General features: G+C 42.3%; 3 protein-coding genes across 11 annotated transcripts in view; all 3 read left to right on the forward strand.

Annotated features, from left to right (window-relative positions):
- LOC110528389 (differentially expressed in FDCP 6 homolog) overlaps positions 1–3036 on the forward strand; it is a 9057-nt gene extending 6021 nt beyond the window's left edge. For 2 of the 5 annotated variants that reach the window (XM_021610420.3, XM_090241760.1), the window contains exons 11-12: positions 2001–2103; positions 2233–3036. In XM_021610420.3, coding sequence (XP_021466095.2) covers positions 2001–2103; positions 2233–2234 — 105 coding nt within the window. In that variant the 3' untranslated portion in view covers positions 2235–3036. The remainder of the gene's footprint in view (positions 1–2000; positions 2104–2232) is intronic. The other 3 variants (XM_021610417.3, XM_021610418.3, XM_090241761.1) reach the window with 2 other exon arrangements.
- Positions 3037–10254: 7218 nt separating this feature from the next.
- pparda (peroxisome proliferator-activated receptor delta a) lies at positions 10255–54818 on the forward strand. 5 transcript variants are annotated; one of them, XM_021608229.3, is made up of 8 exons: positions 10255–10625; positions 32009–32486; positions 45593–45744; positions 45925–46063; positions 46180–46400; positions 48795–49001; positions 51293–51536; positions 51749–54818. In XM_021608229.3, the coding sequence occupies exons 2-8, from the start codon at positions 32075–32077 to the stop codon at positions 51994–51996; spliced, it is 1623 nt and encodes a 540-aa protein (XP_021463904.2). In that variant the 5' UTR covers positions 10255–10625; positions 32009–32074; the 3' UTR covers positions 51997–54818.
- Positions 54819–55816: 998 nt separating this feature from the next.
- Positions 55817–60278, forward strand: LOC110528390 (large ribosomal subunit protein uL1). Its single transcript, XM_021610421.3, has 6 exons — positions 55817–55915; positions 56414–56485; positions 56631–56711; positions 57689–57837; positions 58005–58177; positions 60065–60278. The coding sequence occupies exons 1-6, from the start codon at positions 55911–55913 to the stop codon at positions 60233–60235; spliced, it is 651 nt and encodes a 216-aa protein (XP_021466096.1). The 5' UTR covers positions 55817–55910; the 3' UTR covers positions 60236–60278.
- Positions 60279–60948: the final 670 nt, after the last annotated feature.

Genomic DNA, 60948 nt, shown 5'->3' on the forward strand with positions numbered 1-60948 from the left:
CAAGATAACGTTCAGGATCTTAGACTACTGGTCAAAAATTCAGAACACCTACTCATTCAAGGGTTTTTATTTATTTTTACTTTTTTCTACATTGTAGAAAAACACTGAAGACATCAAAACTATGAAATAACATATTGAGTAATGTAGTAACCAAAAAAGTGTTTGTCAAATCAAAATATATTTTATATTTGAGATTCTTCAAATAGCCACCCTTTGCCTTGATGACAGCTTTGCGCACTCTTGGCATTCTCTCAACCAGCTTCATGAGGTAGTCACCTGGTATGCATTTCAATTAACAGGTGTGCCTTGTTAAAAGTTAAATTGTGGAATTTCTTCCCTCCTTTATGCGTTTGAGCCAATCAGTTGTGTTGTGACAAGGTAGGGGGGTATACAGAAGATGGTCCTATTTGGTAAAAGACCAAGTCCATATTATGGCCAGAACAGCTCAAATAAGCAAAGAGAAACAACAGTACATCATTACTTTAAAACATGAAGGTCAGTCAATATGTAACATTTCAAGAACTTTTAAAGTTTCTTCAAGTGCAGTACATCAAACAACAGTACATCATTACTTTAAAACATGAAGGTCAGTCAATATGTAACATTTCAAGAACTTTTAAAGTTTCTTCAAGTGCAGTACATCAAACAACAGTACATCATTACTTTAAAACATGAAGGTCAGTCAATATGGAACATTTCAAGAACTTTGAAAGTTTCTTCAAGTGCAGTCGCAAAAACCATCAAGTGCTATGATGAAACTGGCTCTCATGAGGACCGCCACAAGAATGGAAGACCCAGAGTTACCACTGCTGCAGTTCATTAGCGTTACCAGTCTCAGAAATTGCAGCCCAAATAAATGCTACAACATCAACTGTTCAGAGGAGACTGTGTGAATCAGGCCTTCATGGTGAATTGCTGCAAAGAAACCACTACTAAAGGAAGAAGAGACGTTCTTGGGCCAAGAAACACGAGCAATGACGTTAGACCAGTGGAAATCTGTCCTTTGATTTTGAGTCCAAATTGGAGATTTTTGGTTCCAACCGCTGTGTTTTTGTGAGACGCGGTGTTGGTGAACGGATTATCTCCTCATGTGTATTTCCCACCGTAAAGCATGGAGGAAGAGGTGTTATGGTGTGGGAGTGCTTTGCTGTTGACACTGTCTGTGATTTATTTTTAATTCAAGGGACATTTAACCAACATGTCTACCATAGCATTCTGCAGCGATACGCCATCTCATCTGGTTTGCGCTTAGTGGGACTATCATTTATTTTTTAACAGGACAATGACCCAACACACCTCCAGGCTGTGTAAGGGCTATTTGACCAAGAAGTAGAGTGATGGAGTGCTGCATCAGATGACCTGGCCTCCACAATCCCCCGACCTCAACCAAATTGAGATGGTTTGGGATGAGTCAGACCGCAGAGTGAAGGAAAAGCAGCCAACAAGTTCTCAGCATATATGGGAACTCCTTCAAGACTGTTGGAAAAGCATTCCAGGTGAAGCTGGTTGAGAGAATGCCAAGAGTGTGCAAAGCTGTCTTCAAGGCAAAGGGTGGCTATTTGAAGAATCGAAACTATAAAATATATTTGTATTTGTTTAACACTTTTTGGGTTACTACATGATGCCATATGTGTTATTTCATAGTTCTACAATGTAGTAAATAGTAAAAATGAAGAAAAACCTTTGAATGAGTAGGTGTTCTAAAACTTTTGACCGGTAGTGTAGTTAGATGTTATGCAGTACTTTCCCCCACTATGATGACTATTTAGTAGTTGTTGTATGTGTGTCAGTGTGCACGCTATGTTTTGTCCTTCTTATCCGATAAACATCTCAAAATGAAGCACAGTGGCCTCTGGATTCAGCATAAAACACAATAATTTATTAATTGACTCCCCCATTGTCTTCGCTTTCACTCCATCTCTCATTTTCTTCCCCTTCACCCTTTCACATTATTTTTCTCACAACCTCTCATCCCCCTTCCTCTCCATGGTCTCCCTCAGACTGCTCAGAGGAAGCTGCGGCAGGCCAGCACTAGTGTCAAACACTGGAATGTCCAGATGAACAGACTGATGCATCCTATTGGACCGGGAGGTGAGCTGAGTTGTGAGGGAAGTATTATGGTGTGTAAAGCTAAGTGTTGAACAGGTGCCTCTGTCAAACTCCTTGTCCTTCCTGCATTCTCTTTCTTGCTTTCGCTCTGATTCTCTCCTCCCCTCCCTCTCTCTATCCCAGAGAGAAGACTCTCACTTGGAGGCTCAGGGGATCCGGTTGTACGTGGGCCCTCCTTACGAGGCTCAAGCCTACACCTGTACCATCAGAGGAGCGAGGGAGAGAGGGAGAAGGAGAGGGAGAGAGAGAATGAGCAGGAGAACATAGAGGAGAAGGAGTGTGAGGAGAGTGTGAGCATCATAGGGAGAGAGGAGAGGCATCTGTCTCAAGCCTCCAATGGGGACATGGACTGTGCCTGAGGCCCAACACCCCCAAGCTAATGTTAATGTAAATACATACCACTGGGATTGTACTATCAGATCATTTGATATCACCTTTTGTTTACTTAAGAGGATGTATTTTTATGTGAGTATTTTCACCTTTCTTTTCTCTCTCTCCCCATCCTTACTTGGTCAATTATTATGACGGTAATAATATTAGCAAAATAATGCTAACATTCTTGGTGCTTTCATGGCAGGAAAGTCTTCAAATTTGAACCATAAATGTGTTTATTCTGTAACCTCTTTTTAATTGTAATTGAAAACCAAAGCTCATTAACAAAAACAGCACTGGACAACTTGGCTGATGATTGTTTTTGACATGTGGGAGGAAGAGTTTGAAATTGAAATAAATTATGTACAATGATTTGTAATATTCATATGTGTAAACATACTGAATTGTAATTGGATGCATTTTACCGCCATATCATACTGTGCTATGATTGGTTAAGACCTCCCAAACGGTTAGGTCATGGTCAGTTTGATCCTGGTTGGCGATACATGAACATGCCAGTTATAGCTAGCTAATAAAGAGCTACGTTAAGAAATATCCTGTAGTACTGCATTTTATTATTTTGTACAATGTGTGCAAAACAAGACATGGTGTCAGAGTAAAGGTCTTACAAGATGGATTTTTCTGGAGTTCCTTCAGCTCGAATGGACTGGGAGTCTACAAACTTACCCGACGCATGGTGTAAGTACAAACAGCATGTGGAGCTAATGTTCACAGGTCCTCTGAAGGATAAAGGAGAAGATGAAAAGTGCAGCTACTTGCTCCTCTGGATCGGTGAAAAAGGGAGAGATATATATACAACACATGGACACTTACCGAGGCTGAATCAAAGGTACTAACAACATACTATAATCGTTTTGAAGTATATGTTGCGCCGAAGACCAATACTATTTTCGCTAGGTACAAATTCCATGAGAAAGTACAGGGAGCTAGCGAGTCTTCTGAACAGTTTGTGACTGAGCTGCGTCTGCTTGTGAAAGACTGTGATTATGCAAACAAGGATGAGATGGTCAGGGACTGTATTGTATTTGGAATATACTCACCGCGAGTGAGAGAGAAACTTTTGAATGTTGGGTCTTGTTAAGGGTTGCGTCAATTCGAATCAGAACAAGTATGACACTGAGTCACCGATTGTATACTATGTACTTTTTATTAGCTAAGCAATAAGTGGTAAATGCGGATTTCGTATATACGGGCTCTCTGTCACACCTCGCAGGGCAAACAGATAACTGACTTGTTCCTGACAAAGTTATTATAATATACTCTGACAGAAGTAGTTCCTGCTTCCGAGCCGACCTGTCAGAGTAGAGACTGGGCGTGGTTTAAACTCACTCAGCCTATCGTTGATTGTTGGCGCACGAACTGGTCCCAGCCTCTAGGCCCTTCAGCGGTCAGGCGTTGTAGCTGTGTAGAATATCTATGCGCTCATACTCTCGATACAGTTATCACACACCTGGCTCCTGTTAGTGCTAAGTTTGAGTTCTAACAAAAGACAGTCTGTTTGCTACACTACGCTCTATATGTGTCCCCATAACGCATGATAACTGCCTACACCCAAGGTTAGCCATTTTCCGCTAATGTTACTTCTAACACACACAGACACCCTCATGATAGGCCAAGCATATTTTCAACCCTCGCAGTCTGAGGTAACGCTGGACAAAGCTATCGACATAGCCAGATCTCACGAGCTAGCACAGGCTCAGATGAAAACCATTTCGTGCTGCAGCAGGAGTGCATCACGTGAACAAGCAGTGCACACAGTCAGGCAGACATCAAAGCACACCTCCTATGCACAGAGAGCGTGTTTTAGAACGGAGAGAGACATAACTCCAAAACAGAGCGACACAGACTCAAAACTCCCCAAAACATGTGGATATTGTGAATGGCGAACAAGGAAATTGCCCAGCGAAAGGCAAACAGTGTACTAAATGTGGAAAATGGAATCACTTTGCAAAAGTGTGCAGAGTTTACCGTGGAAAAACAGTACTCAGTGAGTGAAGATGAAATGTCAATCAAAGAGTCAAACGCTGATGAAATGTTTATTGATTCAGTGACACAGAAAAGTCATATATCAGAGACAGAGCAAGCCTTTGCTGACATTGAGATAGGAACACAAGGCACAAAGCTAAAGTTCAAACTAGACACTGGTGCACAAGTAGAGACAGCACCAGTAGAGACAGACAATGTACTGGAGGAGTTTATTGATGTTTTTACAGGAATAGGATTATTCCCAGGAGAATGTACCATTCACCTTGACCCAGACGCAACCCCTGTGGTCTAACCACCGAGAAAGATTCCCCTTGCTCTCCAGTGCCTGTCTGAAGAAAGAGTTGGCGAGCATGGAGCAATCTGACATAGTCACCAAGGTTACAGAACCGACTGACTGGGTGAACGCGTTAGTGATGGTGGAGAAACCATGCACAGGCAAGCTCCGAGTATGTCTCGACCCAAGAGACTTGGACAAGGCTATCAAACATCCCATTATCCTTTACCGACGCTAGATGGCATCACACACAAGCTAGCGGGAGCACACTACTTCAGTGTCATGGACGCTAGATCAGGCTACTGGGCTATCAAGCTCACAGAAGAGTCATCTAAGCTCAAAACATTCAACACACCGTTTGGACGCTACAGGTTCCGTCGCCTGCCTTTTGGGATTATCTCAGCCCAAGACGAGTTTCATCGAAAGATTGACGAAGTGTACGAAGGCCTCAACGGAGTTGTGACTAATGGACTTGTCTATGGTCGAACCAAAGAGGAGCACAACCGAAATCTCTGCGCAATGCTGCAAAGGTCCCGCGAGAGAGGAGTCCGGCTCAACCCCGAGAAGAGCACAGTCGGCGTTACAGAGGTCAGCTACTTCGGACATCTTCTCATCAAGCCAGATCCACAGAAGATCTCAGCCATAAAAGAAATGGAGCCACCAAAGAACTGTGCAGAGCTGGAAACAGTGCTTGGCATGGTCAACTACTTAGCCAAGTTTGCACCCAGCCTCTCCAATGCTAATGCACGCCTGTGTCAACTGCTAAAGCAGTCCAGTGAGTTTCTCTGGGACAAGCAACACGACATTGCTTTCCAGAATGTGAAAAACTTGATCACGAGAGAACCTGGACCAATCCTTGCCTACTACGACCCCGACAAAGAGCTCAGACTCCAAGTGGACGCGTCGAAGTATGGACTAGGTGCAGTGCTACTGCAAGAAGGAAAGCCCATCGGCTATGTTTCCAAATCTCTCACAGACTGTGAAATCAACTACCCTCAAATCGAAAAGGAGCTCTACGCCATTTGGTTCAGATGTAAACGTTTCCATCAGTACATATATGGACGACAAGTCATTGTGGAATCCGACCTCAAGCTCCTTGAGTCAATTATGAGGAAACGACTAGCCGCAGCCCCACCAAGGCTACAGAGAATGATCCTTCAACTACAAAAATACGACTTCACAATCACTCACCGTCCAGGCTAAGACATCCCTGTCGCAGACACACTCTCCAGGAAGTTTCTTACCTATAAGGACAGCAGCCTCAGTGAAGGCATGGACATGCAAGTGCACACTGTGTACAGCAACTTACCAGTTAGTGACACAAAACTGAATGACATCCAAGCAGAAACAGAAAATGACTCACAACTCGCACAGCCGAGGAAAGTCATAAAGGACGGATGGCCTGAGGAGAGGAGAAAATGCCCTCACAGCATCTCAGAATTCTGGAACCATCGTGATCAACTACCACAGATCAACGGAGAGAAAATCATTATTCCTACCAGTTTCAGAGAAGAGATTTTGGGCATGGAAAAGTGCAAACAGAGAGCACGGGACATTTTGTTTTGTCCCGGAATGTGCAAACAAATAGAGGACATTGTTGGTAAATGCGCCATATTTCTTGAACGACGCCCCTCAAACACCAAAGAGCCAATGTTACCTCACTGTATCCCAGATCGACCCTGGCAGGTCGTGACAACCGATCTGTTCACCTGAACAACGAGGACTACATCGTAACAGTGGACTACTACAGCAGATACTTCGAACTTGACAAGCTTCACATGGCATTGTAGAGACTTTAATATCTGACAATGGGCCCTGTTACAAATCAAATGAGTTTGAATCCTTCACAAAAGCATGGGAGTTCACACATGTCACCACAAGCCCACATTACCCTCAAAGTAATGGCCTTGCTGAAAAATCAGTGCAGATTGCTAAATCACTCATGGACAAAGCAAAAGCAGACAAGAGACCCCTACCTCAGTCTCCTTGAATACCGCAACACTCCCGTTGACAACTTCAAATCACCAGCCCAGCTCTTGATGAGCCGCAGACTTCGCTCAATGCCTTCCAGCACCAACCAGCAGCTGCAACCTGAGGTCGTCAGCTACAAGGAAATGCATGGAAAACGTGCACAGAGACAACAACAACAAAAGCGAAACTACGACAGGTCAGCTAGACCACTGCCACCACTGATCGATGGAGAGTCAGTCAGAATCCAGGAGCATGGCCTCTGGAAGCCAGCAGTCGTCATCCAGCTAGCTGACACTGAACGTTCATATCACTTCCGCACCGCAGAAGGAGCGGTGTACCGCCACAATCGTCGTCACCTACTGAACACAAAAGAACAACACACTGATGAGATGAACTGTTCCCCTGAAAGAGAACGTGATGGACTAAACACACACACAGCACAACATACACCATACTTACCTGCAACACCACAAGAACTGTTGACTGACACAGAAGCATGCTCAGCATCATATTGCACAAGGTCAGGAAGAGAGGTCAAGCCCAGGGCTGTCCTAGACCTGTGAAATGTCAAAGGGTGTAGACGGATCGCTGCCCTAAAAGAGTTCCAGACTGTAAACTTGTTATTGAAAGTTCACTTGAAATGCTTTCGTATTGTATTTGTTTGAAATGTTAAGATGTTATTTCTACAGTGAAAGCTGAGTTGCTGAGAATCCCTTGTTTGAAAAGTAACAGTATGTTGGATCATTGTTTCAGAGTCTATGTTGATTCAGTTGGTGTAGAATGCAATATAAATGGTTACTTACCTTGAGTTCAAACTACAGAGCATGTATTCAAAAGAAACCCTTAGAATATGTAAACATTATTCTTTTGTTTTAACAGAAGGGGGATGTAATATTCATATGTGTAAACATACTGAATTGTAATTGGATGCATTTTACCGCCATATCATACTGTGCTATGATTGGTTAAGACCACCCAAATGGTTAGGTCATCGTCAGTTTGATCCTGGTTGGCGATATGTGAACATGCCAGTTATAGCTAGCTAATAAAGAGCTACGTTAAGAAATATCCTGTAGTACTGCATTTTATTATTTTGTACAGTGGGATGAAGAGTTTGAAATGGAAATAAATTATGTATAATGATTGTTACATCATATCCTTTGTGGTTGCGCCTTCCTGCTCCTTCTCTTGAAGCAGTCTGCTTTTATATACATCCTCAACCAAACAATGCTGGTGACATGCAAAACCCTGCAAAAGCTGTCCTCTACCTCTGCAGAAAATATGGTCAACAGAGACACCTAGTGGCAGTGTAGTTGACAACAATGGCAATAAAGCAAAATAGAAAGGTAGTGAACAGAATACCAGTACAGTAGAAAATAATAGAATAGAATACTGTAATATCTCATAGGAAACTTTGCTATCAACAAACTACAGGCATGCATATAACACATCAAAATACATTAAACAAATACATAAATACAAGACAGTCGTGAAGAGGGCACGACAAAACCTATTCCCCCTCAGGAGACTGAAAAGATTTGGCATGGGTCCTCACATCCTCAAAAGGTTCTACAGCTGCACCATCGAGAGCATCCTGGTTGCATCACTGCCTGGTATGGCAACAGCTCGGGCATGGGAACATCACTGGGGCCAAGCTTCCTGCCATCCAGGACCTGTATACCAGGTGGTGTCAGAGGAAGAAAAATTGTCAAAGACTCCAGCCAACCTATTCATAGACTGTTCTCTCTGCTACCGCATGGCAAGCGGTACCGGAGCGCCAAGACTAGGTCCAAGAGGCTTCTAAACAGCTTCTACCCCCAAGCCATAAGACTCCTGAACATCTAATCAAATGGCTACCCAGACTATTTGCATTGCCCCCCCCGCCTTACACTGCTGCTACTCTTTGTTATTATCTATGCATAGTCACTTAAATAACTACCTACATGTACACTACCGTTCAAAAGTTTGTGGTCACATTGTTTTTGAAAGAAAAGCTAGGACATGTCACATTTTTTGTCCATTATAATAACATCAAATTGATCAGAAATACAGTGTAGAAATCTGTCTCAACGTCAACAGTGAAGAGGCGACTCCGGGATAATGACCTTCTAGACAGAGTTGCAAAGAAAAAGCCATATCTCAGACTGGGCAATTAAAAGAAAAGATTAAGATTGGCAAAAGAACACAGACACTGGACAGAGGAACTCTGCCTAGAAGGCCAGCATCCCGGAGTCGCCTCTTCACTGTTGACGTTGAGACTGGTGTTTTGCGGGTACTATGTAATGAGGCTGTCAGTTGAGGACTTTTGAAGCGTCTGTTTCTCAAACTAGACACGAATGTACTTGTCCTCTTGCTCAGTTGTGCACCGGGGCCTCCCACTCCTCTTTCTATTCTGGTTAGAGACAAATTGCGCTGTTCTGTGAAGGGAGTAGCACACAGAGTTGTACGAGATCTTCAGTTTCTTGGCAATTTCTCGCATGGAACAGCCTTCATTTCTCAGAACAACAATAGACTGATGAGTTTCAGAAGAAAGTTATTTGTTTCCGGCCATTTTGAGCCTGTAATCGAACCCACAAATGCTGACACTCCAGATACTCAACTAGTCTAAAGGCCAGTTTTATTGCTTCTTTAATCAGAACAACTGTTTTCAGCTGTGTTAACATAATCGCAAAAAGGTTTTTTAATGATCAATTAGCCTTTTAAAATTATACATTTGGATTAGCTAACACAACATGCCATTGGAACACAGGAGTGATGGTTGCTGATAATGGACCTCTGTACGCCTATGTAGATATTCTATTAAAAAAATCTGCCGTTTCCAGCTACAATAGTCATTTACAACATTAACAATGTCTACACTGTATTTCTGATCAATTTTATGTTATTTTAATGGACAAAAAATGTTATTTTCTTTCAAGAACAAGGACATTTCTAAGTGAGATACACTACCAGGTCACTTAGAAATGTCCTTGTTCTTGAAAGAAAATAACATTTTATATATGCAGATACACTACCGTTCAAAAGTATATATAAACATATATCGGGGTGGTGATTAAATAATCACCATTCAATTATGAATAATTATAATTTAGGGTGTGGCATAATAACACGTTCCTTCTGTGGGTTACTGACAGCCACAGAAACATAGGGAGTGGTGTATTTATTATTAGTATTATTATTATTATTATTACTGATGATGGGACTATAGTATATTATAGTATACTATTTTTCACCGGTTATATCATATTGCTGCAAACGTACAGGAGTTCTCAAACATATTAAAGGTGATTTTACACTTTTAACATGTTTTTTCTTTCCACAATGAGTAGGTCAGACTGGGTACAAAAAATGGATAACGCGCTGTGCACGTTCATTCCTAAAGTCTAAGTAAATCATTTGTAGGATAAACGTAAACTTTGCTCTTGTTGTTATTTGCCTTTTCATTCTGAAAAGCAAAGTACCGTAAAATCGATACAGTGACCACACTGACACTCGACACTACGATGTACGCGTTTATCGGATGGTGTGACGTCAAACCACGACGACAGAAGTGCGTGTGACAGATCGTGGAGCGGCGCTAGACTGAAGAAAAACAAAAAACTTTGGGAATGACATGTCCTTCTACAGTTCGACCAACATTCTCTGTCTAATAACGTACGAGATATGCAACGAATGAACTAATAGGCGACAAGCGTATTATATTTACGTTTAAAAAAGTCGCAATTCGAGTTTGTCAGGTAACATTAGAAGATGCTGGGAAAACAGAAATAACGTTCCGTGTGTTCGTTAATGAACGTGGAATAAGAGTCGGGGAACACATCGCCAGGCGAAATTCAGACTGTCCAGGATTCAACTGCCTACTGCTTTGAACAATTGTTTTCATGCAGCAAAGGTAAAATTATATCAACTTGACCTTAACCAAAGTTAGCATATCGTAAAGCTTGCCTAAACTGCTGAGCTTCAACCACACACATAGCTAACGTTAGTACTGTAACCATCTCACATCAAATTAGCTAGCTAAGTTAAATAGCTAACGGTAACTTAGAGTAAAATGACAACAAGCTAGTTAAACTGTGGGTCAAATGTCTCGGCATGGGACAAATACATTTGTTTTTGTGTTGTGGATATATGAAACATCATGCCAAGCATTAGAATCAGATGACATGCTAATCAGTTAGCTAGCAAGTAAGCTATTTTAGCTATCCAGTTAACTGCTAGCTATCAAAATCCAGTATGTTTAGTTTGCTGACAAACTCCCTTGGGTCATCATTTTGAATACTGTACATATTTCAACATTTACAAACTTATCTAACTAACATTAGCAATGTGTGGCTACTTACCTAGTTTTCATTTTTACTAGCTAGATGATTATAACTAGATGCTAGTATGGCTAGCCAGCTCTAAAACAGTCTGTGTGAGTGTAACAAACGTTAGCTAACTGAAGTTCCCATTTTATCGCAAACCATGTCTGCTTTGGTGACATAATATTTATGATATATGATATAACTAGTACTAGACATGATAACCCCAAGAGTAAACAGTAAAAAGCTAGTTTTATGACAGTGAGTGTTAGCTACCATCTGCTTCCCTTTTCAATAATCAAAATAGTTGATTATGGTATTGTAAAAAAATAAATAGCTAACATAATTGCTAAATTATAATAGCTAAATTATATGTAGCTATAATTATGCAAAAAAGTTGTAACTGAAAAGATAGTTTTTTTTTTCATCTCAATTTACAACTTCATTACAACTGAGCGTTTTGTTCAGTGTTTCATCTAATCCAGTAGGGAGTGATGGATTCCACCAGGGACCCATTCATTCCTTCAGTCTGCAGGATGACAGGTTTCCAGTTTATCATACCAGTGAAATATACGACTTGGAGAAAGGGACATGTCAGATATAGCTACATTGATACTTGATTCCACCATGTCCCTACTTCGCAAACAGAAAATGAAGCAGTTCAACTGAAGGTTGAACCATAGTGAATCCTTGGTTGTTTTAGCAGTTGATCAGGTTTTGAGTTGGCCTAGTTGTGGTTTGTTTGTCTATCGAGTAGAGCATTAGTGGAAACAGTTGCGTAATGGCTGTACTAGTGTTTGTGTTAAAGGCTAATGTCTGGGATGTGTTTACTGTTGTTTGTAGGGCTGTGATGATACAAGTGTCGCAATATTATTTTCCATGACAAAAAATGAAATCACGAAGCAAACTTAATTATTTGGTCCTTTAAAAACCTGCTGTATGTAAAATATTGCGTGCTATAGCTTGAAAAATAAATAAACGTGACTCTGAATGACAACATAATGATGTTTGTTTCCAACATTAGGGCTGTTTTCCTGAATAAGTTAATTCCACTTCGTGTTTTGTTTCCTTGACATGAGACTAACTACTATCGCGATACTGGTATCGTCCCGGCCCTTCTATCCAGCAGAGCGTTAGTGGAAACAGTTGCGTAATGGCTGTGCTAGTGTTTGAGTTTCTCCCAAACTCTTGTTCCCCCAGTAGATACCAGAGAGAAGCAGCCCACACTGTGGGCCGAAGGGTACTCGGAATACAGAGTAGAAACGATGATGATGATGCCGTTGTGTTATCATCAACTGTCTAGCCTCTGTGTGTGTGGGTTAGTCTTTTCTCTGTTTCTCACATATACTCCCTCACTTTCTTTCCTTCAATCCTATTTCAGTTCATCCCCATCAGTCCACCTTTTACTACCTCTTCAACTCCCACAAACTCTCCAACACTTACTCATTAAATCTCTCTCTTTCTGCCCCCCCTCCTTTTCTCTCTCTTCCTCTTTTACCCCTGCTTCCCCCTTTGGGGGGCTTTATGGCAGGGGGTAACACTGTTTGTCTGGAGAGTTGAGTTTCCTTCCTTGTACCCAGTGCATTAATGCTCTGTCTCTCGCTCAGCTCTCTTGGTGGTGAGCTGTTACACACACACACACACACACACACACGTCTGGCTGTGGGGGTCTTTTTAGACTAGCTGGGAGGTAGGCCTAGCTAATGTCAGGGATGTGTTTACCATTGTTTGTAGGGCTGTTACGATATAAGTAGCACTTTTATTTCATGGCAAAAATGGAAACAAGAAGCACAACTCTTTGGTCCATTAAAAACCAGCTGTATATAAGATATTGTGTGCTATAGCTTGAAAAATAAATAAACGTGACTCTGAATGACAACATAATGATGTTTGTTTCCAACATTTTGGCTGTTTTCCTAAAGAAGTCAAATCCGCTTTTTGTTTCCTTACCACTATACTCCCGAGTATCGCGATACTGGTATTGTCTTTGCCCTAGTTGTTTGTGAAAATTTGGTGAAAATTTTCCCGTTGTCAAGCCAGGTAGCAATTAACAAGCAACAGTTGTTTGCCAGCAGAGTCTATAAGCAGGGTTTAAGGGGTCTGTGAATAGCACTCTCTTCAGAAAGTGGGTGGATCTATCCAATTAGATGCTTAATTGCATTACTCAACTTATTATGGGTTTAGTGGTCATGAAGCAAGGTAAGCTACCAGCTCTGGGGTGCATCTCAGTGATATGGGCCCGTTGCAGTGGGCAAACAAGCTTATTGGACAAAGCCTTTTTTACTCTATTTGTTTAGTTTAACTTAGTAGTTAATATAACTATAGAGGTTAGCAAGCCAGGGGTCTTCAACCTTTTCTTGCCCAGGGACACCCTCCCAGGCAAACCAGCGACCCAGGAACCCCTTGATGGCAAGGAGAAGTAATCAACATTTTAAGATTAATAGATTTGGTAGACAGTTTTCCATTATTTTGACCTCCCCACATTATAATTGGATGAGGAAGTGTAAATTCTAACATGGCTTATTAGCTAGAAAGGTAACTTAAAACACATTTTCACTAAGAGCAGCTGTTTAGCTAGTTAAACAAAGGTTATCCATGTCTTGGCAAAAATGTACTTCCAAGTCAAGAAAGCTTACCAGCAGCCAGCGGCACTTGCCGCCAGGGTTAGAGTCAATTCTATTTAAATTCAGGAAGTACACTGAAATTCCAATTGTCTTCAATGCTTTTCAATTCGGACAAATTTGAACTGAAGTTGACTTTCTGAATTGATATGGAATTGACCCCAACCCATCTTGTCGCCTATTCGTAGGTGCTTTTTCAAAGCCTATGTCCGATTGTGTAATTGGCTCCAATGTATGTAATTTTCTCAATAATAGGAGTTGAGAAAGAGAACATTAAAAAAAAATGTTATCCTCTTTTCTACGTTAGGTATGTAATAAAAAAGTGTATTGTTGTTGCTAGCAATATTCATAACATTGGGGTGGGTACATTTGTAAAAAAAAAAATAATAATAATAAAACTTTTTTTTATTTTATAATTGTGGACCCCCGGTTGAATACCCTAGCTATAAGCATCTAGCCACGCTTTTCGTGGAAGCAGAATACAATGCTACAGTTGGCATCTTGGCGTCTGTGATGATCATGTTAAATGATTGTGTCCCTTTAAGAGAGCACAAGAGTTATGGACTAAGGGAGAGAGAACCGGAGGAAGAAAGCCAACCTAAAATGTAAGAGTACAGGGCAGAATGTATATAAACAAGTCCAGGGTTCACATATTCCTCACATTGGATTCCCCTTTTATTACTAAGAACCGCTACAACACAGGGTCATGTTCTGTTTTTTTTCTATAAACAAAAGTCCTCCTCAGCCTATCATTTGATCACGTCTTTGGCATTTGGGTAGTCATTGGTAATATTTAATGTACAATGCATTTTCTGTGATTATTGAAGTGAACAACAGCAGTTTTAGTTGTAGTGGCACCACACCCGACTAGAGCTGTGTGGAGGACGCGTTGTGTGGTTTCACACCTCATCGGTCTGACTAGGCAGTTAGTTACCACTGTGTGAAAGGACACAGACTTGTGGGTTGGCTTGGGTATGTCTGCTGATGTTGATTCATTCGTGCTGCAGTGGGAGGTGCAGCAGGCACTTGTTAGTGCCAATTGGTGATTTAGAAATGTCCTATACAAGTCATTGTAGTTTGTTTATGGTCGGTGTTGTGTGTGTATTTTAGGAGGATGTAGTCAGGGTTGCAAAATTCCAGTAACATTCTCAAAATTCCCCAGTTTTAAGGAAAGTTTTACCATAATTTTGCAACCCTAGGAGAATGTAATGTCAGGACTATAATGGTCTGTCCATGTTCCTTCTAAGTAATTTGCTTTAAATCCTTATAGAGTAACAGTTGGGCTTTGGGCTATATATTACCTTAAAATGTTGAGGTGTGGAGTAATATTTATACAATGTTCTTTCATTGTTTAGAAAACCAGGAGCAAGGCTACCTGTGGTAGCCATAAGCATAGACCTAGTTGAAGTTTATCGGCTAGTATTTTGTATTTCGCAAGGATGTTGCAAGACCTTCCAAAACGTTTGTGTTTTGTGTGGAAGAAGATTAATCTGTCTACATTGACACTAAGCCTGGTTGCTTATGAAAGAAACACACTACAGTCACAACACTCAGTTACTAGGTCTATATCTGCTGCCTTCAGTCAATCATGACTTGGGGTTAAGTTTCCACCCGGGTGAGTTTAGACTTGTCCACCCACACACAACCTGTCATATTGGTTTGCCCTAGTAGAAGCATGTTTGAAAGGGGTCATTTGGTCTCTTATGACTGTGATAATGGAAACCAGTCCATTCATGCTTTCAGTATACGACAGAAACCCGTAACCTAGATTGCAAATGCACCCATATACGTTATGAATATACACTGCTCAAAAAAATAAAGGGAACACTTAAACAACACAATGTAACTCCAAGTCAATCACACTTCTGTGAAATCAAACTGTCCACTTAGGAAGCAACACTGATTGACAATACATTTCACATGCTGTTGTGCAAATGGAATAGACAACAGGTGAAAATTATAGGCAATTAGCAAGACACCCCCAATAAAGGAGTGGTTCTGCAGGTGGTGACCATAGACCACTTCTCAGTTCCTATGCTTCCTGGCTGATGTTTTTGTCACTTTTGAATGCTTGCGGTTCTTTCACTCTAGTGGTAGCATGAGACGGAGTCTACAACCCACACAAGTGACTCAGGTAGTGCAGCTCATCCAGGATGGCACATCAATGCGAGCTGTGGCAAGAAGGTTTGCTGTGTCTGTCAGCGTAGTGTCCAGAGCATGGAGGCGCTACCAGGAGACAGGCCAGTACATCAGGAGACGTGGAGGAGGCCGTAGGAGGGCAACAACCCAGCAGCAGGACCGCTACCTCCGCCTTTGTGCAAGGAGGAGCACTGCCAGAGCCCTGCAAAATGACCTCCAGCAGGCCACAAATGTGCATGTGTCTGCTCAAACGGTCAGAAACAGACTCCATGAGGGTGGTATGAGGGCCCGACGTCCAAAAGTGGGGGTTGTGCTTACAGCCCAACACCGTGCAGGACGTTTGGCATTTGCCAGAGAACACCAAGATTGGCAAATTCGCCACTGGCGCCCTGTGCTCTTCACAGATGAAAGCAGGTTCACACTGAGCACATGTGACAGAGGTGACAGAGTCTGGAGACGCCGTGGAGAACGTTCTGCTGCCTGCAACATCCTCCAGCATGACCGGTTTGGCGGTGGGTCAGTCATGGTGTGGGGTGGCATTTCTTTGGGCCTCCATGTGCCTCCATGTGCTCGCCAGAGGTAGCCTGACTGCCATAAGGTACCGAGATGAGATCCTCAGACCCCTTGTGAGACCATATGCTGGTGCGGTTGGCCCTGGGTTCCTCCTAATGCAAGACAATGCTAGACCTCATGTGGCTGAAGTGTGTCAGCAGTTCCTGCAAGAGGAAGGCATTGATGGTATGGACTGGCCCGCCCATTCCCCAGACCTGAATCCAATTGAGCACATCTGGGACATCATGTCTCGCTGCACCACAGACTGTCCAGAAGTTGGCGGATGCTTTAGTCCAGGTCTGGGAGGAGATCCCTCAGGAGACCATCCGCCACCTCATCAAGAGCATGCCCAGGCTTTGTAGGGAGGTCATACAGGCACGTGGAGGCCACACACACTACTGAGCCTCATTTTGACTTGTTTTAAGGACATTACATCAAAGTTGGATCAGCCTGTAGTGTGGTTTTCCACTTTAATTTTGAGTGTGACTCCAAATCCAGACCTCCATGGGTTGATAAATTTGATTTCCATTGATAATTTTTGTGTGATTTTGATGTCAGCATATTCAACTATGTAAAGAAATAAGTATTTAATAAGAATATTTCATTCATTCTGATCTAGGATGTGTTATTTTAGTGTTCCCTTTATTTTTTTGAGCAGTATAGAATGTGTAGACTTGACTGATGTATAACATTGTGGTGGCATTCATATCTTTGGGGTAAGAGATAGTAAGAATAGGCAGAATTCATCTAGGTCAGTTGAAGAGCTAATAGTTGATGAGCTCCATAGAATCTACCTACGCCATGTTCCCCTCCTTTTAAAAGACTCCTTCTGGTCTTTCACAATGTGTGTTTACCACTGATCTGTGTCGGAGGGGAAAGGTTGTCCCATTCAGTGTGTTTTAGTGGATACGGAGGGAGGAGCAGCAGTTAATCTGCCCTGTTTCACATGAGAGGAGAGATTGGGGGGGGCAGGGTGGAGAGAAGGGACTGGGGTTGGGAGCATGAGAGGACTCAGGAAATTCACAATTCACAACATCAATCACCCACGCAGAGTTCCACAAACAGGGACCAGACAGAGAGAGACCTGTTGGAATACTGGTACAATTCAACCCTACTGCCCTTCCTCGAAGCAATCACAGATCTCTGAGAGCATTATTGGTGAAAGTAATTGGGTGGAATCTTCGGCAATTGATTGGCTCTATTGTAGTGCTGAGCGATTAGTGCTTTGAGGTCGGTTCAATTAGGAAAAACAATATCACTTTTACATTTTTATTAATTGCACCATGTATTATGTGGGTTGAATGCTGTAACAACACAAAACGAACAAGTAATACAATTCCCATGATGGTAGTGACTCCATTACTACTTATTAACCATAATTTATTTACATTACTTTACTTTTATCAAATATTTCAGTTGTGTATATTACATTTGTTTTATTTGATGAATTTATCATTTTTTCCCCAAGTCATCTCATCTGTATAGATCTGCTTCCTATGTTGTCTTGACAAAATCACTATTTCAGTAGTTCTTCAGGGTAAATAAGGCATAGTTTTATGACCGCTGAATACTAACTATCAATCACTTGATTTTCAGGTAGAGATGCCTTGCGAAGCAACTGCTCTCTATCCATCTCGATGGCACATTGTTCTCTCTTTTACTTAGCAGGTGTAATTTGATAACAAGATGGCTCTGACAGACATGGTCACCCTGTTCCTATCTCCTAGCCAACTTGGCAGTATTTTGTTTCTTTTATTTAAAAAAAATCTTACCTTATTTGTTCAGAACATTTATTGCATTATTACCTACAGCCGAAAATAACTTAATGTTACCAAACTCAACTGTTAATCTTTTCCAGTGATGAAGACATGGATGTCTCATGGTATGGTGGGGTATACAAAATTCAAAAGTCACTCGGAACATCTGAGCAATCTCTTTGCAGGTGCATGGCAACAGTTGAACAAGATGAAGGAGAAAGGAAACCGCACACTGCTCTTGATAGGATCACTGATCTTTAATAAGCTTACGTATCGGCCTCACGGCCTTCGCTTTTATGAATAAAAAAATATTGGTGGGGTATACAAAATGGGTCCACTTTGAGCACCTCTTATCTTCTGAATGTTTTGGCATATACAAATATGTATGGAAAGTTTTTTTCAACTCAAAAGTGATTGAAATCAAACGGAACGACCCTCCAGCCAGTAGATTAGCTCTGGATTAGCTCCCCCCATTTTCGCCTAAAATAACATATCCAAATCTAACTGCCTGTAGCTCAGGCCCTGAAGCAAGGATATGCTTATTCTTGGTACCATTTGAAAGGATACACTTTGAAGTTTGTGGAAATGTGAAAGGAATGCAGGAGAATATAACACAATAGATCTGGTAAAAGATGATGTACCATCTTTGAAATGCAAGAGAGCGGCCATAATGTATTATTCCAACTAGAGGTCGACCGATTAATCGGAATGGCCGATTTAATTAGGGCCGATTTTCAAGTTTTCATAACAATCGGAAAAATCTAGTTTTGGGCGCCGATTTTTGCAGATTTCTTTATAAATGTATTTATTTAAAAAAATAAAAGATTTACCTATTATTTAACTAGGCAAGTCAGTTAAGAACACAGTCTTATTTTCAATGACGGCCTAGGAACGGTGGGTTAACTGCCTTGTTCAGGGGCAGATCGACGGATCCAATCTTGCAACCTTACAGTTAACTAGTCCAACGCTCTAACCACCTGCCTCTCATTGCACTCCGCGAGGAGCCTGCCTGTTACGCGAATGCAGTAGAAGCCAAGGTAAGTTGCTAACTAGCATGAAACTTATCTTATAAAAAACAATCAATCCATCATAATCACTAGTTAACTACACATGGTTGATGATATTACTCGTTATCTAGCGTGCCCTGCATTGCATATAATCCATGTGGTGCGCATCGTTGCTCCAACGTGTACCTAACCATAAACATCAATGCCTTTCTTAAAATCAATAGACAGAAGTATATATTTTTAAACCTGCATATTTAGCTAAAATAAAGGTTAGCAGGCAATATTAACCAGGTGAAATTGTGTCATTTCTCATTCATTGCACGCAGAGTCAGGGTATATGCAACAGTTTGGGCAGCCTGGCTCATTGCGAGCTAATTTGCCAGAACTTTATGTAATTATGACGTAACATTGAAGGTTGTGCAAAGTAACAAGAATATTTAGACATAGGGATGCCACCCGTCAGATAAAATACAGAACGGTTCCGTATTTCACTGAAATAATAAACGTTTTGTTTTCGAAATGATGATAGTTTCCGGATTCAACCATATTAATGACCTAAGGCTCGTACTTCTGTGTGTTTATTATATTATAATTAAGTCTATGATTTGATAGAGCAGTCTGACTGAGTGATGATAGGCAGCAGCAGGCTCATAAGCATTCATTCAAACAGCACTTTCGTGCGTTTTGCCTGCAGCTCTTCTCAAGCACAGCGCTGTTTATGACTTCAAGCCTATCAGCCTGATGGGTGGTGTAACCGATGTGAAATGGCTAGCTAGTTAGCTGGGTGTGCGCTAATAGCGTTTCAAACGTCACTCGCTCTGAGACTTGGAGTAGTTATTCCCCTTGCTCTGCAAGGGCCACTTTGTTATGGTCACATTTTTTGGGGCAGATCTCACTCTTTCATCCTTAATCAAACACACACACACACACACACATTAAGAGTAAACATGGTTTCTTATTCAACAACAATGAAGCCTTCAATGCTTAACAAAATACCAAAAATGTGACTCGAATGATTATCACGCAGTAACATTTCATCAAGTTCATGACAATGAACTTCTAAAAACAAGATTAAATTGATGCATTATGATCAATGTTAAAAACAGTGTTAAGAATCATTGTAATAATAAATGAATAGTAGTTAACGAAATACAATAATTCAACCTTCAAACATTAAAATATAAAATACAGTGTTTTTCTACATTACAATGTTGAGAAAAAGTTACATGTTTCTTTGTTTTTAAAAGAGACTGCAATCTTCATTGCGTGGACAAGTTTTTCTGATCCTAATATTAAAACATCAACTTATGTGATTTAAGTTTCTACAGAACATTGCAAGATTAAAATTGAGAGTTAAGTTTAATTTTTTATGACATTTTTTATTTCACCTTTATTTAACCAGGTAGGCTAGTTGAGAACAAGTTCTCATTTGTAACTGCGACCTGGCCAAGATAAAGCAAAGCAGTGTGACACAGACAACAACACAGAGTTACACATGGAGTAAACAATAAACAAGCCAATGACACAGTAGATAAAATAAAGTCTATAGACAGTGTGTGCAGAAGGCATGAGGAGGTAGGCAATAAATAGGTGATAAGAGCGAATAATTACAATTTAGCAGATTACACTGGAGTGATAAATGAGCAGATGATGATGTGCAAGTAGAGATACTGGTGTGCAAAAGAGCAGAAAAGTAAATAAAATAAAAACAGTATAGGGATGAGGTAGATAGATTGGGTGGGCTATTTACAGATGGACTATGTACAGCTGCAGCGATCGGTTAGCTGCTCAGATAGTTGATGTTTAAAGTTGGTGAGGAACAGCAAGATTGTGCAAACAATTCATGGGATTCAAACATTGAACACAAAGAAATTATCACTTTGTAGCAAAAGTTGTAACACGAACTCATTGAAGTTGACAATCAAACTTGCATTCTTAGAACAGTGTTTTTGATGTTGTTTAACTAGTGTGACAAGAAAGCAGCCCAGTTTGTGTCAGATAACCGAGATGCTCTTGCGCTGAAGGGCTTGGGCTCACTGATCATTGACTTCACATCTCCTTCATAGTAGAAGGTTATGTCTGGCACATAGGGCCAGACAAAAACATTCCTCACTCCATGCTGCTGCATACAAGTGATTTGCACTTTCTCCCCAATCACCTTCAGTACCTGGCCTACAAAGGGGTGGTCTTTTGTAGCTGACATTGACAAAACTGCCTAGATTTTTAGCAAGTGTTGACTTGGTTGAAGCTTCATCTTGCTGTTCCTCAGTAATGGTGTTCTCCTGATGGTGTTCTTCATTGAAGTTCACTTCCACAGCACTGAAACAGGTGTTGCAGATGTTTAGTCTGCTACAGAAGGAAGACACTTCAGTGTTTTATTTTCCCTGACACTGTGGAGGTGACCTGGTGCAACTTTATGGTTCCTTTGACTCCAGCAAAGTTGTTTGGCACAGCTTCATTGTGCTTTGTGGCATCTGTAATCCAAAAGAACTTGATGCTCGATCCACTCTTCGAGTAGTTCGAATAACTCCTTGGGAATCTGCACATCCTCCCCCGTTGCATGTATTTGTCTGCACAATGTGTCACAGCCCCACCCATACCATCTGGTGCCCCCTTCCCGTAACCCTTTTCAGAGAAGTTCCAGGTGATTTGTTTGAATTCGTAAATATATGGCTGAGTGTTCTTCTTGTTTCTGTATTGGGTGACAGGACCATCACTCTTCATGTGGAATGTTGTGATTTGTGGATTCTGTTCTTGACATCTCTTAGGACAGGCTCCAGGTGAGCCCATACTGCTCTCTCATCATGTCTAAGGGAGTCAAATATGGTGGCGTAGGACTGGGTTTCCTCTGATGTGTACACAACACTTGTATGGATCGTAGCCTGCTGTCTACTCCCCCCAAAGTGGAATGCCTGAATTTCTGTGGCCAATTTGAAGAGTCAACAGTAATCTGTGTTCTGACGATAAAGCATTTGCTTGATAAAGGCATCGGCAAATTGACTCTGATTTAATATAGATAGATAGGACAGTAGTTATTTACGTAAACTTCTTTTCAGTATTAGCTGCTTGATGTGCTATACTATAAAACCCCAAAAACTGACAAAACACATCATACAAAACTTGTTTTTTTACATACAAGGAGATAATATGGTGTATTTGTGTGTACAAAAAATATATATAACTTACTACAAAGACAAACATATTGACATCATTCAGTACAACCGTTGAATTTCTGGTAACTCCGAATGATCCTTTTGGTTACACCGTATGACTTTTCTCACATAAACATGTTTTAGAGGCAACTGCTTATGGACGCATGTGAACACTTCACTTTAACATTAAGTATGTATCTTGAGTATCGAAATAAAATATAAGCTTTTCAGATAATTCAACATTTTATTTTGTTTTTAGCGGTCGCACCGAATGATCAGATTTTTTTGGCTGACACCTGACAGGAAGTGGAAATGTAAATTTATCAATAATTTACGAGAGACTCGCTAACCTTTTCTTAACCGAAGGTTATCTCACAGGCATCTTCGTGATGTCGCACCCTGTCACATGAGTACCATCATGTGATTTGATCCAAAATAGCGACTTAATGTCGGTCATGAAGGTTGTTTATCCAGACATAAGTATTTAAAACCTTTCAGCCTAAACTGTCTTACCCATACAGACGTATAGTGTAATAGACCCTTAAAAAATCATGCCAGAATAATTGTTTGACAGTTTTGTTATGATTTGAGATGTCACTTTTTTAACCTTTAGATCACTGAAAGTGACCTTTTTCCCCCCTCACATTTAACCACGAAATATTTTAGGACTATAGTTACATACTATCAAAATAAAGTTGCACACTCCATGTATAAGGCTTACCGGATATCCTACCTAAAAACATTGACCCCTAGTGGTCTGATTATTGACTTTGATCTCATGCCCTTCTTATGAACACATTTTTCCTTTATAAACAAGTCTTATACATTTATATTTTCTTTCTACATCTTATTAGCATACACATATGCCCCCTCTTAATGATGCTCATTATACATTAAGGTTGAACCAAAATATTACATGGAACAAATATGAAAGGAAATATGGAATTATTATGTGAATTTGAATGAAACAATAATGTTTGTTGATGCTAATATGATGTACAATATTCCATTATGTTTCTATAAGATAACAATAGCGTAATAAATGTAATATGCCATATACTATTTTTTTAACAGTTTCACTAGTTAAATTTAATTAACTTAATCATTATGACACACCCCTTACTATTGTCATTGGTTGCACTAATGGCACAGTTTGTCTACAAAACCTGGTTCAAGTATTCATGACATTACCCTGAGGATGGCACAGTGATGCTGAAACGTTGGTAAATACCCATTCAATTGCTGGGAGTTTATACATGGAGTGTGCGACTTTCTTTATTTTGATAGTTTATTCGGCGTTAGTCAGGACCAAACAAGAAACGTCCTCTCACTGTCAACTGCGTTTATTTTCAGCAGACTTAACATGTGTAAATATTTGTATGAACATGACAAGATTCAACAGATGACATGAACTGAACAAGTTCCACAGATATGTGACTAACAGAAATGGAATAATGTGTCCCTGAACAAAGGGGGAGGGGTCAAAATCAAAAGTAACAGTCAGTATCTGGTGTGGCCACCAACTGCATTAAGTACTGCAGTGCATCTCCTCCTCATGGATCGCACCAGATTTGCCAGTTCTTGCTGTGAGATGTTACCCCACTCTTCCACCATGGCACCTGCAAGTTCCCGGACATTCCCTCCGATCCAACAGGTCCCAGACGTACTCAATGGGATTGAGATCTGGGCTCTTGGCTGGCCATGGCAGAACACTGACATTCCTGTCTTGCAGGAAATCACGCACAGAACGAGCAGTGTGGCTGGTGGCATTGTCATGCTGGAGGGTCATGTCAGGATGAGCCTCCAGGAAGGGTACCACATGAGGGAGGAGGATGTCTTCCCTGTAACGCACAGCGTTGAGATTGCCTGCAATGACGACAAGCTCAGTCCGATGATGCTGTGACACACCGCCCCAGACCATGACGGACCCGCCACCTCCAGATCAATCCCGCTCCAGAGTACAGCCTCGGTGTAACACTCATTCCTTCAACGATAAACGCGAATCCAACCATCACCCCTGGTGAGACAAAACTGCGACTCGTCAGTGAAGAGCACTTTTTGCCAGTCCTGTCTGGTCCAGCGATGGTGGGTTTGTGCCCATAGGCGACGCTGTTGCCGGGGATGTCTGGTGGTGAGGACCTGCCTTACAACATGCCTACAAGCACTCAGTCCAGCCTCTCTCAGCCTATTGCAGTCTGAGCACTGATGGAGGGATTGTGTGTTCCTGGTGCAACTCGGGAAGTTGTTGTTGCCATCCTGTACCTGTCCTGCACGTGTGGTGTTCAGATGTATCGCTCCTGTGCAGGTATTGTAACACGTGGTCTGCCACTGCGAGGACCATCAGCTGTCCATCCTGTCTCCCTGTAGTACTGTCTTAGGTGTCTCACAGTACAGACATTGTAATTTATTGCCCTGGCCACATCTGCAGTCCTCATGCCTCCTTGCAGCATGCTTAAGGCACATTCACACAGATGAGCAGGGACCCTGGGCATCTTTCTTTTGGTGTTTTTCAGTGTCAGTAGAAAGGCCTCTTTGGTGTCCTAAGTTTTCATAACTGTGACCTTATAATTGCCTACAAGTCTCTGAACGTAAACTATCAGATTACAATTACAATGAAGATTACAATGAAGATCTGTGAAGTTATTTGGATTTTTACGACTTATCTTTGAAAGACAGGGTCCTGAAAAAGGGACGTTTCTTTTTTTGCTGAGTTTATATATATCACATTTTACGTAAAGATTCAGACCCTTTACTCAGTACTTTGTTGAAGCACCTTTGACAGTGATTACAGCATCGAGTATTCTTGGGTATGACTCTACAAGCTTGGCACACCTGTATTTGGGGAGATACTCCCATTCTTCTCTGCAGATCCTCTCAACCTCTGTCAGGATGGATGGGGAGCGTCGCTGCACAGCTATTTTCAGGTTCATTCAGAGATGTTCGATCAGGTTCAAGTCCGGGCTCTGGCTGGTCCACTCAGGGACGTTCAGAGACTTGTCCCGAAGCCACTCCTGCGTTGTCTTAGCTGTGTGCTTAGGATCGTTGTCCTGTTGGAATGTGAACCTTCGCCCCAGTCTGAGGTCCTGAGCCCTCTGGAGCAATCTGCCATCTGTCAATGATGAATTTACAGTGGTGGGGTGTTGGACTGATCTTGTTGATCGTGTACATACCCTCTACAAACTGACTAAATGATGAAAACGATGCTGGTAGCAGAATTGAATACAGCGGAGAGTTCCTACTACAATGCAACTCAAACACAAACGTGCTGGATATCCCAATGATCCATCTAATCCCCGATTTTCATTTGGGTTTGTAATCCACTCGCAGACAAACATGGAAAATGCAGGGCAATCACACACAGACTTAAAAAATGTAAGAACAAACTTACCCACCACCTTGCTGATCAGTGCCCAGTCACTAAGGGGGAAAGCGGATGAGCTGTCAGCGAATCTGCTCCTCCAACACGAATACTGGGAGGCCTGTTTGCTGGCTATACTGAGACTTGGCTGGATGACAGAGTCCCGGACAGGGAAGTGGAGCCGGCCACTCTGGTCAGAGCGGACTGTGATCTGACAGTCACAGGGAAACATCACGGTGGGGGTGTCTGCCTGCTTGTCAGGGACCAGTGGTGTAAATGGATCTTGGTAAGAGAGAGATTCTGTACCCCCGACATTGAACTGCTTTCTGTGTCACTGCGACCCTACTATTTGCCCCGAGAGTTCCCCCAATTGTTTGTTACCGTTGTGTACATTCAACCGAAAGCTAATCTAACAAAGGTGTCAGAGAATATATAATCCGTCACAGAAACTGGAATCCATCTCCCCCGTTGCATCCACATTTATTTTAGGGGATTTTAACAACTGTACTTTGCACGAAGTCCTGCACACATACCACCAGTATGTGAAATGTCACACTAGGAAAAATAAGACTCTTGATTTGTGCTATGAGACAATACCAGTTGTGTTCCCGGCCACCACCTGGGGACATCAGACCACAATGTTGTCTACCTCGGGCCAACCTACTGTCAGCTCCTGGAGAGGGAGAAATCCACAGTTAAAACTGTCCAGATCTGGAAGGACAACAGTATCACTTGTCTCCAGGGGTGTTTTGACTGTACTATGTGGGAGGTATTTGAGGACAGCAGCTATGATCTTGATGAACTCACAGATGTTGTTTCAGACTATGTAAACTTCTCTGTTGAGTCAGTTGTGCCTACTAAAATCTGTAAAAATCTTCCCAAACAATAAGCCTTGGGTATCAAAATATCTAAAATCACTACTTAATAGGAAGAAGGCAGTTTATGCTGAGGGTGATAGACAGGCTTTAAGAGATGTACAACGTGAGATCAAAAGACAGACACTGGTGGACAAGGAGGCATACAAGCAAATGGTGGAGAGGACCCTCTCCTCAGGAAACTCCAGGGTGGTTTTGTGGTTGTTGGACTTCCTGAGCCAACGGTCACAGCGGGTCAAAATGGGCCCCCACATGTCGGACATACGCCACACCAACAAAGGCTCTCCTCAGGGATGTGTTGTACTTGTTCCCATCCTGACAGACACCTTAAGTTTGCTGATGACACTGCCTTGATCAGCCTGTTGCATGATGACGAGGAACATCATGACCCCGTCCTAGATGACTTTGTAGAGTGGTGTGACGAATCACACTTGGTCCTCAATACCAATAAGACCAAAGAGATGTGCATAGACTTCAGGAAGCATACAACACCTACCTCTGCAACATCAACCAGAGGTTAGAATATAGAGATTGCAGCGCTATAAAAATATCTAGGTGTCGTCTTGGACAATAAGCTTCTGTGGAGTTAATGTACAGATCTGATCTACAAAAAGAGTCCATTGTAATTGTACTATACTGACTCTGTTTTACAAATCTTTCATTGAGTGTTTAACTGTTTGTATTGTCTGTTGGTTTGGCAATTCCACTGTCAGCCAGAGAAATATGCTGAGAAGGATCTTCACCACAGCAAGCAAGGTACTTGGAGTCAAGCAGACAGGCCTGGATGAGATCTTTAAGGTCAGGGCCCTACGCAAGGCTCACAAAATCCTTTTAGACCAAAGCCCCCGTTGTACCCGGACTTTGAACTTCTCCCCTCTGGGCACAGGTATAGGGCACTGAGGCTATCCGGAACATATCCCAATCCACGTGATCGAAGCAATCTTGAAGCGTGGAACCCGATTGGTCGGACCAGCGTTGAACAGACCTGAGCATGGGCGTTTCATGTTTTAGTTTCTGTCTATATGCAGGGAGCAACAAAATGGAATCGCGGTCAGATTTGCCAAAAGGAGGGCAGGGGGAGGGCTTTGTATGCATTGTGGAAGTTAGGGATCCTTGTTTTCAGATTAGCTTTTTTCAAACAATAAATGTAGCCTCAGGATATATGGTTTCCAGTTTACATAGAGTCCAGTGAAGTTATTTCAGGGCCGCTGAGATGTCTGCTTGGGGGGGATATACACTGCTGTGATTTAGAATTGAAGTGAATTCTCTTGGTAGATAATGTTGTCGGCATTTGATTGTAAGGAATTCTTGGTCAGGTGACCAAAAGGACTTGAGTTCCTGTATGTTGTTATGATTACACCACAAATCGTTAATCATAAGGCATACACCCCCGCCCTTCTTCTTACCAGAGAGATGTTTGTTTCTGTTGGTGCGATGCGTGAAGAAACCGGGTGGCTATACCGACTCTGATAACATATCCTGAGTGAGCCATGTTTCGGTGACACAAAGAATGTTACAATCTCTGATGTCTCTCTGAAAGGCAACCCTTGCTCGGATTTCATCTACCTTGTTGTCAAGAGACTGGACATTGGCGAGTAGTATACTCGTCTGCCCCTTCTGCGGCGCCTTTTGTTTTGGGTCAGCTACTGGGATTAAATCCATTGTCCCGGGTGGTGGTCCAAACAGAGGATCCGCTTCGGGAAAGTCGTATTCCTGGTCGTAATGTTGGTAAAGCTGACGTTGCTCTTATATCCAATAGTTCTTCCCGGTTGTATTTAATAAGACTTAAGATTTCCTGGGGTAACAATGTAAGAAATAATACATAGGAAACTATGCAGTATTTTATTTTTCTAAGAATGCGACGTGACCATCCTCTGTCGGCGCGATGCTGCTTGGTTTCCTCAAGCATGGTGGAGGCTGCATCATGTTATGGGTATGCTAGTCATCGCCATGGACTAGTGTAAAAATATGTAAATAAAAAAACGGAATGAAGTTAAGTACAGGTAAAATCCTAGAGGAAACCTGGTTCAGTCTGCTTTCCAACCGACACTCGGAGACAAATTCACCTTTCACCAAGACAATGACTTAAAACACAAGGACGAATATTACCAAGATGACATTGAATGTTCCTGAGTGGCCGAGTTAGTTTTGACTTAAATCGGCTTGAAAATCTATGGCAAGACTTTAAAATGGTTGTCTATCGATGATCAACAATCAACTTGATAAAGCTTGAAGAATAAAAAAATAAATAATAATTGATTCTAACATGTATTGACTCGGGTGTGAATGCTAAGATAAGATAAGATATTTCTGTTTTAATTTTCAATTTAGCAAACATTTCTAAAAACATGTTTTCACTTTGTCATTTTGTGGGAAAGGTGATACCTACAGTTGAAGTCGGAAGTTTACATACACTTTAGCCAAATACATTTAAACTAAGTTTTTCACAATTCCTGACATTTAATCCTAGTAAAAATTCCCTTAGGTCAGTTAGGATCACCACTTTATTTTAAGAATGTCAAATGTCAGAATAATAGTAGAGAGAGTGATTTATTTCATCTTTCATTTCTTTCATCACATTCCCAGTGGGTCACAAGTTTACATACACTCAATTAGTATTTGGTAGCATTGCCTTTAAATTGTGTAACTTGGGTCAAGTGTTTTGGGTAGCCTTCCACAAGCTTCCCACAATAAGTTGGGTTAATTTTGGCCCATTCCCCCTACAGAGCTGGTGTAACTGAGTCAGGTTTGTAGGCCTCCTTGCTCGCACACCCTTTTTCAGTTCTGCTCAGAAATGCTCTATAGGATTGAGGTCATGGCTTTGTGATGGCCACTCCAATACCTTGACTTTATTGTCCTTAAGCCATTTTGCCACAACTTTGGAAGTATGCTTGGGGCATTGTCCATTTGGAAGACCCATTTGCGACCAAGCTTTAACTTCCTGACTAATGTCTTGATGATGCTTCAATATATCCGCATAATTTTCCTGCCTCATTATGCCATCCATTTTATGAAGTGCACCAGTTCCTCCTGCAGCAAAGCACCCCCACAACATGAACCTGCAACCCCTGTGCTTCACAGTTGGGATGGTGTTCTTCGGCTTGCAAGCATCCCCCTTTTTCCTCCAAACATAACGATGGTCATTATGGCAAAATAGTTATATTTTTGTTTCATCAGACCAGAGGACATTTCTCCAAAGAGTATGATCTTTGTCCCCATGTGCAGTTGCAAACCCGTCTCAGAACGCGTCTCCTTCCTGAACGGTATGATGGCTGCGTGGTCCCATGGTGTTTATACTTGCGTACTATTGTTTGTACAGATGAACGTGGTACCTTCAGGCATTTGGAAATTGCTCCCAAGGAAGAACCAGACTTGTGGAGGTCTACAATTGTTTTTCTGAGATCTTGGCTGATTTCTTTAGATTTTCCCATGATGTCAAGCAAAGAGGCACTGAGTTTGAAGGTAGGCCTTGAAATACTTCCACATATACACCTCCAATTGACTCAAATGATGTCAATTAGCCTATCAGAAGCTTCTAAAGCCATGACATCAATTTCTGGAATTTTCAGAAGCTGTTTAAAGCACAGTCAACTTGGTGTATGTAAACTTCTGACCCACTGGAATTGTGATACAGTGAATTACAAGTTAAATCTGCCTGTAAACAATTGTTGTAAAATTGACTTGTGTCATGCACAAAGTAGATGTCCTAACCCACTTGCCAAAACTATAGTTTGTTAACAATAAATTTGTGGAGGGGTTGAGAAACAGGTTTTAATGACTCCAACCTAAGTGTATGTAAACTTCCGCCTTCAACTGTAGTCAGTCGCACAACTGAATGCATTCAACTGAAATGTCTACCCCGTTTAACCGAACCCCTCTGAATCAGAGCGGTGCGGGGGGCTGCCTTAATCAACATCCACACCATGTGCAACAGGGTAACAGTTGTTGTTGTTGGGGGTGATTCAAACCAGCAACCTTTCAGTTACTGGCCCAGCGCTTTTAACTGCTGCATTCAGGCTGTAATGCAACAAATGTAATGCAACAAAATGTGTCAAGGAAAATGAGTACTTTCTGAAGGCACTATCTCCTAATAATATTGCAAGTTTGATGACTTGTGATTGGATAACAACAAGCTACATGCGCCACTCTCATGGAAAGCAAGAGCACCAGCTGCATAAATTATAAAACATTTCTCTCTCTGCAGGAAGTGCAATGTAGACCATCTGCATTGTGAATTCACATGGAATTTTTCTTATTTTAAGTTAACGGCTTTAAACTGTATAACTGATCAATGCAGGTTATTTAATGGTAAACAAAATCAAATCCTATGAAATTACGTCAAACTGGAGGAGTTACTGGCTAGGTACAAGTGGCTAGCTTAACTAACGAACTAGCTACATCGGTCGCGGCGCGCATGACCAGAATGGCACATCCCATTTCTGTTAGAAAATTGAGAAAGAGGAGGAGTTGGACTGTTTTGTGCCCAAAATCGACCTTTTAAGAACAATTTTCCATTTGTCACATTCCTAGTCTATGGTATTCTCTCTTCCCTCTTTTAAACTCACCAGACAAAGACTTGGTGATCCCCCATGAAATCAGCCCTATAGCCTGTTCATATGAACCCTATTTCCACTTGGCAAATGCACACACACACACTCACTCACCCACATGAACAGCGACCCAAGGCCAGTGGGGGAAAGTCCATGGCTGTTCAGCAGGAAGTACGGAATGTGGGAAAAGGTCAGTGGTGCTAGCTGATCCGCAGAGCGTCCCTACACACACACAAACAGAGAGCGTCTTCAGCTCAGGGCTCTCCCGTCCAAACAACAAGAGTCTGTTGAAAAACACCAGCCTTGCCTACCCCAGGGCTCACATGTGCTGGGGCTTGGAGGCTAGCCCACTCACTGTGTGTGCATGTGTTTCTCTCTGAACAACAAGGCCTACACATTAATGCCAATGGGTTAGCTTATTGTTTCTCTCGCTACTCTTTTTATCTCCCCCTTTTCTATCTTCTCTCTGTTAGTGATTAGTTGATAGAATTTCAGTGATTTTAGAGTAATTTCTTAACAGCTGGCTCTCCTCAGCAACAAAATAACTCCAGGCCTGCATCAAAAACCTCTAACCTGGCCCATATGCTATGTTTCTGTGGGGACGCTGTTTCTGTCTCTCTGGGTTGGAGGTGTGCTGGTTAAGGCTTTCTCAGCTGCACAGGGATCTGTTGAATGAGACCAGATCAAAGTCTCTGTTATTACAAGTGTTTCCAGAAGAGACTGCCGGTTCCATGTTCAAGCCTTTCATTGTCTCTCAATGTGTTGTTTTAACTGGGGTGAAGCGTTTCATGGATCTGATTGGATGTCTAACTTTGTAAAATAAATGTAGATTGGACAGTCACTGTATTCTGTGATAGCAGCTCTGATTGGCTGCAACCCTATCCTCATGACACACCACCGATTGGGAATAAATCATTCCTCTGTAAAAGATCTGTACTAACTGGCTGTTCCCCTCCTCCCCAGCAGGGCGGCGAAGGTGTTGCCATGACCGAGGGCGGCTGAGAGTCAGGGGAGAAGCTACGCAGCACCATGGAGGGCACCAGGGCCGCCGTCTTAGCGCCGGTCAAAAGCAAAGCCCCTCGACGGGATCGGAGGCGGCGTGTCGGGGCTTTGGTAAGGAAAGGGGGAGTCTGCCAGAGCGGGACCACCTCCCCACATGGGGAGTACACCTCGGGGGGAGTGATGGGGCTGGAGTCCTCCTTGGAGGTGCTGAAACCATCCCTGCTGTCGAAGGGGCTGAGAGAGAGAGTGGGGGAGAAGGAGGGGGCGCGAGGAGCAGAGGTGTCACCTGTGAGGGAGGAGGGCCTTGGCTCCTGGGACATGAAGTCTCATGACGAAGAGGTTGTGCAGCAGGAGCAAGAGGATCAGCAGGAGAAGGGGAGTAGTAACAGCCACAGCACCTCCAATATGGACAGCCCTGCCCTCTCCAGTAGCTGCACAGGTGAGACACACAAATCAAATCAAATGTATTTATATAGCCCTTCGTACATCAGCTGATATCTCAAAGTGCTGTACAGAAACCCAGCCTAAAACCCCAAACAGCAAGCAATGCAGGTGTAGAAGCACGGTGGCTAGGAAAAACTCCCTAGAAAGGCCAAAACCTAGGAAGAAACCTAGAGAGGAACCAGGCTATGTGGGGTGGCCAGTCCTCTTCTGGCTGTGCCGGGTGGAGATTATAACAGAACATGGCCAAGATGTTCAAATGTTCATAAATGACCAGCATGGTCCAATAATAATAAGGCAGAACAGTTGAAACTGGAGCAGCAGCACGGCCAGGTGGACTGGGGACAGCAAGGAGTCATCATGTCAGGTAGTCCTGAGGCATGGTCCTAGGGCTCAGGTCCTCCGAGAGAGAGAGAGAAAGAAAGAGAGAAAGAGAGAATTAGAGAGAGCACACTTAAATTCACACAGGACACCGAATAGGACAGGAGAAGTACTCCAGATATAACAAACTGACCCTAGCCCCCCGACACATAAACTACTGCAGCATAAATACTGGAGGCTGAGACAGGAGGGGTCAAGAGACATTGTGGCCCCATCCGAGGACACCCCCGGACAGGGCCAAACAGGAAGGATATAACCCAACCCACTTTGCCAAAGCACAGGCCCCACACCACTAGAGGGATATCTTCAACCACCAACTTACCATCCTGAGACACACACACTCACAAGACCTGGGTTCAAATATTATTTCAAGTTTCTCAATTACTTTCACACACATTTCATAGAAAGTATTCAGATATTTATTATTTGAATATTGGCATGTATTTGAAAATACTAAAATACACTTACTCAAATACACTCCCACTCCCATGAAAATAGTATTTGAAATATGTATTTGAAAATACTTTCAAATAGTAGGCTATTTATAGGAAATTATTTAAATACTTTCAAATACTTCCAATTAGGGCTGTGACGGTCCTGGAATGTTGTATTACGGTTATTGGCCAGCCACATGACCAACGTCACCGTTATAATCGTTGGAATGTTTTTTATTATTATTATTTTTTAGATTCACAGTTTCCCCTCTCCTCTGCTCCTGACTGCATGTGCTGCTGCTGCTGCAGGGAGGGGAGGTGTTGCCCAGGCTTGTTTACTACAACACCTTACTTGTTTCAGCGAGGAGCAACAAAGTTTCATCACATTCTAAAGAGTCCATGTTACTGCGGAAACGGACTCAAGCATGCAAATTCCAGGTCCTTCCATCTTCAGTTAGCTGGTCGTTCCACACAACAACAAACGGTTTTGATGTTTTTGGTGTGTTTTATACGATATTTATACAGTATTTGTGCTAGCCCTACTTCCAATAGAAGTAGTTGATTCAGGCCACATTATTTGAAAATACTCAAATAGATAGAAAAAATTGTTGATGATTAGTGAGATGTGGCCCACCTTGTGTGCTACATCTGTTTTGATTGTGGTTGTTCCTGTAGCATAAACACAGCATCACCTTTTACTCTATTTATTCTCACAAAGTAAAGTCCCTGTGATGTTTACCTTTAGACATAGCGCCTATAACCCAGTCCCCTCGTGTGACTTCCGGCGCCGACAGAGATGGCCGCCTCGCTTCGCGTTCCTAGGAAACTATGCAGTTTTTTGTTTTTTTACGTGTTATTTCTTACATTGGTACCCCAGGTCATCTTAGGTTTCATTACATACAGTCGAGAAGAACTACTGAATATAAGAGCAGCGTCAACTCACCATCAGTACGACCAAGAATATGACTTTCGCGAAGCGGATCCTGTGTTCTGCCTTTCACCCAGGACAACGGAATGGATCCCAGCCGGCGACCCAAAAAAACGACTTCGTAAAAGGGGGAAACGAAGCGGTCTTCTGGTCAGGCTCCGGAGACAGGCACATCGCGCGCCACTCCCTAGCATTCTACTCGCCAATGTCCAGTCTCTTGACAACAAGGTTGATGAAATCCGAGCAAGGGTAGCATTCCAGAGGGACATCAGAGACTGTAACGTTCTTTGCTTCACGGAAACATGGCTCACTGGAGAGACGCTATCGGAGTTGGTGCAGCCAGCTGGTTTCTCCACGCATCGCGCCAACAGAAACAAACATCTTTCTGGTAAGAAGAGGGGCGGGGGCGTATGCTTCATGGTTAACGAGACGTGGTGTGGCCACAACAACATACAGGAACTCAAGTCCTTCTGTTCACCTGATTTAGAATTCCTCACAATCAAATGTCGACCGCATTATCTACCAAGGGAATTCTCTTCGATTATAATCACAGCCGTATATATTCCCCCCCAAGCAGACACATCGATGGCTCTGAACAAACTTTATTTGACTCTTTGCAAACTGGAATCCATATATCCTGTGGCTGCATTCATTGTAGCTGGGGATTTTAACAAGGCTAATCTGAAAACAAGACTCACTAAATTGTATCAGCATATCGATTGCGCAACCAGGGCTGGAAAAACCTTGGATCATTGCTATTCTAACTTCCGCAACGCATATAAGGTCCTGCCCCGCCCTCCTTTCGGAAAAGCTGACCACGATTCCATTTTGTTGATCCCTGCCTACAGACAGAAACTAAAACAAGAAGCTCCCGCGCCGAGGTCTGTTCAACGCTGGTCGGACCAATCTGATTCCACACTCCAAGACTGCTTCCATCACGTGGACTGGGATATGTTTCGTATTGCATCAAACAACAACATTGACGAATATGCTGATTCGGTGAGCGAGTTCATTAGAACGTGCGTTGAAGATGTCGTGCCCATAGCAATGATTAAAACATTCCCAAACCAGAAACCGTGGATTGATGGCAGCATTCGCGTGAAACTGAAAGCGCGAACCACTGCTTTTAATCAGGGCAAGGTGACCGGAAACATGACCGAATACAAACAGTGTACCTATTCCCTCCGCAAGGCAATCAAACAAGCTAAGCGTCAGTATAGAGACAAAGTAGAATCTCAATTCAACGGCTCAGACACAAGAGGTATGTGGCAGGGTCTACAGTCAATCACGGATTACAAAAAGAAAACCAGCCCTGTCACGGACCAGGATGTCTTGCTCCCAGGCAGACTAAATAACTTTTTTGCCCGCTTTGAGGACAATGCAGTGCCACTGACACGGCCTGCAACCAAAACATGCGGACTCTCCTTCACTGCAGCCGACGTGAGGAAAACATTTAAACGTGTTAACCCTCGCAAGGCTGCAGGCCTAGACGGCATCCCCAGCCGCGCCCTCAGAGCATGTGCAGACCAGCTGGCTGGTGTGTTTACGGACATATTCAATCAATCCCTATCCCAGTCTGTTGTTCCCACATGCTTCAAGATGACCACCATTGTTCCTGTTCCCAAGAAAGCTAAGTGAGCTAAACGACTACCGCCCCGTAGCACTCACTTCCGTCATCATGAAGTGCTTTGAGAGACTAGTCAAGGACCATATCACCTCCACCCTACCTGACACCCTAGACCCACTCCAATTTGCTTACCGCCCAAATAGGTCCACAGACGATGCAATCTCAACCACACTGCACACTGCCCTAACCCATCTGGACAAGAGGAATACCTATGTGAGAATGCTGTTCATTGACTACAGCTCGGCATTTAACACCATAGTGTTAACAGCAGAGGGAACACCCCCCTATCCACATCGATGGAACAGTAGTGGAGAGGGTAGTAAGTTTTAAGTTCCTCGGCGTACACATCACGGACAAACTGAATTGGTCCACCCACACAGATAGCATCGTAAAGAAGGCGCAGCAGCGCCTCTTCAACCTCAGGAGGCTGAAGAAATTTGGCTTGTCACCAAAAGCACTCACAAACTTCTACAGATGCACAATCGAGAGCATCCTGTCGGGCTGTATCACCGCCTGGTACGGCAACTGCTCCGCCCACAACCGTAAGGCTCTCCAGAGGGTAGTGAGGTCTGCACAATGCATCACCGGGGGCAAACTACCTGCCCTCCAGGACACCTACACCACCCGATGTCACAGGAAGGCCATAAAGATCATCAAGGACAACAACCACCCGAGCCACTGCCTGTTCACCCCGCTATCATCCAGAAGGCAAGGTCAGTGCAGGTGCATCAAAGCTGGGACCGAGAGACTGAAAAACAGCTTCTATCTCAAGGCCATCAGACTGTTAAACAGCCACCACTAACATTGAGTGGCTGCTGCCAACACACTGACTCAACTCCAGCCACTTTAATAATGGGAATTGATGGGAAATGATGTAAAATATATCACTAGCCACTTTAAACAATGCTACCTAATATAATGTTTACATACCCTACATTATTCATCTCATATGTATACGTATATACTGTACTCTATATCATCTACTGCATCTTTATGTAATACATGTATCACTAGCCACTTTAACTATGCCACTTTGTTTACATACTCATCTCATATGTATATACTGTACTCAATACCATCTACTGTATCTTGCCTATGCCGCTCTGTACCATCACTCATTCATATATCTTTATGTACATATTCTTTATCCTCTTACACTTGTAAGGTAGTAGTTTTGGAATTGTTAGCTAGATTACTTGTTGGTTATTACTGCATTGTCGGAACTAGAAGCACAAGCATTTCGCTACACTCGCATTAACATCTGCTAACCATGTGTATGTGACAAATACAATTTGACTTGAGAGAACTGGTACCGATTAATCGGCTGATTTTAAAAATAAATAAAAAGAAATTTAAAATATGTATTTTTTGTAATAATGACAATTACAACAATACTGAATGAACACTTATTTTAACTTAATATAATACATCAATAAAATCAATTTAGACTCAAATAAATAATTCAACCTGTTCAATTTTGTTTAAATAATGCAAAAACAAAGTGTTGGAGATTAAAGTATGTGCCATGTAAAAACACCTAACGTTTCAGTTCCTTGCTCAGAACATGAGAACATGAAAGCTGGTGGTTCCTTTTAACATGAGTCTTCAATATTCCCAGGTAAGAAGTTATAGGTTGTAGTTATTATAGGAATTATAGGACTATTTTATATATATATATATATATATATATATATATATATATATATATATATTTATTTATTTATTTATTTTAATCTTTATTTAACTAGGCAAGTCGGTTAAGAACAAATTCTTATTTTCAATGACGGCCTAGGAATTTCCGATTGTTATGAAAACTTGAAATCGGTCCTAATTAATCGGCCGTTCCGATTAATCGTCCGACCTCTACAATCTAGAACTGTGTGCTGATCTATAATTTAAACTTCTATCCTAGAACTCAGTGTTCTGACATAAAACTCTGTTGACCTAGAACTTTGGGGATGGGGGGGGGTCTACATATTTTTATGTATGTAACGCTGTTGGTCGACCAAGATTATTTTTTTTGAGCAGTAGAGTGTGTGTGTTTTATTTTTAGGGCACACGAGACACCCGTCTTATTCACGCCCATCTCCGTGAACTAGTCCATTGCGGAGGCCGAGACTAATCGATTTCAGAGGCCGCAGAGATGGCACAGTCTAAGAAGAAGGGGAGTGTGGATGCACAATGCACGTCTCTCTCGATTGCGTACTCTCCAGCCAATTTACAGTGGTGTATAGTACATTTTTTTATTTTTTTATTTTACCTTTATTTAACTAGACAAGTCCATTAAGAACAAATTCTTATTTTCAATGACAGCCTAGGAACAGTGGGTTAAACTGCCTTGTTCAAGGGCAGAACGACAGATTTGTTCCTTGTCAGCTCGGGGATTCGAGGAAAATGGTCCAATTCACTCACTTATCAAGACAACATCCCTGGTCATCCCTACTGCCTCTGATCTGGCAGACTTACTAAACACAAATGCTTTGTTTGTAAATGATGTCTGAGTGTTGGAGTGGCTATACGTCAAATAAAAAAAGAAAGTACAATTGTGCTGTCTAGTTTGCTTGATGTAAGGAATTTGAAATTATTAATACTTTTACTTACATTTTAGAAATTCCATTTACTTTTGATACTTAACTTAATTTTAAGTATTTTTAAAACCAAGTACCTTTTGACTTTTACTCAAGTAGTATTTTACTGCGTGACTTTTACTTGAGTCATTTTCTCTTAGGGTATCTTTTACTTTTACTCAAGTATGATAATTGAGTACTTTTTCCACCACTGCCAATTTGTGCACATTCGTTGTTCCATAACGTCATTGTGTGAATTGTTTGTTTGATTGTTAGTGTCTATCTATTACCCATTACATACACTACATGGCCAGAACTATGTGGACACGCCTTCAAATGAGTGGATTCGGCTATTTCAGCCACACTCGTATCTGACAAGTGTATAAAATCGTCAAGTCAGTTCATCAAATTCCTTCCCTGCTAGAGCTGCCCCTGACAACTGTAAGTGCTGTTATTGTGAAGTGGAAATGTCTAGGAGCAACAACGGCTCAGCTGTGAAGGGGTAGGCCTCGCAGTGTGGAGTGCGATTGATATTGCGTAATCTGTGGATCTGTTGGGATGGTATGCGAATTGGCGTGGGTCTAGGGTGTCTGGGTGGATGCTGTTGATGTGAGTTATAACCAGCCTTTCAAAGCGCTTCATGGCTACCGACGTGAGTGCTACAGGGGGTTAATCATTTAAGCAAGTTACCTTTGCTTCCTTGGGCACAGGGACTATGTTGGTCTGCTTGAAACATGTAGGTATTACAGACTTGGTCAGGGAGAGGTTGACAATGTCAGTGAAGACTGTTAGGGTTATTTTCCTTATTTCCTTATCAATCAGTTACTCATTGGTAAAATAAGCATTATGACAATATCTTTAATTAAATCATTCAAAAACCTTTATTAATACAATTGCAGACAGAAGTTGACAAAACAGGAACATAGCATGAATGTTGCTGAGTAAGTTCTGCATCAAACAAAAGGTCTCAAGTTGTTTTATTAAACTTAATTCCCGCCTTAGTGATGTCACTGACTACTCATGACCTTTTTACTCCTGAGACCAAAACCCTGCATCCATAGCTATACAAACATAGAGTTTCAGTGTTTATCTAAAAGCTAGGAAATAAATGTCCCCTCCCCTAAGTTGATTTATTGTGGAATGTCTGAGTAGTCTCTTATCTTCCACACTCCCCTGCAGAGAGAAATTATTCGAATACAGCAAACATTTTGGTACAACCCTTTTCATGACCCCTAGGTGAACCCGACAAGACCCTTTCCAGTTGGTCCACGCATGCTTTGAGTACACTTCCTGGTAATCCATCTGGCCCCGCAGCTTTGTGAATGTTGACCTGAAAAGGCATTTAGCTCGTCTGGTAGGCTCGCGTCACTGGGCAGGCGGATGCTAGGAGGACGATACCCTCCCCAGTACATACTGCCAACTGTAAAGTTTGTTGGAGGAGGAATAATGGTCTGGGGCTGTTTTTCATCATTCGGGCTAGGCCCCTTAGTTCTGGTGAAGGCAAACCTTAACAGCATACAACAACATTCTAGATGATTCTGTACTTCCAACTTTGGGGCAACAGTTTGAGGAAGGCCCTTTCCTGTTTCAGCATGACAATGCCCTCGTTCAAAGCGAGGTCCATACAGAAATGGTTCGTTGAAATCAGTGTGGAAGAACTTGACTGTCCTGCTCAGAGCCCTGGCCCGCAGCAATGTTCCAACATCTAGTAGAAAGCCTTCCCGCAAGAGTGGAGGCTGTTATAGCAGCAAAGCGGGGACCAACTCCATATTAATGCTTGTGATTTTGGAATTAGATGTTCTATGAGCAGGTGTCGACATACAATCAATTGGTCGAACGAACAGAGGACTTTCGGTCATCCAAGATTTCTTTAGTCGGTGACAGCCCTAGTACCTTGTAAACAAATAGTCGGCAATTAGCCTTTAACTTAATTTGCAGGCCTAGATCTCATCCGACAAATGGCTTTTGAGAATGGTTAGCCCTGTGTCCTCGAGAGGCCCATTGACTTCTCCAGATACAGACACCCTTTGATATGGATCACTGCCTCTCTGTTTGTGTTTTACGAACGAGAGATCGTTATCTCCAGTCCACTTACACACACACACACACACCGCCATTCATGCGTGCATACTCACTCACACACGCATGCACACCCTCACCAACTTACACACACCCTCAGTACATGGAGCAGTTCAATGTGTCCCGGTAAAGGCCTCTGGTGGTGTTAACGCTGAGCTGCTCTCCCTCAGAGCATTTACACCAACCACAGTCAGACCAAATAGCTACTGTAACAAGAGGACACTACTCTCACGGTTTCCTCCACCAGTGGCTCCCGAGACATCCTCCATGGTGTTCTATTAAAATCAATAGAAGACATTCTATGAGGTAGTGCAACAGAACTACAGTGCCTTGCGAAAGTATTTGGCCCCCTTGAACTTTGCGACCTTTTGCCACGTTTCAGGCTTCAAACATAAAGATATAAAACTGTATTTTTTTGTGAAGAATCAACAAGTGGGACACAATCATGAAGTGGAACGACATTTATTGGATATTTCAAACTTTTTTAACAAATCAAAAACGGAAAAATTGGGCGTGCAAAATTATTCGGCCCCTTTACTTTCAGTGCAGCAAACTCTCTCCAGAAATTCAGTGAAGATCTCTGAATGATCCAATGTTGACCTAAATGACTAATGATGATAAATACAATCCACCTGTGTGTAATCAAGTCTCCGTATAAATGCACCTGCACTGTGATAGTCTCAGAGGTCCGTTAAAAGCGCAGAGAGCATCATGAAGAACAAGGAACACACCAGGCAGGTCCGAGATACTGTTGTGAAGAAGTTTAAAGCCGGATTTGGATACAAAAAGATTTCCCAAGCTTTTAACATCCCAAGGAGCACTGTGCAAGCGATAATATTGAAATGGAAGGAGTATCAGACCACTGCAAATCTACCAAGACCTGGCCGTCCCTCTAAACTTTCAGCTCATACAAGGAGAAGAGTGATCAGAAATGCAGCCAAGAGGCCCATGATCACTCTGGATGAACTGCAGAGATCTACAGCTGAGGTGGGAGACTCCGTCCAGAGGACAACAATCAGTCGTATATTGCACAAATCTGGCCTTTATGGAAGAGTGGCAAGAAGAAAGCCATTTCTTAAAGATATCCATAAAGTGTCGTTTAAAGTTTGCCACAAGCCACCTGGGAGACACACCAAACATGTGGAAGAAGGTGCTCTGGTCAGATGAAACCAAAATTGAACTTTTTGGCAACAATGCAAAACGTTATGTTTGGCGTAAAAGCAACACAGCTGAACACACCATCCCCACTGTCAAACATGGTGGTGGCAGCATCATGGTTTGGGCCTGCTTTTCTTCAGCAGGGACAGGGAAGATGGTTAAAATTGATGGGAAGATGGATGGAGCCAAATACAGGACCACTCTGGAAGAAAACCTGATGGAGTCTGCAAAAGACCTGAGACTGGGACGGAGATTTGTCTTCCAACAAGACAATGATCCAAAACATAAAGCAAAATCTACAATGGAATGGTTCAAAAATAAACATATCCAGGTGTTAGAATGGCCAAGTCAAAGTCCAGACCTGAATCCAATCGAGAATCTGTGGAAAGAACTGAAAACTGCTGTTCACAAATGCTCTCCATCCAACCTCACTGAGCTCGAGCTGTTTTGCAAGGAGGAATGGGAAAAAATGTCAGACTCTCGATGTCCAAAACTGATAGAGACATACCCCAAGCGACTTACAGCTGTAATCGCAGCAAAAGGTGGCGCCACAAAGTATTAACTTAAGGGGGCTGAATAATTTTGCATGCCCAATTTTTCAGTTTTTGATTTGTTAAAAAAGTTTGAAATATCCAATAAATGTCGTTCCACTTCATGATTGTGTCCCACTTGTTGTTGATTCTTCACAAAAAAATACAGTTTTATATCTTTATGTTTGAAGCCTGAAATGTGGCAAAAGGTCGCAAAGTTCAAGGAGGCCGAATACTTTCGCAAGGCACTGTAGGTGGAGGTCTGGGAGTAATGGAATGAGAAACCTTGTTCTCTACAGGACCATGTAGACATACTGTCCTTTATTCTCCCGTATAGGATACTTCTCTGTTTCCTACAATCTGGTCATATTTGGCCTCCTCTCTCCAAGCTCTGCCAACCTAAATGTTCCAGTCTGGTCAGTCGAGCTGTGTGTGTTTGTCTTGGCAGGTGGGAGATGGCACCTTCTCAAAGGAACGAATGTGTTAGGCTGTGGTCTAGTACGGCGGTCAGGTCAGTTGAGGTCTCTGAAGTTTTTTTTCTTTTTCGTAAAAACATTGAGAATGAGTCAGACTACACTACACACTATTAGGGTTTCAAGTATACAGTATCGCTACAGACAAGTAACATCTAGTGTTTCCCTCGAAACGACTACACTCTTGTCATTGCAACTATGCCACTGAAACGTATTAATAATACCACTCTTCTCAGGCGCTGGACAACAGGCAGTTTACGTACTGACGGTAAAAATACTGGAGATGGAAAACAACTCCATATCTACTCAGTGTTTGAGTTTGATAGTTTACCCCAAGGAGGCACATTAAGGTGGCAAAGCAGAGTTTACGTTATACAAATAGAAAAGCAAGTTCACTGAATTCCTTGTCATTGAAACCTAGTGTTGGACTAATACGGGTGCATCTACACCTGCATTGCTTGCTGTTTGTGGTTTTAGGCTAGGTTTCTGTACAGCACTTTGACATCAGCTGAGAAGAGCTTTATAAGAAGGGCTTTATAAATAGATTTGATTGATGCACACTATGGTGCTTTCTCAATTAATCTTTCTTAACATCTTCTCTCCTCGCCTCCTTCTCAGCCATATAGGAGAAGACTTAATGTCTTTCCCCACTGACCCTCTTCTCCAATGTTTTTTGAGAAGGAGGCAAGGAAATAAGATGCAAGGAATGGAGGAAAGATTAATTGGGAAAGAGGCTCTTAGAGAGAGGAAAGTGGTCAGGGATGAGGCATTGAGAACCCCCTCGACTGGTCTGTCAGTCTGTCCTCATTCTGGGGGAGTTACTTCTCCTCAGGTGCCTCGGCTCCACACAGCGGAGCTCAGACCCTCTTCCTTCTCTCTCTAGCTCTCTGTGTGGCTCTCCGCTGCCCGACCTGCCCTGCTGTGCTGGGTTTCCCATGTTTTCATCCTGGCCTAGCCTAGCAACGTAGCCCTGCCATCAGATTAAGCCTAGAATTAAATGGATAGAATAGAACACCCGTAACATGGTCCTAAATTCTCAAGTGGAACATTGCATTGAAGTGGATTGTCCCTTCTACTCCATTCTGTTTCTATGGTGTGTAGCAGAGTGGATAGAACAGAAGGCACTTGGTTCCAAATTCTGAAATGGAACGTTGCCTTATAACGTAATGTCCCTCCTTGCTATTCTAGTTTTAAACAGGGTGTTGGAGAAATCCCCCTAGCAACAGAACGGATAGAACAGAACACATGGTTGGAATGGAATGCCACTTTAATCGGATTGTCCCTCTTAGCCGGTGTTATTCTATGGTGTCTCCTACCCCTGGCATTTCTAGCATAGCTCCTGGGCTCCACTGGGAGAACCCTTTGGCAGGCAGCGACAGAGATTACACCTCGGGGAGGGAGCAGGCTGGAACTCACCAGCACTGGGCAGATCCTTGACACATACACATTTACACAGTGGTTGAAAAAGTACTCAATTGTCATACTTGAGTAAAAGTTAAGATACTTTTTTTTCTATTAAGGTGAGTCACCCAGTAAAATACTAGATTAAAAGTCTTAAGTATTTTGTTTTAAATATACTTAAGTATCAAAAGTAGCCAGGGCCACACTGACATTATTTACAAGCAAAGCATTTGTGTTTAGTGAGTCCGCCAGATCAGAGGAAGTAGGGATGACCAGGTTTGTTCTCTTGAGTGTGTGAATTTGACCATTGTGGGTGTCAAGGAAAATGTTTGGAGTAAAAAGTACATTTATTTTCTTTAGGAATGTAATGAAGTAAAAGTAGTCAAAAATATAAATGGTAAAGTAAAAATACCTCCAAAAACGATTTAAGTGGTACTTTAAAGTAGTTTTACTTTAGAACTTTACACCACTGCATTTACACACAGAGAAACATGCACATAAACATGCGCGCAAGTGCACCCAGGCCAAGCTCCCATTGCACACAAGTGGTGGAAAAAGTACCCAATTGTCATACTTAAGTAAAAGTAAAGATACCTTAATAGAAAATGACTCTAGTAAAAGTGAAAGTCACCCAGTAAAATACTACTTGAGTAAAAGCATAAAAGTATTTGGTTTTAAATACAGTTAAGTATCAAAAGTAAATGTAATTGCTGAAATATACTTAACAATCAAAAGTAAAAGTATATAATATTTAAAAATGCATTATATAAAGGTAACAAGACGTTTTCTTGTTTTTTTAATTTATTTTTATTTACGGATAGCCAGAGGCATGCGCCAACACTCAGACATAATTTACAAACTAATAATTTGTGTTTAGTGAGTCCGCCAGATCAGAGGCAGTAGGGATGACCAGGGATGTTCTCTTGATAAGTGTGTGAATTAGAAAACATTTCTGTCCTGCTAAGCATCCAAAATGTAATGAGTACTTTTGGGTGTCAGGGAAAACGTATGGAGTAAAATAAAAAATATATTGAAATAAAAATATCAATAGTAAAGTACAGATACCCCCAAAAACTACTGAAATAGTACTTTAAGGTATTTTTACTTAAGTACTTTAATCACTGCACATATACATAACATTGTTGAGGGAGTGTTGGTAAATGTACATATAGCCCAGTGATACACGCAAAGCCATAAGTATACTGTCCAGACTGGTGGCACCAACATTAACTTTAAAAAGTTTAGTCTGACTCCAGTGTCATCCTTATCTCACTTCCATCTCTTTACAGTCACTCCAGTATTACAGAGAAATGCTTTCATATTACACACATTTCCATGTGGATTGCTAACTATATGAATAATTGAACTGTTCAGTAATCCCAAATATAATACAAGTACATTTATATGATGAGGAGATGTTCCTTGTCTGGTAATGTGATCAGGAGAAACTTCTGTCCCTAGGTAAAGTCAGTCAGGGATTCAGGGCCCAAGAATAACAGAACCTTCCCTTGTCTATCTTTCTCCAGATCTGTCCCAGACATCGTCTCCATCGCTGTCGGACCAACTCCTCCTGGGTCGAGAGGATGGGACGGGGGCCTTGATCAATGTGGAATGTCGTATCTGTGGAGACAAGGCCTCAGGGTTCCACTACGGAGTACACGCCTGTGAGGGTTGCAAGGTGAGAAAGCAGGGATTGAAGGGATGGGAAGATCCCAGGAGGTTCCCAGAATGTGTTACGTAAAATGTATTGGAGCAGCTCTTTGCATAATTTATAAACTGCAAAGTCTACTGCTCTTTTTACCTAATAAACCCTTCCTCACAGTCCCCCCGTCCCCCCCACTGACTCGGTTTCTCTCAGGGGTTTTTCCGGCGGACCATCCGTATGAAGCTGGACTATGAGCGCTGTGAGCGCAGCTGTAAGATCCAGAAGAAGAGCAGAAACAAGTGCCAGTACTGTCGCTTCCAGAAGTGCCTGCTGCTGGGCATGTCCCATGACGGTGAGACACAACCACCTTCCTCCTATTCTCACATGTTTACTGGAGAAAGTACCACATCAGTGAGTATCCCCAATTTATGGATGCAGACTAAAATAAGTTTTCCTGCTTGTTCCCAGCGATCCGGTATGGCCGTATGCCGGAGGCAGAGAAGAGGAAGCTAGTGGCGGGCCTCCTGGCGGGAGAGAAAGCCCCGACCACCAACCCTAATAGCTCGGATCTCAAATCCCTGGCCAAGCGGGTCAACAACGCCTATCTGAAGAACCTCAACATGACCAAGAAGAAGGCTCGCAGCATCCTCACCGGCAAGACCAGCTCCAGCCCAGTAGCGTATCCATATGTAAATGAAATATACTGAACAAAAATATAAACGCAACAATTTGAATGAGTTCCAGTTCATGGAAATCAGTCAATTGAAGTCAATTCATTAGGCCCTAATCTATGCATTTCACATGAGTGGGCCTTACATGAGTGGGCCAATCAGAATTGTTTTTTCCCCACAAAAGTCAGCATTGCTGATTGCAATCTCCCTCAAAACTGGAGACATTTGTGGCATTGTGTTGTGTGACAAAACTGCACATTTTAGAGTTGCCTTTTATTGTCCCCAGCACAAGGTGCACAGGTGTAATGATCATTCCATTTAATCTGATGTTAATCTAAATGTCAGGTGGCTGGATTATCTTGGAAAAGGAGAAATGCTCATTAACAGGGATGTAAACAAATTTGGGCACAAAATTTGAGAGAAAGAAGCTTATTACATTTTATTTCAGCTCATGAAACATGGGACCAACACTTGCGTCTATATTTTTGTTCACTATACATATAATACTTTAACACCAGCTCCATACTCTTTCCATATGTAAATATTATACATTTTATATATTAACTTCAGTTCCAGCTTCATACAGTACAGACACATAATACTTTAACACCATCTGTAGCCCAGTACTGTGTATACATATTCTGCATGCTGACTATAAAACCTATGTTACCCTTAGACCAGCTCCGATTTTCATCTGTATTGACCTCTATAGAGTCGATGTCAGTATGCAGGAATTTAATTAGTATAACTTTAAAAATCTCCATCAAAATCTGTCAATTTAATCTAGAGAACTGTTTTTGCATGGGCTGCGTCTCAACCCACTGCATCCGCCTATGTCGCCTTCCGCATCTACGGTGAAAGGTGGCGAAGCTTGAGCTGTGTTTTTCAGACCATGAGACATCCCACAAATCTGTGTTCTCACAAAAATGTCTGTAGCGTCTGAACGCTCCCATGAACACGATGGTGTTCTCCGTTTTGCTTTACGGCCCCCATAAGCCTTGCGGAATTGATCTGAAGTTGGTACATCCGATCTGCCAACTTCTGTCTGAACCGTTTGGGCTACACACTAATATGACCCCTCTGTGGAAAGGCAAGTGTCTCATGAACATGTTGGTTGTTTTGCTTTTGGATGCCTTACAAGACTAGTCTGAATGGAAAGATTCATGGAAGTACAGTGCCTTCAGAAACTTTTTCCACATTTTGTTACGTTACAGCCTTATTCTAAACCGGATTAAGTTGTTTCCCCCTCATCAATCTACACACAATACCCCATAATGGCAATGCAAAAACAGGTTTTTATACATTTTTGCAAATTTATAAAAAACTGATATCACATTCACATAAGTATTCAGACCCTTTGCTCAGTACTTTGTTGAAGTCCCTTTGACAGTGATTACAGCCTCAAGTCTTCTTGGGTATGACGCTAAAAGCTTGGCACACCTGTATTTGGGGAGTTTCTCCCATTCTTCTCTGTAGATCCTCTCAAGCGCCGTTATGTTGGATGGGGATCGTCGCTATTTTCAAGTCTTTTCAGAGATGTTCGATGATCGGGTTCAAGTCTGGGCTCTGACTGGGCCACTCAAGGACATTCAGAGACTTGTCCTGAAGCCACTACTATCTTGTCTTGACTGTGTGCTTAGGGTCGTTGTCCTGTTGGAAGGTGAACCTGAGTGCTCTGGAGCAGGTTTTCATCAAGGATCTCTGTACTTTGCTAGGTTCATCTTTCCCTCAATTCTGACTAGTCTCCCAGTCCTTGCCGCTGAAAAACATCCCCTCTTGGCATTCAGGCCAAAGAGTTCAATCTTGGTTTCATAGTTTAGTGCCTAAAATAAGGAGTTATAAGAAAGATCAAGGGACTCTGTTTATTCATAAATTAAGCTGTTATTCAATGCATTTCTATGGGCTGATAGCAGTAAGGCCAAATTCAATGTTTCATCAAACAATAATACTTTTTTCAAAAATTATATCTTAAGTCATTTCCATGCACTTCAATTGTGTCCATGGCCTTTTTGATTCTGTAATTTCAATCAACACTAATTGAAGCAACAGGCATGTAGCCTATACTCTAGAATGGCAGTCTGAGGCACAGGAGCACCAAGGTGCACAGCTGCACTAAAACTTCACTTCTTCTCACACTGTCTAGCTCTCCAGTAGTGTTGGTTGTCTAGCAGCTGTGTATAAACTTCTGGTAAAAATCCTAGTTGTCTCAAGGCCTTATCACTGTTGTGTCTGAGACGGGAAGGACAGGGGAAGAGGCCAAAATGTCAGTGTCACCGTTGTATGCAAACACTGTTTCTTCCTAAACCAGGCACAGGCAGAATGCAATTTCCTGTGAAAAGTCTGTTACTGTTATTATACTTCTATTTCTTAACTAAATAACTTCTCTCTCCCTTTTCTCTCCCCTCTCTGCAGCCCTTTGTGATTCACGACATGGACTCCTTGTGCCAGGCTGAGAACGGGCTGGTGTGGAAACAGCTGATCAATGGCACGACCCCCAACAAGGAGATAGGGGTACACGTGTTCTACCGCTGCCAGTGCACCACGGTGGAGACGGTCAGGGAGCTCACTGAGTTTGCCAAGAGCATCCCCGGCTTCGTAGACCTCTTCCTGAATGACCAGGTATGTACAGCAACACTACATTCAATCAAATCGTTAATCAATAGTTTTGTTATCCAAGTTGGAAAGTTATTGTACAGCCAGGAATTGTGTATATATAGCAAGCTATGATATATTTAACCAATAAGGCCAGAGGTGGTGTGGTATGTTGGCCATTATAAACCGGGTCATTTGGGTCCTGGAGGCTGATTGGCTGAAACAGCATTTCATCTCTGTGTGTATGTAAGACAATCAGGGTTTCTGTTAGGAAAATGTGGCGCCGGAGAATGTGACCGGAAAGATTTTAATTTACCGGCCATTTAAGAAATATACCAGACCAAAATGCATTGGGTGCATACCCCATTAGGGTGTCCATGTTGCTCAGAATGACAGTCGCATTTAGATTATGGTAATGCATCTTAATAGGACATGCAACTTATGTAATGTAGCAGCCAATCAAAAAAAAATTAACATTTGGTAAAATGCAATTCATGGGGGAAACACCATTCTAAACAGTGCACCTGATAGTGGTTGCATATGTGACAGACAAATATCTCTGTTAGAAACTTAGGGGGAATCTAAAGATACAACAACTAGGATGGTTTGCTAATATGACTAGAATGCCGAAGTAGGCTAGAGAAGACGGACACATCGGATGCAATGGTGCACATCCTTATCGAATATTGAAGATATTAGAAGAACTGTCCACATGTTCTTTTCGTCAGCCAACAAGATGAGTAACGAAGAGCAAAAGCACCTCCTATGTCAATCTACTGTCCCCCGTAGTACAACAGTTGACCTATTCTATTGGTCAGCTTGTCGTTCTGTGTGAGAAATAAATATTCCAAACATACTCTGGGTCAGTTGTGGGATGATGGAGCCCAAATGAATACAACCACTGTACATTAAAAAATCAACTGTTTTAAAGCAATGAGGCTGATGCAACAGATCAGAACGTTTAGCTTAAAATGTTCATCAACTATTAGGCAATTTCTTCACATTATAAGCGCAGCAATGCGCACACGGCAGTAGGCTATAAGCCCAAGTGTTCCAAAGAGCAATTAGCGGGAAAACACAGTTCTCCAAAGTGCACCGCAAATGTGAGCAGTTTCATATGACAGAGATGAAAATAGCCTTTAGAAATTTAGAGGCAAGATCAAAAGATGCAACAACTAGCATGGGTTGTTAATATGACTAGGATGAGAACATGAGAGAGATATTGGTTTCAATGGCAAATAAGGAAGTGCTTATAAAATAATCGTCTTAACATTCCTGTGGTTGGAACACGGTAAGACATGCCTCATAAAATGACTAAAAAACATCCAGGTTTTAAACAATTAAGTTTATGGTTACATAGTGTTGACAATCAGCTCAGATTGTAAGGCGGGTGATGTTTCTTTGCACAACAGGCACTGGTCTTTCTCTTCTATCTTAACGAACAGTGCCTTGAGTATGACAGAATCAAGCCTTTAGACGATAATATTAATTATCTTACATTATATTTGTCAAACATGACTGGCATTTAACCTATATCTATGTAATTCAAGTTTGACTACATTTTCAGGCGCCTCCCTCCTAGTACAGGGGCCTATCACCTACACTTTGACATGTAGGCTTATTATGTATGTATTGGGCTCCCAAGTGGCCCAGTGGTCTAAAGCACTGCATCTCAGTGCAGTCCCTGGTTCGAATCCAGGCTGCATCATATCCGGCCGTGATTGGGAGTTCCATAGGGCTGCGCACAATTGGTCGGGTTTGGCCGGGGTAGGCCGTCATTGTAAATAGGACCTTGGCCTTGCCCCAAATGGCCTTGCCCAATCAGCTTTCAGGACCCAAACTACTATAATTTAACATGTAGAACGTGTATACAGTGCATTCCCAAAGTATTGACTTTTTCCACATTCTGTTATCTTACAGCCTTCACCTAAAATGCTTTTCCTCCCATCAATCTTCACCCAATACTGCATCATGACAAAGCAAAAACGTTTTTTTAGTTGTTTTTTTGATAATATATCAAAAATAAAAAATAAACTGATATCACAATTACATAAGTATTCAGACCCTTTGTTATGAGACTTGAAAATGTATACATGTTCTAAAAACCTGTTTTCGCTTTGTCATTATGGGGTATTGTGTGTAGATCGATGAGAAATGTTTTATAAATCAATTTTAGAATCAGGCTCTAATGCAACAGAATGTGGAAAAAGTCAAGGGGTCTAAATACTTTCCAAATGCATTGTACATACTTGACATAAGCAACGAGTTGAGATATCAGGCGATGATAATCAGGCTGCTGTTCTCCCTCCCCCCACCAGGTGACGCTGCTGAAGTACGGCGTGCACGAGGCCATCTTTGCCATGCTGCCCTCGCTCATGAACAAGGACGGGTTGCTGGTGGCCAACGGGAAGGGCTTTGTGACCCGGGAGTTCCTGCGCAGCCTGCGGCGCCCCTTCAGCGAGATCATGGAGCCCAAGTTTGAGTTTGCGGTTAAGTTCAACGCCCTGGAGCTGGATGACAGTGACCTGGCCCTGTTCGTGGCCGCCATCATCCTCTGTGGAGGTATGTGCCTTTTCTATACTGGTGCTACCTGGAAAACTCATTACTGTTCTACCACAATACACTGTCCTAATAACCCTAACCCCTATACTATCATCAGAAGACTAAAATATAAGTTTGTTTTCTACCAGTTGACAGATACTTACCTCCCTCTCCCCATTCCTTTTCTCGCCCCTCTCCTCTTCCCATCCTTTCCCTCTCTCTCCTCCTGTCAGACCGTCCGGGGCTGATAAACATCAAGCAGGTGGAGGAGATTCAGGACAGCATCCTGCAGGCCCTGGACCAGCACCTGCTGGCCAACCACACTGACTCAAAGTACCTTTTCCCTAAGCTGCTCAACAAGATGGCTGACCTGCGCCAGCTGGTAACTGAGAACGCCATGCTGGTCCAGAAGATCAAGAAGACCGAGTCAGAGACCTCGCTTCACCCGCTGCTGCAGGAGATCTACAAGGACATGTACTGACTGGACTGGTTTAGCTTCCTAGTACAGCAGCAGTGTTCACTCACTCCTGGGATTGGGAGTCACAGGGAGTGCATGTTTTTGTTCCAGCCCATCATTAACACACTATTCACCTCATCAGCCAATCAACCACGACCTTGATCAGTTGAATCATGTGTGTCAGTGTTTATTCTGACTTCTCAATAAAAGAATAAAGGAAAACGCTGGCTGGTGGGAGTTATAACTATGTATATGTAGCTGCACACTCTTGTTCAGATGCAATTGATTGATTATAAATCACCGTAGTTTGGGAGGCAAGTTGCCTTCATCAGGCTCTCTAGACTGTACGAATGACATGTACTGACCTGGAATGGAGCAAGAGACTGATGGGAGACATACAGAGTAACATACACCCTACCACATATTAAACATGTTTGGGTGCCCGAAATAGAAGGTGATTTGCGCTGTTTCAAGTGGATGCTGTTGTATTGCAGGCCTTTAACTGTGGTTGGACAGGACTGATGCAGTTGAAGGGCTTGTAGTGTCCTGCTCTGAACGTGGTGAAGGTGCAGTGTCGAGGTATTCATTTCCAGGAGAATACCAAACAGCTCAACAACCAACGCCAGAACAAAACCAAGAGTCCTCTTTTCCCCCTAAATGTTACAAGGATGATCAGCGTTGCTCTTTTTATACAGCATATTTTTGTATTCTCTCTCGATGCGCAGTGTTTTTTACAACGGTCAACACATTCTTAACCCTGCGGTTCAGGGTCATTACCAGACTTTGTTCTGCCATTGTTTGTGTTACAAACTTCCTGAGAAGTCATGATGCTGATATTCAGAAAAATGCTGGTTCTGCTTGCCTGTACAAATGAGGGTTGTCGGCAACCATAGTTGTCCCTTGACCGTCCGTCCCTATCATCCTAAGGCCATAACACTGGGATAAGCTATCACCAAACCCCCCTTAGCTCTCCTTTCCACATGTGTATAAATTCACACCCCTCAACCTCCCACTGATCTAATCATAGAACGGTTTGGATTTGTTTGATAACTCAGTCCCGGGTTCGAAGAACCTCCCTTCTGTGCTAGTGAACAAAATCCATCGTCACACCCCCAGAGAATGTGTGATAGTAGGAGCTGTGATTTTTGTGTATGCCTTTTATATATGAATCTCCTCCATTTGAGGTCCACCCCCAGCCCTTCTCCTGTTAGACCAGGAAGCACACAGTCCAGTCAGTCTCACTTTTCAATGGACACATACATTTATAGATTCTTACAACATCCTAACCTCAATACCTTTTATGTTTTCTTTTGTGTACAACTGATGGGTCTAAAACCATGGGATGATGCTGTGTTGTCATACTGTGAAGGTGAACCTGATCACAGTGTCTGTATAAGACGTTTTGAATGCCTGATTTTACTTCTGTTTACTTAATTATGTATAATTGAAGTATGGTATGTATATATTATTTTTCAGCCAGGTGGTGTTCTGTTAACTGCACACAGTCGACAAGCCAAACTCTAACAGTACTTTTCTCATATTATGAGCTTCCCGCTTTCTTTCTTTTCCTCTCTTCTTATTCTTCCGCTAAGTATGGTGCTATGGATTTGGCCAGCTATCGCTCCCCCACGCAGTCTAACTTCAGTTCCGGGAATGACCCGTTCATAATACTTAGAGAAAAATGGATCTTTCTCCCTTGGTTCTTTCACTTCTTCACTGATCTACAAAGGCCAGGTCAAATGATATAGATTGTACCCATCTACATCATGATCAATTGAAGGGAGTAAGTGAGCATTTTAAGAGTTGAAATACATTGCAACGGTCAAAAAATTACTTCTAGAAAATTACTTCTAGACAAACCATCAGAATTCAGAGATGCATGGCAGCAGGGGGACCAATCTAAATTGCCATGAGAGGAAAAAGGTTTATTCTCATTCTTTTAGGTCAGCCAATTTATGGTAACTGATGAAATACTGCACTTCCTACTGTGCATAGCAATTATGTAAATGATATGCAAAACCATGTATGTTTCTGTTTTTATTATTTTCTATATTGTGACGTTAAAATTGCTAAAAAAGTTTATTCTAGCACGAGTAAGGGGAGGACATGATATATGTGACTCCTTGCCTATACAGTAGAGAGGTTATAGATATCTCTTGAATAAGCGCTTTATTTCTGCTCACAGGGAGTTGATAAAGCACAAATGAGTGATCTGATGCTCACCTAACTGCAGAAACCGTTGAGACAATGATAATAATAAAGTGACAGTGTTGAACCACCTGTTCTGGTTAGAGTGCTGTATCCACTTGGAGTCAGTGTACCCTGGGGCGGATGGGGGGGTTCTTTCTCTCCCTGTACTCATCTTTCTTTAATTCTCTTACCTTCTTCCTTTCTCTCAGTATGAATCATTTTATTTTCCTGCTTTTTTTTTCCTGGTGCCACTAGAAATGTCATTGTCACGGACCGCCTGTGGTTAGTTATTATTACACATTTGATGTGTTCATAAACTTCTAGGGATTTTTAAAAAACGTTTCAGTTACTGACTAGAACAAGTTACTATGAAATGTCAGCAAGGTAGTACTGCTGCATGAGAAAAAAGCTAAATTGTGTACATTTTCTTTGAAAAATTGTCAGTTTTGTCTAATGATTTTATTTCTGCATACATATGTATGAGCACAACAGCACAGGTCTGAAATATTCTACGGTCTACCACAGCAATACTGTGCATTTCCCCCTATTTAACATTGTATAAACACATGGTGTTAAACGTCTGAGGGAAAGTATAGGATTTCTACCTTTGGTATAGAACTTCCTATAAAGGATTGATTAAAAAACATTGGTTAATACTTTTGATGTCTTCTGCTTTCTTCTTACTTGTTCAACTACATGTGATGTTCTCGTTTTCAATTATTGGACAAAATCTCATATGTTAAATGTTTGACACATGTTTATATCGTAATGTCAAGGAACATCAACCAAAAAAAGTGTCTCTGGTCAAAAGTAGTGCACTTTATAAGTTCTAGTGCATGTGTGAGAGCAAGATAAATACAACCAATCCTCTACAACGGGATGGGTCAGGTTTGTGTGTATCGACTGTCACGTGTTGGACAGCCTGGCGGACCCCTGGCTTCCTTCCTGAGACAGCGTTTCCTTTGAGGAGACCTCGCTGACCTTCCAGCCGTTGTTTTTCACGGACAGGCTGGACTCCGGCTGCGGTATCCAGCCTACACACAGATCAGTTCAATCAAACTTGAACTTGAATGGAGCCCACCGAGGGGGGGGGGGGGGGGGGGTAGTCTGGGTGGACCACTACATAGTGTCCCTCTTCCTGTAAACCCTAACCTGACATCAGACTGCTATAGCCCCCCACTGCATTTGCATGGGAATAGGAATATGAGACTGTAAAAGTTAGTGCATAAGCACTTAGTTTACAGGCATTGTGACAATTTTTGGGTGTTATGATTGATGATAGACATGGCTTATGTGTTAACACAAGTCTCTCATCAATCCGCTTGTCGCTGTAGCCTAAGGGCATCAGTCTTACCTGTGTAGCGTCCCCTATTCTCTACTTTGTCTTATAAATGGACATTGGATTTTATAGAAGATCACATGGGCAAGGCAGGTCACAGTTCAGTAATAAATATCTCACTGTGCCTCCAATGCCACATTATGACTAAATACTTTATTTGTTCTTTTATAGGTCTTATGTATAGTATTTTCACATGCTTTAGCTAGCATATTGTTATTGCAAGTGATATACATGTCTAAATCCATATATTAATTTCATAAAATAGGTTAGAGACGAGAAGAAAAACTACAAATATGGCCGTCCCGGAAATCGCAGAATTTACGCCACGGAAATACGTCTATAACTTGCGACGGACTGCACCTGCTTCCTTCTTTTCAATGCTCTGTCGCGTGAGAGCAGTACCGTCAATATGAGGTGAGAGGAAATCGCAAGTAAAAAACAAACAACAAGTTAGACATGTTATATTGTTGTCAGTGATCAGTTTAAGACTTACTAACTCCGCAGTATAACCGTGTTCACTTTGAACCTCATGAGCAGTGTTTGGAGTGTAGTTACAGTAGCTAGCTTTTGCCATAGTGCGACTAGCTTGAATGCTAACACTACGGACAAATCCACATCCATCTAACATGAAATCGTAATCGTTTATGTTCCGAACTGAATTAAGTAGTGTCGTACATGACGACATGGCTAATGTTGTAATCGTTGTGATTTGTACATTTTACTGGCTTTTATAAGTACTCTAGTCTACCGGTTTGTCGACTACTATCGAGAATCTGCTATGGTGTCAAGTCAGTTCAATGGGATGTGGGGGCGCTAATATTGATGAATTAGTCATTTGGCTAAACATTTATGCATAATTATGTACACTGACATTGGCATTCTGACTCCATAACATTTTGTGTTTAATTACAGCAAGGTATCCAGGGATATGCTTTATGAGGTGGTCAAGGAGGTCCAGGCGGGATCTCTTGCCAAGCCACGCAAGTAAGACCCTTTCTCTAGTGTACCATTAGCAACTTTTGCACGGTGGTGTGGCCATTTTAATAAAAGAATGCATGCTATGTCACAATCCCTAATTTCGGGTAAGTCTCAGTGATGATCTTGATTGGTTTGCTTTGTCTTCCTAAAGGTTCACAGAGTCTGTAGAGCTCCAGATCAGCTTGAAGAATTATGATCCCCAGAAGGACAAGCGTTTCTCTGGCACAGTCAGGTTTGGCCTCTTTCCTGTATCACCCATCCTTCTGCCTGTCTGCCCCGTTTAGTCCTGAATGTGAACGGGCCTGGTTCGGCCCCTTGATCTGGACATTAAAAGCTCACTGGCTCAAACCCAGTCCTCTTTATGCACACTCAAGATCCACACTTATCTAGTAATGTACAATCTCTCAGACACACTCTTGCAGCATGTCTTATACACATTCACTAACTCATACAGAAACTAAATTCCAATAGCAGGGCTGTTGTGGGACAGATGGTGCAGAAGTGTTCTGGGTAGTCTGTCTGAACCTCGCCATGGGGGAGGGAACCAGCGGGCGGACCCCTACCCTGGGTCTTAAAACATGAGAGGAGGCAAGGGGGGGGGTCTTTGTGCCCACCCTCGAGCCGACCATTTTAGGTAATGGTGTTGCTGGTCTGTGGTTCTGGTAAGACTACAGAGTACTCTTCGTCGTCCCTCTGGGTTTGGATTTCGTCCGTTTTGGGGAGTCAATGGATAGCAATGTTGAAGGGTGGAAGTGACTTGTCTAGTCAGGAAGTACACAAGCTAGTGGTGTACCGTTAAGGATATTGGTTTGGGGAAGGATTGGGTAAAGTTAGGTTTAGCCTTTCACTGCAGTTGACTAAATCAGGGTCAAAGTGATTTTTGGTTGTCTTAAACAAATCCACATTGACATAAGTATACACCTCATATATGTTTTATGGGCATAAAAAGACGTACCATGTCAGATATATTTAATGTATTCCATTTTGATTTTGCATCCCAGTATTACACTTTATATACATCAGAGACTGAAATATAATAACGGTTTGATGTAGAAACACCGGATTCTTGTCTTTTTTTTAAATGTCTATTAATGTTAAATTCTAGCATGGCCATATGGTGAAGTCCCCCCCCCCCCCCCCCCCTGTTATGTGGTTTGAGCTTTACTGGTGTGCCATATGGTTGTCAACTGTTCTGAATTTCCCCTATAGACTGAAGACCACCCCCAGGCCCAAGTTCTCTGTGTGCATCCTGGGAGACCAGCAGCATTGTGACGAGGCCAAGGCTGCAGAGCTGCCCCACATGGACATTGAGGCCCTCAAGAAACTCAACAAGAACAAGAAAATGGTCAAGAAACTGGGTGAGTGGTGCTTCAAGTAATTTCCAGATAGTCCATCTTATGATCTGTCTAGGTCTTGCTACTGTTTATCCGCATTTAAATTAGTCTTACATTTCCCCTGTCCTGAAGCGCTGGGTCCATCTCTGGTCTTGATAGTTTTGTTCTTGACTCTAATCTCTGCCGAACAGCCAAGAAGTATGATGCCTTCCTGGCCTCTGAATCGCTGATCAAGCAGATCCCTCGTATCCTGGGGCCTGGGCTCAACAAGGCTGGCAAATTCCCCTCCCTGCTCACCCACAACGAGAACCTCAACATCAAGGTTGATGAGGTCAAATCCACCATCAAGTTCCAGATGAAGAAGGTATGAATCGGTCTGGTGACAGATATGTAGTTCCAGATGAAGAAGGTATGAATTGGTCTGGTGACAGATATGTAGTTCCAGATGAAGAAGGTATGAATTGGTCTGGTGACAGATATGTAGTTCCAGATGAAGAAGGTATGAATTGGTCTGGTGACAGATATGTAGTTCCAGATGAAGAAGGTATGAATCGGTCTGGTGACAGATATGTAGTTCCAGATGAAGAAGGTATGAATCGGTCTGGTGACAGATATGTAGTTCCAGATGAAGAAGGTATGAATCGGTCTGGTGACAGATATGTAGTTCCAGATGAAGAAGGTATGAATTGGTCTGGTGACAGATATGTAGTTCCAGATGAAGAAGGTATGAATCGGTCTGGTGACAGATATGTAGTTCCAGATGAAGAAGGTATGAATTGGTCTGGTGACAGATATGTAGTTCCAGATGAAGAAGGTATGAATCGGTCTGGTGACAGATATGTAGTTCCAGATGAAGAAGGTATGAATTGGTCTGGTGACAGATATGTAGTTCCAGATGAAGAAGGTATGAATCGGTCTGGTGACAGATATGTAGTTCCAGATGAAGAAGGTATGAATCGGTCTGGTGACAGATATGTAGTTCCAGATGAAGAAGGTATGAATCGGTCTGGTGACAGATATGTAGTTCCAGATGAAGAAGGTATGAATTGGTCTGGTGACAGATATGTAGTTCCAGATGAAGAAGGTATGAATCGGTCTGGTGACAGATATGTAGTTCCAGATGAAGAAAGTATGAATCGGTCTGGTGACAGATATGTAGTTCCAGATGAAGAAGGTATGAATCGGTCTGGTGACAGATATGTAGTTCCAGATGAAGAAGGTATGAATCGGTCTGGTGACAGATATGTAGTTCCAGATGAAGAAGGTATGAATCGGTCTGGTGACAGATATGTAGTTCCAGATGAAGAAGGTATGAATCGGTCTGGTGACAGATATGTAGTTCCAGATGAAGAAGGTATGAATCGGTCTGGTGACAGATATGTAGTTCCAGATGAAGAAGGTATGAATCGGTCTGGTGACAGATATGTAGTTCCAGATGAAGAAGGTATGAATCGGTCTGGTGACAGATATGTAGTTCCAGATGAAGAAGGTATGAATCGGACTGGTGACAGATATGTAGTTCCAGATGAAGAAGGTATGAATCGGTCTGGTGACAGATATGTAGTTCCAGATGAAGAAGGTATGAATCGGTCTGGTGACAGATATGTAGTTCCAGATGAAGAAGGTATGAATCGGTCTGGTGACAGATATGTAGTTCCAGATGAAGAAGGTATGAATCGGTCTGGTGACAGATATGTAGTTCCAGATGAAGAAGGTATGAATCGGTCTGGTGACAGATATGTAGTTACAGATGAAGAAGGTATGAATCGGTCTGGTGACAGATATGTAGTTCCAGATGAAGAAGGTATGAATCGGTCTGGTGACAGATATGTAGTTCCAGATGAAGAAGGTATGAATCGGTCTGGTGACAGATATGTAGTTCCAGATGAAGAAGGTATGAATCGGTCTGGTGACAGATATGTAGTTCCAGATGAAGAAGGTATGAATCGGTCTGGTGACAGATAGTTTTATTGCAGATGTTACATGATGGATACATGCAGTCTGTAGGATCAATGCATTTATGTATCCGCCTGTTCATTTACATTTTAGCATTTAGCAGACACTCTTAACCTTAAGTGCTCCTGTAAGTCACTCTGGATAAGTGCCTTGCTGAAGGGCACATCGACAGATTGTTTATCTATTCGACTCGCGGATTCAAAACAGGGACCTTTCGGTTACTGGCCCAATGCTCTTAACTGCTAGGCTACCTGCCAGTGTAACATGACCCAATCTCCTCGCCACTCTATTTCAGGTGCTGTGTCTGGCAGTGGCTGTGGGTCACGTGAAGATGTCTGAGGAGGAGCTGGTCTACAACATCCACTTGGCAGTTAACTTCCTGGTGTCTCTGCTGAAGAAGAACTGGCAGAATGTCCGTGCCCTCTACGTCAAAAGCACCATGGGAAAGCCCCAGCGCCTCTACTAGAGGATCAAACTGCTTTTACTACCAATAAAAGGACATAAAAACATCTCCTCGCTTTGTGGGTATTCTTGTTGTCCCAGACTACTTTGTGTAGTGCTGGTCATCCTCTGAGGGATCAGAGACATTTGATATTAAAAACTAAATATTTACCAGCCTGTTTTTGGAAGCAGCACAATGTCTGCCGATTGCATGCATTTATATTAAATGTCAGACAGATTACATTGTTAAAGGGGGCAAATTAGCTCAATCGAGACATGGTACAGATTCACAGAAATAATGCATACAAGAGTCAATCTGCCCCAGTTTCTACAGAAGCTAGTAAGTGAAATTGGTGGGAGTGGCCAACATGACGCGGTTGGAGGGGGATAGCAATTTATTGGTCACATGGACAAATCTAATGCAGACCTATATTCATTTTCCCTAAAAGTGATATTTGGTTTGAAGTCTGCATGGCTGACCATTTCATTTGGTCAGTTCTTGGTTGCCATTCTGCTTCAGATGGGCTTAGTGGGCCCTCAAAATGAACAGGTGTTGAGGCTGAGCAGGGTAAGGGTCATGAAGAAATGGTCCATTATCTTGTCTTTTCCTCTACTCTGATACTGGAGAGCATAGAGCCGAGTCACAGTAAGAACTGTCCTTCAATGCATTTGGTAAGTATTTAGACACCTTCCCTTTATCTACATTTTGTTACATTACAGCCTTACTCTAAAATTGAC

Source organism: Oncorhynchus mykiss, chromosome 7, assembly GCF_057628025.1.
Source record: "Oncorhynchus mykiss isolate SJ-2025 chromosome 7, ASM5762802v1, whole genome shotgun sequence".
In the NCBI taxonomy this organism is placed as follows: domain Eukaryota; kingdom Metazoa; phylum Chordata; class Actinopteri; order Salmoniformes; family Salmonidae; genus Oncorhynchus; species Oncorhynchus mykiss.

Coding starts and splice junctions, on each gene's coding strand:
- pparda (XM_021608229.3), top strand. CDS start 32,075: ATGGAGGGCACCAGGGCCGCCGTCTTAGCGCCGGTCAAAAGCAAAGCC. Junction 46,064..46,179: donor GCTGGGCATGTCCCATGACG/GTGAGACACAAC, acceptor GCTTGTTCCCAG/CGATCCGGTATGGCCGTATG. Junction 49,002..51,292: donor ACCTCTTCCTGAATGACCAG/GTATGTACAGCA, acceptor TCCCCCCACCAG/GTGACGCTGCTGAAGTACGG.
- LOC110528390 (XM_021610421.3), top strand. Junction 56,486..56,630: donor TCTCTTGCCAAGCCACGCAA/GTAAGACCCTTT, acceptor GTCTTCCTAAAG/GTTCACAGAGTCTGTAGAGC. Junction 58,178..60,064: donor TCAAGTTCCAGATGAAGAAG/GTATGAATCGGT, acceptor ACTCTATTTCAG/GTGCTGTGTCTGGCAGTGGC.